General features: G+C 41.6%; 1 protein-coding gene across 2 annotated transcripts; it reads left to right on the top strand.

Moving 5' to 3' along the window:
- The first annotated feature begins 38,758 nt into the window (after window positions 1–38,758).
- LOC106584154 (volume-regulated anion channel subunit LRRC8C) lies at window positions 38,759–71,654 on the top strand. Of its 2 annotated transcripts, none has more exons than XM_014169078.3 (7): window positions 38,759–39,001; window positions 54,123–54,265; window positions 65,033–65,422; window positions 65,565–66,169; window positions 66,328–66,649; window positions 67,059–67,421; window positions 67,652–71,654. In XM_014169078.3, the coding sequence occupies exons 2-7, from the start codon at window positions 54,128–54,130 to the stop codon at window positions 68,216–68,218; spliced, it is 2,385 nt and encodes a 794-aa protein (XP_014024553.1). In that variant the 5' UTR covers window positions 38,759–39,001; window positions 54,123–54,127; the 3' UTR covers window positions 68,219–71,654. The 2 variants fall into 2 exon arrangements, with proteins under 2 accessions (XP_014024553.1, XP_014024555.1); XM_014169080.3 differs by having other exon boundaries at window positions 54,120–54,265.
- Window positions 71,655–72,089: the final 435 nt, after the last annotated feature.

Raw genomic sequence — 72,089 nt, 5'->3', positions numbered from 1 at the left:
TCTGTCAAACAGGTAGGCCCAGGGGCGCAACTTTGGTTTTAGAAGTGGGGAGGACATAACTTTTCTTTTTTATCCAGTCGGATAAACACTACAATTACTTGGAGGCGTCATCATGGTCCTAAAGCACATCGTTGCCGTGTTTAGTATCACATTCGAAATTATAAAACTGGGAGGGACAAAAATGCTATTTCAGAATGTAGGGTGGACATGTCCCCCCGTCCTGCCCCTGGGTAGGCATACCTCCCATTTCTTAAATTGGAAGAAATCCGCTCCAACATAAAGCCCTCTTGTTGTTAAAGTCGAATTAAGATGAAGACAGTTTAAATGATTATGCCTACTCGAATGTCCCTACTTTCAGCACCATGATTGTTTCGATTGATTGTGGCGCAGCTTTCGCTTCAAATTTCAGCACCAAGTTACTTAAATCTGGCTCAGATTGTGAGGTCAATACCTCTGATAAATACATAATGTCCAAGAAACATAATTGATTTTAATAAAAACTATAATGTTAGCAAGCTATCAATGTTGACCGGTCCTCCTCATATTCATGCTCTTCTTCTGAAACTGAACAGAACCTATAAGCTTGACTGCGAGCACAACATTGCATTTTTTGGACAAGGCTTAATTAAATAGGATTTATTTACAGCATCCCAGCAGTGCAAAAAACTCAGGAAGGAAGTATATTTTCTTAGAAATATAACATTGCTCTGTGCTTCTACGAGCATGCTCTTCATATAGGCTATGGGTAATTTGATTGAAACCACACTAAATAGCCTATAACGCACCTAGTATTGTGTGCCCAGCAGAGAATCAGAGACGAGGAATGGCATCTGGAACACATCGATATATATCCTAATAAGCAACTATTTATAAAACACTGAGAAACATTGACTTTTTATCAATTACAAATTACATGGCCCTCCCCTGGACTAGACCAAAAAAAAAAATCAGAACCCTTCCCTTGACTTAAATTTAAACAAGCATGACCCTCCCCCATTTTCCCCCATTATATACATTTCGGGGCATAAAAACTACAATCTGTCTCCTGAATTAGCCTAGTGCACATATGCGCCCAGCTGGTGAGCTAACTATGCTAGTTTTTGTCCTCATTGCCAAACTTGATGAATACTGCACCCTCAACTTCAAAACTCCGCTTAGTTACAATCATGTAACTAAGACATTAGCTAGAAATAAACTTAAATTATGTATTGTTTTATTAAATAGTCATTACTGGGTCAAGATACACTACATGACAAAGTATGTGGACACCTGCTCTTCGAACATCTCATTCCAAAATCATGGGTATTAATATGGAGTTGATCTCCCCCTTTGGTGGTATAACAGCCTCCACTCTTCTGGGAAAGCTATCCACTAGATGTTGGAACATTGCTGTGGGGAGTTGCTTCCATTCAGCCACAAGAGGCTAAGGGGCCTAGCCCGAACCATGAAGAACAGCCCCAGACCATTATTCCTCATTCACCAAACTTGACAGTTGGCACTATGCATTGGGGCAGGTAGCATTCTCCTAGCAGTCGCCAAACCCAGATTTGTCCGTCGGACTGCCAGATGGTGAAGGATTTCCACTGCTCAAGAGTCCAATGGTGGCGAGCTTTACACCACTCCAGCCGATACTTGTTATTGCGCACGGTGATCTTAGGCTTGTGTTTGGCTGCTCGGCCATGGAAACCCATTTCATGAAGCTCCTGACGAACAGTTCTTGTGCGGACGTTGCTTCCAGAGGCAGTTTGGAACTCTGCAGTGAGTGTTGCTGCTGAGGAAAGACTATTTATACACGGTATGCACTTCAGCACTCAGCGGTCCTGTCTGTTTGTAAGAACCGTTGCAGATGATGAGAAGCACGTACAAGGAGTGAACATTTAATTAAGAACGGACATGTAACAGGACAGGAACAGCGTCAGAACAAGGTAACAAAATGACAAACGACAATAAATGCAGGAGCGGGGAACAGGGCTGGGGAACAGACAGTTTTAGGGGAGGAAATACACAGGTGATTGAGTTCAGGTGAGTCCAATGAATTGCTGATGCACGTGACGAGGGAAGCAGGTGTGCGTAATGATGGTGGCAGGAGTGTGTAGTGCAGGGCAGCCTGGTGCCCTCGAGCGCCAGGGAGGGAGAGCGGGAGCAGGTGTGAAACTGAGCTTGTATGGCCTACCACTTCGCAGCTGAGCCGGGACAGCTCTAGCAAGGTAGAAATTTGACAAACTGACTTGTTGGAAAGGTGACATCTAATGACGTTGCCACGTTGAAAGTCACTTCAGTACCGGCCATTCTACTGTCAATGTTTGTCTATGGAGATTGCATAGGTGTGTGCTCAATTTTATACACCTGTAAGTGAGGAGTGTGGTTGAAATAGCCGAATCCACTAATTTGAAGGGGTGTTCACATCCCTTTGACCATGTAGTGTATCTGTCATAAGACGACGGTGGGCAAGGATATCATTGCTACTTAACACGGATCCAAGTTCAGTTTTGAGATCCAAAGGTGTCATTAGCGTAGAGTTAGCTGGACATATCTGACTGATCTTGGAACTGTGGCAATGGGTAGCCTCTCTATCCCAGCCTCTGTGATGTGTAGTGTTTTTGCCAACGCAGCCATATATGTAGAGAAGGGCGTAGCTGCAGTATGGGCGAGTGGGTGTGTCGAAAGGAAAGTAGTGGGCGTGTGGAAAGGAATGGGTGTGTCAAGTGCTCTGCTATAGGTTAGAAGGTTTTGATTGAGCTGTGTTTTTTTTCTTTTTTGTTTCTTACCACGCAACTACCGTACATTGAGCTACCCTACTCGGAGAGTTTGGACTTCTGTTTTTATGCAAGAGGATGAGTCTAAGTCGTATTTCACTGTTAGTTTTACACAAATAGTTTAAAATGTTCAGTTATAAAACTGACAATTGTTTATTTTTGATTAAAAGTATTTATGATGGGTGTAGGCCTACTGTTACTTCATGCATTGTATGCATGCACTGTCGTGGAAGTATACAGTCAATCATATTTCTCAAATACCGGAGCCTGTGAGTTCAAATATACTTTTATTACAGCATAATAAAAGCCGAGCTGGTTCATGAAACAACTAACTTTCCAACCATGGCACATACTTCTTAAACATTTTTCCTCTTTACGTCACACCAATAGTAACTCCTCTTAATGACTCATCCCCTCTGGCATTTAGCCACCGTTATCTTATTGCCTTGCACTACGTTTAGTTTAATATTAGGCCATGGAAACTGTAGAGCCACACCAATAGTTCAAAAATACAGACGTACTCGCCTTAAGACAGGTTCATGCATATAGGACCATAGCAACAGTCCTTGGTACTTTATAGAAATAACCAAACATGTCATCCTGCTAACTCCTCTGAAAGGGACACCTATGTTCTGGAAAAGACCCAAGAGGTGTAACTATAGCAACAGTACATATTAGGCCATAACACAGTTACAGGAATAACCAGTCGTGTCCACTTCCCAGACAGGTGCATGTCTAATGGTGTCTAATGACCCAGAGCACACAGAGAGCCCTAGTTTTGCCTAGTATCCTGAAATGTATAATGGCCACACATGTTCTGGAAAATTCTCAATAGTACTTACTGTAACTCACCCTGATATTGGCCACTAGGTATCTACTTTCCACGCTGTTGCCACACAGTAGTGCTTGTTAAGAGTGAGAAAAGGGCACTGTTTCTCGTAGTTGGCGTTCATGCCTTCCCCATTGAGTAGTAGACTGTATGTAGGCTGTGTGTCAAGGTGACATCTAGATGGTTATCACTATTAGTTCAATTGAGTACAGGATTAACTGAATGACAACAGAAGTAGAATACCAAATGGAATTTTATTGAATAGTTTGGGGTAGACCTCATCTCAGAAGATTGCTCCTCAGAGCCAGATGCTGATGACAGGTTGCCCTATGCTGGGCAGCTGGGACCGAATCCCCCCCCCCCCCCAACTGGGAGAACAGGGATCTGATGACGGGCCTTCAGGTTATACATGCTGGTGGTGGTGGTGGAGAGGTGGAATGTTGTTGGAAGACTGTTGCTGCAAAACAAAGTGAGATAAGGGGTGAGCTGACATACAGTATAAATACTCCCCTAGATTTATGCTCATTGGTTGACAGAAAGGGAAGTGATAATTGCACGAGGGAGCCCATAGGTTACTCAGCAAGTGTGGTAGAAATGCCTTCTTGTGCCATGCTCATTGGCTGAAGTTAATAGGTAAATTACATTCTGCCCACTTGCTAATGGTAAAGAAGAGGAGACATGAGACGCTATCCTGAAAAGGTAACATTATTAACACTACCATATAAATTCCTGCTTTGCTGATGGGGTAACATGGACACTCCCATATCAATACATGCTATGCTTATGAAGTACCATTATAAACACTACTATGGATATCTGCTATGCTAATGAGGTACCATTGTAAACACTACCACATAAATACCTGCTATTCTGCTGCGGTACCATAAAAACGACCCTATAAATACTAGCTATACTGATGAGATAACGTTATGGACACTACGTTATAATTACCTGATATGCTTATGAGGTATCAATAAAACCACTAAAATACAAATACCTGCTATGCTGGTGAGTGAGATAGGAAGTGATGTGAATTATAGAGTTTTATAGATGAATGAAATGACGATCCATTCTGACCATCCTTACGGATTAACTTTCGTAACTACATGTATTTCTTGTGTTGGCTGATATCTTATTTGAAATAAAACCGTGTAAGAGGAAAAAAAAAAATCACGTAAGCTATCGCTGGCGACACGACAGTGATACCCTGTAGGAAGCACTTCAAGTCGGCAGGCAGGCCATAACAACACTGGTGCACTGATCGGCGGCTCATCGACTCGTTGTGCAGCCTAATCAACTACGCAAAACGTTCTTGAGTGGCAACAAATCTTCCCGATTAGCTGATTCTCTTTCCATACACCCCCGGTCGCCATATTGGGCTGCAGCTACCCATACTTGAATATGTACACAGTCTTGTACCCAGGGGTAAAAGTAACCGGCACGGTGACCAGGCAAAATAAATAGTGGGGGTACGCCGTACTGGTAAAACAAGAGCCTATCAAAATTATTAGAACAAAATGTCAAGTAAAATGTACGCTATTACACCACTTTTTATCATTACCGCATTTCAGAGGCATGAAAAATGTTGAATTTTCGAAACATTTGGAATTTAACACATTAATGCTTCTTATAAATAGAAGTGATGCAGTCAGTCTCTCCTCAACTCTTAGCCAAGAGAGACTGGCATGCATAGTATTTATATTAGCCCTCTGATTACAATAAAGAGCAAGACGTGCCACTCTGTTCTGGGACAGCTGCAGCTTAACTAGGTCTTTCTTAGCAGCACCTGACCACATGGCTGGACAGTAATCAAGATAAGACAAAACTAGAGTCTGCAGGACTTGCTTTGTGGAGTGTGGTGTCAAAAAAGCAGAACATCTCTTTATTACGGACAGACCTCTCCCCATCTTTACAACCATTGAAACTATATTTTTTGGCCATGACAGTTTACAATCTCAGGTAACACCAAGTAATTTAGTCTCCTCAACTTGTACCAAATACAATGCTTTTAATTTTAGAGATGTTCAGGACCAGTTTGTTAGTGGCCACCCATTCCAAAACGGACTGCAACTCCTTGTTAAGGGTTTCAGTGACTTCATTAGCCGTGGTTGCTGACACGTATATGGTTGAATCATCAGTATACATGGACACACAGGCTTTGTTAAATGCCAGTGGCATGTCATTGGTAAAATAGAAAAAAGTAGAGGGCCTAGAGAACTGCCCTGCGGTCCCCACACCCTACATATTTGACATTAGAGAAGCTTCCATTAAAGAAAACCCTCTGAGTTCTACTAAATAGATACACCTGCTCGTCGAACATCTCATTCCAAAATCATGGGCAGTAATATGTAGTTGGTCCCCCCGTTGCTGTAATAACAGCCTCCACTCTTCTGGGAAGGCTTTCCGCTAGATGTTGGGACATTGCTGCGGGGACTTGCTTCCATTCAGCCACATGAGCATTAGTGAGTTCGGGCACTGATGTTGTGCGATTAGGGCTGGCTTGCAGTCTGCGTTCCAATTCATCACAAAGGTGTTTGATGAGATTATGGTTAGGGCTCTGTTAAGTTCTTCCACACCGATCTCGACAAACCATTTCTGTGTGGACCTCACTTTGTGCACGGGGCATTGTCATGCTGAAACAGGAAAGGGCCTTCCCCAAGCTGTTGCCACAAAGTTGGAAGCACAGAATCATCTAGAATGTCATTGTATGCTGTAGCGTTAAGCTTTCCCTTCACTGGAACTAAGGGGCATAGTCCGAACCATGAAAAACAGCCCCAGACCATTATTCCTCCACCACCAAATGTAACGGTTGGCACTGTGCATTCTCCTGGTGAAGTGATTCTTCACTCCAGAAAACGTGTTTCCACTGCTTCATGGTGGAGGTCTTAGCCTTGTGTGCAGCTGCTCGGCCATGAAAACCTATTTCATGAAGCTCCTGACGAACAGTTATTGTGCTGATGTTGGTTCCAGAGGCCTTTTGGAACTTGGCAGTGAGTGTTGCAACCAAGGACAGATTATTTTTATGCGCTACGCACTTCAGCACTCGGCGGTCTTGTTATGTGAGCTTGTGTGGCCTACCACTTCGGGGCTGAGTTGTTGTTGCTCCTAGACATTACCACTTCACAATAACAAAACTTACAGTTGATCGGGGCAGCTCTAGCAGGGCAGAAATTTGAGATGTGATGGTGCTTTGCTGGTGGCACTGTCAGTGATTTATTTAGAATTCAAGGCACACTTAACCAGCATGGCTACTACAGCATTCTGCAGCGTTACACCATCCCATCTGGTTTGCACTTAGTGGGACTATCATTTGTTTTTCAACAGGACAATAAACCAACACACCTCCAGGCTGTGTAAGGTCTACTTGACCAAAAGGAGAGTGATGACTTGACCTCCACAATCCCCCGACCTCAACCCAATTGAGATGGTTTGGGATGAGTTGGACTGCAAAGTGAAGTAAAAGCAGCCAACAAGTGCTCAGCATATGTGGGAACTCCAAGACTGTTGGAAAAGCATTCCAGGTCAAATCAAATCTTATTAGTCACTTGCGCTGAATACAACAGATGTAGACCTTACAGTGAAATACTTACTTACGAGCCCCTAACCGACAGTGCAGTTTTAAAAAATACAGATAAGAGATAAAAGTAACAAGTAATTAAAGAGGAGCAGTAAAAAAAAATAACAATATATACAGGGGGAGAACAGCAGAGAGAACCGTCCATGACTAGGGTGGCTTCAACACTGAGTAATGGCACTCAAGCTGCTTGATTTGGATTATAGGCACATTTTGTCTGAATTCAAGGCCTTTGGATCTCAAGCCTAAACCTCCTGCACCCTGCTCTCTGCCCCCCACTCATTTGGGAAACTCAGTTGGCCTACTCAGTTATTGAAGGTGGATTACTGCCATCTGCTGGAACATAAAAATACTGTCGATGTACTTCATTACATTTCCACTCCTGTATTTGTACCGTTAATCACAAACAGTCATATTTATTATCCATCAAAGCAACATTCGCAATGCAAATTAAGGGCATTCCATTAATTTGGACAATTTCTCCATACTTGAAGGGTGTCATTTCCAATGCTACCGAGTTGCAAACACTGATTGGCTGGGGAGTGTTGAGACATTATCTTCTCTGTATCAATCTGAAAATCCAGAGGCATTTGGCAGTAGGTCCTCTGTTATCCTGGTCAAAAATATTCTAGTAGAAAATTCCCATGACATTCTGAATCATAATCTAGCTTTATTGTGGCCATGGAACCTTTGGACCAGCATAGTGCCAACCAAATTTCTAATGATAAACACCATACAAGAGCTTTCAAACCTAAGCCCTACTTTTAGCATTGCACACGTATCCTATGGGATCAGCCAGAACATTTTGGTACTGAAGTTGAAAATAGGTGTAAAAATATGACTGAGTTTCTGAAACAGAGGCACAAATGAGCGAGATTTACTACCAAAAAATACCAAACATACCACATTTGTACACATTGTTGAAATTAAGAGATGGAATGGTATGTTTTATTTTGTTTTACACAGAGCCAAAAAAAACTACTGGCAGCGTGGGATTGGTGCCAACAGAAAAGCAACTTCCCCTAATGTATCATGGCGAGAAAGACAGAGCATGTGGCAGTGGAGGAATCATTGAAATTATGTGAAAGGGACGCATTATTCTAACACACAGGTAACAAGTAAATAGCCTGATGTGGACACCAATTTAGAGACAAACTATGTGAAAGTGTCTAGGAGTCATCTATAGGTAATGTACCACACAACATGAAAGAGACACACCTAGAGAGCATCATGCCAAACAGGAAGTGTAAAGTAGGTGCTTTCCTTGAAAGACTGGGAAGGAGAGGTGAGTCTCAGCCGAGGTCCAAGCATTCTGATATGTTCTGTCCAATTGTCCCTCAAACAGGCCTGTAGGTGCCATCACCCAGGCTACTGAGTGAGTGAACTGTGAGCATGGCCAAGAGAGAAAGAGAGATCATTAAATCACTGTACAGCATTTTATTTAAAAAAATAGTGTAATTCTGTTCTAGTCTGATTGTCTCAGCATGGCAGGGTACTGCAGGGTTAGAGAGATATGCACATTGCAGTCATCGGGCTAGGCTTTTTACTTCTCATCAGGGTGTTGTAGGAGGAAGTAGTGTAGGACCTTGAGAGTTTCTGGATAGGGCTGAGTGACTGGACTGTTGGAATGGTCCTGTGAATGAGAGAGAAGGAGAGAGAGTGTATGGGGAATCCGTAATCAAGTTATATCAGACTGGATCTGTAAAATTGATTATCAGCCCCCTGAAAGGTGGCATGTATACATTCTGAAAAGAAGGTCAATTGTCCTAGCGATTCATGTAGTATCCTCACACATAACCTTTTCTATATCTGCCTTTCTGTAAACAGGCAAGGAGGTTTGTGAATTTTACCCACACCAATAAAAAGGCTGATTTTAAAAACTTACTGCATTGGCTGATGTAACTGAATGAAGTTCATGATGATCTGTTCAGATGCCATACTGTGCTCTTCTCCTGCGGGCATATTATGAACCCACACACACAATATCAGCATTGACTATAGTTTAACTGGATATTGTTGTGTTTTATGTGTAAGAAATACATATAAAGGCCCAGACAGGTAACCATTTACAGTAACTGCAGTTAATTATTAACCTACTCAGTTAATAAGCACCAACATCAGGCAGCAAGAAGATCTGGTGAAATTAGCTGCAAAAAGTAATGTAGAAATATCACCTTTCTGCAGCAGGTACACCTCTGGCTGGGCAGCTTCATCTTGTAGCAGGTTGAGGTACTAATTGACTTTCACTAGCTAGCATAAAGATAGCCAGTAGCCCGGTAGGGCTCACTAGCCAGCCTGCTAGCTAGTCGGTTAGCCAGCTTGCTAGCTAGTCAGTTAGCCGGCTAATGCTAGCAAGCCAGGGAGTGCAAGCCAACTTTGTTCAGTTGTTGTTGTAGCTAATGTTACAATTTGTATCATCCTGTCACACAAATGTCTAATCCAACATTGCAGCTTAACCCAGACTGTAACCAAACACCCACTATGCACAATCAATATTCTATTAGGGACATGTACTGTATGAACAAAATTGAAAACAAAATATGGGATTTATTTTGTCGCTATTTGTTTTCTGTTAATCAATGCCCCATTTGCACACCATAAACGAGAAAACTAGTTGATTTCCAATTTTTAGTAATAAACTTCTGAAACCAAACACAATACATGACCCATTACCCACTTTCCCACTGATTTGAATGGAATAACCAATGAACGGACGATACACAGACCTTTCCACCAGACACTGGAAGATGAATTCCCCTTTTAGCAGGACAATAACCTAAAACACAAGGCAAAATCTACACTGGAGTTGCTTACCAAGAAAAGAGAGAATGTTCCTGAGTGACAGAGTTACAGTTATGACTTAAAATCTACTTGAAAATCTAAGACCTGAAAATGGTTCTCTAGCAATGATCAACAACCAATCGTACAGAGCTTGAAGCATTTTGAAAATAAAATGGGCAAATGTTGCACAATCCAGGTGCGTAAAGCTCAGAGCCTAACCCAGAAAGACTCACAGCAGTAATAGCTCGCAACAGTGATTCTACCAACTATTGCCTCTGGGGTGTGAATCCTTGTGTAAATTAAATATTTCTGTATTTAATTTTCAATAAGTGTGCAAAAATGTCTAAAAACATGTTTTCACTTTGTCATTATTGCTTATTGTGTGTAGATGGGTGATATTATTATATATTTTTTATACATGTTTAATTCTGGCTGTAAAATGTGAAATAAGTCAAGGGGTATAAATATTTTCTGAAGGCACTGTAAACCTTTTTTCTCCACTTCCTGTCTGAATGACGTGCCCAAAGTAAACTGCCTGTAGCTCAGGCCCTGAAGCCAGGATATGCATGTAATTGGTACCATTGGAAAGAAAACACTTTGAAGTTTGTAGAAATGTTAAAATAATGTAGGAGAATATAACACAATAGATATGGTAGGAGGAAATCCAAAGAAAAACCAACCAGAATCTTTTTGTTATTGTTGAGAGACCGCCCTCTTAGAAATGCAAGAGAAAAGTCATATTGAAAATTAGCTCCCTAGATGCAATTCCTATGGCTTCCACAGGGTGTCAGCAATCTATGTTCAAGGTTTCAGGCTTGTAACTTCAAAAATGCATTAGAAATAGCAGTTTTAGTAGAGGGAGACACAGTCTTGGAAATTCGTGTTTGCGTGAGCCATGAAGACATTATGCACCTGCTAAAATCGGTTTCCTATTGAACATACTTCTTTCTGAAATAAATATTATAATTTGATTACATTTTAGGGTATCTGAGGAGTAAATAACCTTATTTTGACTTGTTGAAACAAAGTTTAGCGGTAGATTTTCGGATTCCTTTCTCTGCAAGTTGAATGAGTGGATTACTCAAATAGATGGCGCCAATTAAACTGACTTTTTGGTATATAAAGAAGGATTTTATCTAACAAAACAACACTACATGTTATAGCTGGGACCCTTTGGATGACAAATCAGAGGAAGATTTTCAAAAAGTAAGTGAATATTTAATCATTATATGTGCATGTATGAAACCTGTGCCGGTGGAAAAATATTTTGATGTGGAGCGCCGTCCTCAAACAATCGCATGGCATGTCCTCTCTGTAATACCTACTGTAAATCGGACAGTGCAGATAGATTAACAAGAATTTAAGCTTTCAGCCAATATAAGACACATAAGTACATACATTTTTAAAATGCATAATATTTATGATTATTTATTTGAATTGCGCGCCCTCTAGCGGGACACCTAGCCCTAAGCACTGTAAGGTAGAAAACAACTGAAGTCAAAAACCTAAAGATGGTTAGGTAAAGATGTAATCTCTTCATTTGTGTCCTATTTCCTTCCCATCAATGTATGCTCTAGGGCCCACATAGTAAGCTCTTTCCCTCCTTGTGGGCGCTCTCCACAAGAGGCCAAAGAGGAGCTCTGGCCTTTTTTTCTATTATGGTTAGATCCAGCAGGTGGAGGGGGGATTTTTCTCTGCTAATAACAGGAGTAATAAAGAACTTTTGTGATTTATTTCGTTTTTTTCCACGAGGAGAGCTCTCATATCACATCAGACATAGTCGCCATCATCATGGCAAACCTTCAGTTGGAAAAATATCAAATTATTGTTGCTAGGCTACCAGTGACAGTGCTTATAGCTTGCAGTTTGATCGCACCATTAAAAATTCTACCTAGTGTCTGCAAGAATGATATGGATTTAATATTTGTCAAATTATTGTGCATGTCCTCAAAACTCAAATATGCATCAGCAATTGTTCTTATTTAGCATATCAATATCCTGATATGGACCTCAGTCAAGAGCATATGCATTGTATGTGCTGAGAAAATATGCCATCTGTCAGTATTTGTCATCATCAAGATGATGTACACATAAGCCTATCTCAGGATATCTAATTGTCACGAGAATTTTCAATCCCAATGATGATAACTAAACAATCATTTAATCTTTGACCAATTCTCGAGGTTTGTAAGACCCTGGGTTTAATAATAATAATTAGGCAAAGTCTCAGATTCTGCAGAAGGTTCGTTGTTCTTTATTCACGAGGGCTCTGAAGTCAAAAATGCAAACAGTCATTTTATAACTCCCACCCCCACCTACATACACAGTTTACCACTTTTCTTCCAGCCTGGCAGATTCTAGCCGTTCCTCTCCTCCCTAGATTAGAGGGGCCTTGGAAAGGCCGTCTTTCCTGTTGTCAGTTTTCAGAGTTACAACCAGGTCATGTGTAGTTAATTTGTCTCACACACATTATTGGATTATAGTCTTGTAATTCTAATACATTTCACACCGTTAAATACGTTTCAGGGTGGAATTCTTTAGTCATTACTTTAAACATTTAAATTCCTTTATCACTAATGAGTCAATATCTGGCAATACCATGTATGATATATATATTTTTTTAACCTTTATTTAACTAGGCAAGTCAGTTCAGAACATATTGTTATTTACAATGACAGCCTAGGAACAGTGGGTTAACTGCCTTTTTCAGGGGCAGAACGACAGATTTTTACCTTGTCAGCTCGGGGATTTGATCTAGCAATCGTTTGGTAACTGGCCCAATGCTCTAACCACTAGGCTACCTGTCGCCCTGGAAGCAATCCCAAACAATTATTTGTGCATGAAAGACAAATATGGATTTGAAATTTGTCAAATTATTGAACATATGCTGAAAACTCAGAAATCCATCAGAAATTATCCTCATTTTCAGCATATCAAAAAGCATGTCAAGATCCTGATATGGACCTCAGCCAAGAGAAGCATATGGAATTAATATAGCTTCATATCTTGAATGTGCTGAGAAAACACAGATATGTGATGTATACAGTCAGTGTTTGTCAACATGAAGAGAGAAAATAGGATGTCACAGTGGTGACACGTCATTCAGGCTAAAAACGGCCTGTTTTGCATGTTATTTTGGCATTAATACGTATCACATATCAGTTTGCAAACAATGTAAAAAATAAATAAATTGTTAACGCCGCATACAAACATGGTCTCTTTTTTACTTTCTTGAGTAAGGCAGCTCCAAAATGTAGGCGTTTCAGCCTAGATCAGTGCTTTCTGTGGTGGTGGGGCAGCCAGCGGAAATACAGAGCGTAGGGGTTGGTAATGTTCTCTAGTTGTGCCGTGATTGGCTCAGTGTTCTGTCACTCATGGAGACACTACATCACCGCAAAATCTACGGGGAGAGCTCGAAAATTTAAGCCCCTTGGGTGCTGCTATAAGCTACATTAGAAGTGCCCATTCAAGAAGGCTCAAGGTCATTGGCCACAGATAAAATGACGTCAAATTACGTTATATATATACAGTAGCTTTGATTGGACTGATCATGTCAACATCATACTTTCATAATCGTAGCTAGCAGTCATCATCATGACTCAAAGCGACAGGCAAATCCCTTTCAATCCTTGTCATATGAAGAGAAATTAGAGATAAACGTCTCGGTGCTTATCAGCCATTGGACAAACATTACACAACAAGTTGGAAATTGCAAATTCAACGATGAGTGGTTTGAAAGGAATCAGTGGCTAACTGCAAGCATCTCAAAGCAATCACTATTTTGCATCCCCTGCCTGCTATTCAGTGGAGAGGGTTTGTGGTCCAAGTCTGGGTTTAAGGATTTAAAACATGTCTGAAAAACATGACAATTGTGCATCACATAGAGACAAAGCTGTTAAAACTCTGTTTACTGGGGAAAATCAAACGTTGTGGCTCAGCTAGACACGGCATATCGACGACCCATTGACCTTCACAACCAACAAACGGAGGAGAATAGGTACATGCTTGCCAGAATTATAGTATGCATTAAATTGTTTGGCAATTGTGAGACAGCACTGCGGGGCCATGATGAGTCGACCAACTCCTTGAAGCCAGGTATTTTCAGGTGTATTTTTGAGACCATGCATGAAGGAGATTACAGGCTACAAAGGCATTATGACGACCAATCAATCTAAGGGTACATCAAGCACGATCCAAAATTAACTTTTGGATTGTATGTATGAACACTGCCCTTTCCCACCTGGACAAAAGGAACACACGTCACCGCAAAAAAAAGTGAGAATGCTGTTCATTGACTACAGCTCAATGTTTAACAAAATAGTGCCCACGAAGCTCATCACTAAGCTGGGACTGAACACCTCCCTCTGCAACTGGATTCTGGACTTCCTGAAGGGCCGCCCCCAGGTGGTAAGAGTAGAAAACAACACGTCTGCCACGCGATCCTCAACACTGGGGCCCCTCAGGGGTGTGTACTTCGTCTCCTTCTGTACTCCCTGTTCACCCACGACTGAGTGGCCAAATACGACTCAAATAAAATGCGCTGAAAACAACAGGTGTAGAACTTAGTGAAACTTACAAGCCCTTAACCAACAATGCAGTTAAGAAAATACAAAAAAAAAGTAAGAGATAAGAAAACCAAATAATTAAGGAGCAGCAGTAAATAACAATAGCGGGGCTATATACAGGGGATACCGGTTCAGAGTCAATGTGTCAATGTGCGAGGGCACCGGTGGCGAGGTAATTGAGGTAATTATGTACATGGAGGTAGGGTTATTAGAGTGGCTATGCATAGATAGAGTAGCAGCAGCGTGAGGTGGTGCAAATTGTCTGGGTGGCCATTTGATTAGCTGTTCAGGAGTCTTATGGCTTAGGGGGGTATAAGCTGTTTAGAAGCGTCTTGGACCTAGACTTGGCGTTCCGGTGATGTACTGGGCCGTATGCATTACCCTCTGTAGTGCCTTGCGGTCGGAGGCTGAGCAGTTGCCATACCAGGCAGTGATGCAATCCGTCAGGATGCGCTTGGTGCAGCTGTAAAACTGCTCGTCATCTGACTAAGGCGCTACAAAGGGTAGTGCATACGCCCCAGTACATCACTGGGGCCAAGCTTCCTGCCATCCAGGACCTATATAAAAGGCGGTGTCAGAGGAAAGCCCATAAAATTGTCAGTGACTCCAGTCATCCAAGTCATAGACTGTTTTCTCTGCTACCGTACCGGAACGCCAAGTCTAGGACCAAAAGGCTCCTTTTAACAACTTCTACCCCCAAGCCATGAGACTGCTGAACAATTAATCAAATGGACACCGGACTATCTACATTGACACCCCCCACCTCCATTTGTTTTGTACGTTGCTGCTATTCGATGTTTATTATCATGCATAGTCACTTCACCCCTACATACATGTACAAATTGCCTCAACTAACCTGAACCCCACACACTGACTCGGTACCGGAACCCCCTGTATATAGCCTCGTTATTGTTATGTTGTTGTGTTACTTTTTATTATTACTTTTTTTAACTTTAGTTTATTTGGTCAATATTTTCTTAACTCTTCTTGAACTGCACTGTTGGTTAAGGGCTTGTAAGTAAGCATTTCACGGTAAGGTTTACACTTGTTGTATTCGGCGCATGTGAAAAATAAAGTTTGATTTGAAATGTACATAGAAACTATAACTAAGGAAGTGTGAGACTCCTTTTGCATCTGTACAGGCAGACGAGACCACTGACATCTCCTGTAAATCACAGATGGTAATAGTGCTGCGCTACATGTTACCAGACAAGTGTGTGTGATAGGGTTTTGTAGAGGTGAAGGACAAAACTGGTGTTGGCCTTTCCAACACCATCAAACAAGTCCTAGCGCCACTGAATGTCAAGGAGAAGCTGATTGTACAAACCTACGACAGGGCAGCGGTGATGAGTGATAATGTACGTGGTGTCCAAACACTACAGAAGGATTTCTTTCTGACCACAGAACTCCAGTGTGCTACCATGCCAAGGCCTGTGGGCAACCAGGAGAAGTTGAAAAGGAAGCTGCTCACTGTCTACCGGCATCCTGAGCTGCACACTGGAAACACAGCACTTTCTTTATTGAAATCACTCCATGAGAACAACCTGCTGGAGGCCTTGTCGATGACACTCCGATGACAACCGCAGAGTCAGATATAAACGTTTCCACCCTTAAAAGGATAAAAACCTTCATACGCAACTCCATGGGCCAGAAAAGGTTAAATACATTGGCCTTGCTGTCAATCCAGCATGACTTCATCCAGAGAATGCCAGACTTTGATGACAAAGTCATTGAGAAGTTTGTTCACAAGAAGGACCGCCGTGTCAACTTCCTGTTCAAGTGAGCACAGCACAACAATGGTGAGTCCATAAATATGTCTAGTATGCTGCTGTATAAGTGACGTAATTGTCACGTCCTGACCAGTAGAGGGGTTATTTGTTGTTATAGTATGGTCAGGACGTGGCAGGGGGTATTTGTTTTATATGGTTTTGAGTGTGTGTTTATGTAGAGGGGCGTTTGATTTATGTATTCCCGGGGTTTTGGTTTAGTTCTATATTGTATAATTCTGTCGCGTCTAGGGTGTTTATTTCTATGTTTAGGTATTTGGGATTGGAACCTTCAATTGGAGGCAGCTGTGTATCGTTGCCTCTGATTGAAGGTCCTATAATTAGGAGTATGGTTGTTTTGGGAATTGTGGGAGGTTGTTCTTAGCACTGCTGTATTTAGCCTGCAAGACTGTTAGTGCGGTCGTTTCTTGTTTGATTTATTTAAGTGTTCACTAATAAAGTTAAGATGAGCACTCGACCCGCTGCGCCTTGGTCCATTTACTAAGACGACCGTGACCGAACCTCCCACCACCAACGGACCAAGCAGTGAAGAAAGGAGCAGCAGGTGCACTATCAGGAGTTTTGGACATGGGAGGAAATTCTGGACGGGGCTGGACCATGGCACCAGGCTGGGGAATACCGTCGCCCACCGGAGGAGATAGAGGCAGCCAAGGCAGAGCGGCGCCGGTATGAGGCTATATGCGCCGATAAGGAAGCAGGAGAGGCACCCCCCCAAAAAATTGGGGGGGGGGGGGGGCACACGGGTAGTTTGGCTAGGGCAGGCAGTAGACCTGAGCCAACTATCCGTGATTATTATGGGGAACAGAGGATCACCGTACTATGCGGAAGTGCGCACGATCTCGCCTATGCGCACGAACAGTCCGGTGAAAATGAATCCAGCCCCTCCCAAGTGCCATGCTCGAGTGAGCACTCAGGCCGTAGGGATTGTATGCTCCAGACCGCCAGTAATGCTTCACGGCCCAGTGTATCCTGTTCCCGCTCCTTGCACTAGCCCTGAGGTGCGTGTCTCCAATCTGATACCTCCAGTACTAGCCCCACGCATCATGCTTCCAGTGCGTCAGCCCAGTCCCGAGCTTCCGACGACAGTGCCTCATCCAGAGCGTCCGGCGACAGTGCCCCGTAGAGAGTCGGCCCACTGTCCGGAACCGAGTGAGTCGGCCTAAAGTCCGGAGCTCCCAGAGTACAGTCCAGGGTCTACAGTGACATGCTTCAGGCCGAGGTATTCAGTAGGGGTGGACTAGTCAGGTGGGGGACTAAGGCCTGAGCCTGAGCCACCTCCACTGTAGGAGGTTTGGGGAGGGGGGGGTGTAGCACGGGAGCCGTCGGTGATGGCAGCCACCCTCCCTTCAGTTTAGGGGTTTATTTTTGTAAATATTTTTTTGTTGTTAGGTGCATCCGGGGTCTGCACCTTTGGGGGAGGTACCGTCACGTCCTGACCAGTAAAGGGGTTATTATAGTCTGGTCAGGACGTGGCAGGGGGTATTTATTTTATATGGTTTTGAGTGCGTGTTTATTTAGAGGGGCGTTTGATTTATGTATTCCGGGGTATAGGTTTAGTTCTATATTGTATAATTCTATGTCGAGTCTAGGGTGTTTATTTCAATGTTTAGGTATTTGGGATTGGGGCCTTCAATTGGTGGCAGCTGTGTATCGTTGCCTCTGATTGAAGGTCCTATAATTAGAAGTATGTTTGTTTTTGGAAATTGTGGGATGTTGTTCTTAGTACTGCTGTATTTAGCCTGCAAGACAGTTAGTTTCTTGTTTTGTTTATTTAAGTCTTCACTAATAAAGATGAGCACTCGACCCGCTGCGCCTTGGTCCATTTACTACGATCACCGTGACAGTAATATTCCAGAGATATGTATACTGTAGCTAAGAAATCATGCAGCGCCGTGTGTCACAATCGCAGATTTTAGAGAAATAACAAATGTCGGTACATATAAGTCTCTTATATCATCTGTAAGCTTAAATTCTTGTCAATATAACTGCACTGTCCAATTTACAGTAGCTATTACTGCGAAAAAATGCCATGCTATTATTTGAGGAGAGCTCCTAACAAAACACTTTTTTTCACCGCAATAGGTTTGATGAATTCACCTGACGGTGCAATGTACTTACATTCTGAAATCTTGCTCTGATTTATCGTCCCAGAGATAATATGAATTGTCGTTTTGTTAGATAAAATCCTTTTTCATATCCTAAAAAAGGTCCATATAGAATGCACAATCGATTTTGTATTTCCACTTCAATTTGCAAAGAAAGGAATCTGTGAAAATCTAACCCTAAACGTTGTTTCAACCAGTCAAATTACATTCGTATTTATTCCTCAGAGATCCTAGAACGTAACCAGACTTCACTATATCATTAGGAGTGTAGTATATCCTATAGGACACCAAATTTGGTCAGGGAGCGACACCTTCATGGCGTGCCGAGGACGCGGGCGGTCTTCACTTGATTGACTAACTTTGTCAAATAAGCACCAATCGGGGTCAAAGCTAGCTATGAGCTGGGCTTTACGGGAGTATGTGGAAACCCCGTATCTGTCACCTTGTGCGACAGCAAGCCTTTTCCTTTTGGACAGAAATTGCAAGAACATGGAGAATTATGAAGTTATGAAAACTGGGTGTTTTGCAAATCTTGAACTTACAATATGGCTACTAATACTGGAAAAGCTAAATCAAAGTCCAAGTATACAGATGACGATATTCTTGCAGAAAAATGTAATGTAAATGTGTCCTTCACGATTTGCTCAAATGTACCTGGGTGACTTGACACTAAATGTCATGTAGCTTGCTCACACTTAAAGTTATCATTCTGAAACACCATCGGAATTACAACCAGTGATGGCTAGATTTGGGACCTTTGTTGCATTTCAAAGAAGGTGGTAGAAAAAAAATATAATTTTTTGTATTTTCTTCTACCAGATCTATTCTGTTATTCTCCTACATTCAATTCACATTTCCACAAACTTGTTTCCTCTCAAATGGTACCAAGAATATGCATATCCTTGCTTCAGGGCCTGATCTACAGGCAGTTAGATTTGGGTATGTCATTTTAGGTGAAATTTTGAAAAAAAAAAGCAGGCTATCCCTAAGAAGTTTTAATTTAGCCTACTGTTTGGACTTGGCGTACAGTGCGAATACTGTAAGAAGGCCCATATTCTGAATTACATTGCTGTCCATTTCAAAAGTTCTGAACGAATAGGCATATAGCCTACTTTTCGGGCTTGGTTGTGCACATCTAGCCTATATTAAGTTTAAGAAAAATGTAATTGAATATTCTAACAGCTTGCAATCCTAAAAAACTGAAATTAGTTGACTCATGTTCTATGGTGAAAATGGATGTGGAAGGAAGAAATTTGTTTAGAATGCACTTTTCCCCCACTCATTCACCCCATCTCTTTATATTGCTTATGCATATTCAGTGGCCTGATTGCGTCCAGACTGTCAAACTCCGAACACAATGTACATAAATACCAAATGCCAAGTCCTGGCAAAGCTGAACCTAATGCGAGCAGAATGTGACTTTCGTGCCACCAGAACTAATGCAGCTTGGATTGATCGGATGACAGAAGTCTCATTTAGGTGCCGGGTGTAACAGAGGCCATAGATGAGCCCTATCCATTACTTTGACAGTTTTATATAATACAACTAAATGTGTTTATTTTTGTGTTGCAGGGGCAGTCATATGCAGAGCTGTGGGAGACCACCTCAACCATGCACCTGGTAGAGCAGGGGCTGGTGTTTACCATGCCACCTTCAGCAGGCTTGAAAAGTGGTACTGTTTGTCTTTGTTTGACCCATTTGTTTGTTTTCATTTTTCAGCTGTTGGATCCTTTAAGTGTTGATTTCCAAAAATGTAATGTTCAACAAAAATGCATTGGATTGGTTGAAAAGTAATACTAAACTTACATACTGTACCATGCACAAACTTGACATACTGTTTTTCCTACTAAGATGGACCAAGATGTGTTTTGCTTTGCACATATTTGTTAATTGGTTTTGCAAGAGTCAGTTGTTTGGTCGGTTGATTGGGTTAATTGGTTTTGCAATATGTTGATGCCATTGATTAATAGTATGCGATGTCCAACCCAAAATATAAGCTTATTTCACTCCATTGTTTGTAAACAATATAATTGTACCAAAAAAATTCAGTTGCATGAATAATATTGATTACTAAATGTCACATGAAATGAAAAATATCAAATCTGAATGGAAACCCCTTTATTGATATGTATTGGCAATAATTCACTGACTGGTGAGTAACACCACGCTGGATGTTTGAAATATTAGTAGGTATGATTATTCTACTCATTTATGTATACATTTGTATTACCTGTTCATTTTCCACTGTGATTAGCTCTATGCAAGAATATCGAGAAGATGGCACTCTAGAGGGTGTGCTGATGTTGGAACTCTACTGAAGAAAGCAGGGAAATGAGTGTGCCAAAATAGAAAGTTGCACTGTATCACATACAGAACCAACCTACCAATACCAGTCGTGACTTTGTGTCCTCATACACCACTGCAAGCAGAGGAATGGACAAAGGAGTGGCTGGAACCAGGTGTCCATATCCTACATGTAGTACATTTGTTTTTACAGAGCAGACAATAATGGTTAATTCTGTTTTTTTCATTTAATTCCAGAGTGCTCAGTGGGGTTGAAGAATATTCTACATGGGGCTTTGATCTTGAAGTACATGTCGCAACTATCCACTGACTACCAGACATCAGGGCTAGAGGCATAACACGCTCTGATGCTGCACTTCCTGAGGAAGCACACTGCCTTCTCCTACAAGGGAATGCATGCAAGGTTGGTAAAGCCGTTTCAAAGTAAGATCATTTTTCTAACTACTGAAATGTTCATTATAACAGTCAAGTGTATCAAAGCCCTTTCCATTGTTTGTCTCTCAATTGTCACCAACCCATCAAATGTATCCTATGCTTATTTTGTATCCTTTCATTTTATTTTAGATCATACCTTGCAACCTTGCATTACAATGAGAACAGTGGATGGACGCAGGCAGTGAGAAAAGACAGCCTGCTCAGGTACTCCCTCTCCTTCCCAAAGACCAAGAAGGGTGTCTACGCAATTCGGCCAGTGAAGACCAAAACCACCCACGGTAAGGTCTCTTTATATTCTATCAAGTGTTTTTTTTTTTTTTATTAGTCTACCATTATTGCTGAAATTCCTGTTTATTATTTGTGTCTTTACAGACTACGCTGCCAAAATAGTCAAAGCTATGGTTTGGCCCCCTGGAGGAGGAGTCAGACCCCAGGATCCTGGAATCACCTCCACCACTCTGTAGCCAGTATCAGCGTCCCATGAAGGACCAGGCAGTGAGGGAGTATATACACGTTGTTTTAAGGCTGCACCTGTCTTCACACATCTTAAATTACATTCGAGTCATTTAGCAGATGTTTTCCAGACCGACTTACGTGAGTGCTAAGATTGTTTTCTTACTTTTTCATACCTGGAATTTTGAGTCTTCGGCTGAAATGTAGCAGTTTACACTAATCGTACAGTGGGTGCAGTAATGTCTTTATTGATTTGTCTGGCTTTGTGGATGGTTCTAGATTTGTGGAGTGATGAGATGCCTTGGCACTTGACACTGCAGACCTTGCTCGAAATGTTGACTGTTCTGTGAATTGTTGGTGTTTGTAATTGACAGTGAACCATACCAGTTGTAGCATCCTGTCCTCGTCCCTTCTACTTGTCCTGCCTGTGTGACTGAGCCCCTGATTCAGCAGGGAGTACCTCCACGTGTGGGGAATGCTGATCGGTAATATGGTGTCATGGAAATTCACCACTTAGGACTCAATCTCAGTGTAAATGAATCAATCTTTATTATCACGGCTGAAGAGGTTCACAAACTCAATCCAAGCTTATTAACGAAAACACTGAAAAGGGTGTTCCCTATGTCCTTTTATACTGCTATACAAACAAGTCATAAGCGTGATATACATTATTAATCGACCTGGCCGGGGTATCCTGGAATGACATTGACCTCATCACGTCAGTAGATGATGCCTGGCTATTCTTTAAAAGTGCCTTCCTCACCATCTTAAATAAGCATGCCCCACTCAAATGTTGAACTAGGAATAGATATCGTCCTTGGTTCACTCCAGACCTGTCTGCCCTTGACCAGCACAAAAACATCCTGTGGCGTTCTGCATTAGCATCAAATAGCCCCCGTGATATGCAACTTTTCAGGGAAGTTAGGAACAAATATACACAGGCAGTTTGGAAAGCTAAGGCTAGCTTTTTCAAACAGAAATTTGCATCCTGTAGTACTAACTCAAAAGTTCTGGGACACTAAAGTCCATGGAGAATAAGAGCGCCTCCTCCCAGCTGCCCACTGCTGAGGCTAGGAAACACTTACCACCGATAAATCCACTATAATTGAGAATTTCAATAAGCATTTCTCTACGGCTGGCCATGCTTTCCACCTCGCTACCCCTACCCCGGTCAACTGCCCGGCACCCTCCACAGCAACCCGCCAATGCCCCACCATTTCTCCTTCACCCAAATCCAGATAGCTGATGTTCTGAAAGAGCTGCAAAATCTGGACGCCTACAAATCAGCCGGGCTAGACAATCTGGACCCTCTCTTTCTAAAATTATCTGCCGAAAAAGTTGCAACCCCTATTACTAGCCTGTTAACCTCTTTCGTGTCGTCTGAGATTACCAAAGATTGGAAAGCTGCCGCAGTCATCCCCCTGTTCAAAGGGGATGACACTCTAGAACCAAACTGCTACAGACCTATATCTATCCTACCCTGTCTTTAAGGTCTTCGAAAGCCAAGTTAACAGATTACTGACCATTTCGAATCCCACCGTACCTTCTCCCATATGCAATCTGGTTTCCGAGCTGGTCATGAGTGCACCTCAGCCACGCTCAAGTTCCAAAACGACGTCATAACCGCCATCGATAAGAGACATTACTGTGCAGCCGTATTCGACCTGGCCAAGGCTTTCGACTCTGTCAAATCACCACATTCGACTGCCTAGGTTTCTCAAATGATTGCCTCGCCTGGTTTACCAACTACCTCTCTGATAGAGTTCAGTGTGTCAAATCGGAGGCCCTGTTGTCCGGACCTCTGGCAGTCTCTATGGGTGTGCCACAGGGTTCAATTCTCGGGCCGACTCTCTTCTCTCTATACATCACCGATGGTGCTCTTGCTGCTGGTGATTCTCTGATCCACCTCTACGCAGATGACGCCATTCTGTATACTTCTGGCCCCTCTTAGGACACTGTTAACTAACCTCCAGACGAGCTTCAATGCCATACAACTCTCCTTCCCTGGCCTCCAACTGCTCTTAAACACAAGTAAAACTAAATGCATGCTCTTCAATCGATCACTGCCCGCACCTGCTCGCCCGTCCAGCATCACTACTCTGGACGGCTCTGACTTAGAATATGTGGACAACGACAAATACCTGGGTGTCTGGTTCAACTGTAAAAACTCTCCAGACTCACATTAAGCATCTCCAATCCAAAATTAAATCTAGAATCGGCTTCCTATTTCGCAAAACAAAGCATCCTTCACTCATGCTGCCAAACATACCCTCGTAAAACTGACCATCCTACCGATCCTTGACTTCGGTGATGTCATCTATAAAATAGCCTCCAACAAACTGGATGCAGTCTATCACAGTGCCATCCGTTTTGTCACCAAAGCCCCATACACTACCCACCATTGCGACCTGTACGCTCTCGTTGGTTGGCCCTCGCTTCATACTCGTCGCCAAACCCACTGGCTACAGGTTATCTACAAGTCTCTGCTAGGTTAAGCCCCGCCTTATCTCAGCTCACTGGTCACCATAGCAGCACCCACTCGTAGCACCCGCTCCAGCAGGTATATCTCACTGGTCATCCCCAAAGCAAATTCCTCATTTGGTCGTCTTTCCTTTCAGTTCTCTGCTGCCAATGACTGGAACGAACTGCAAAAATCACTGAAACTGGAGACTCATATCTCCCTCACTAGCTTTAAGCACCAGCTGTCAGAGCAGCTCACAGATCACTGCACATAGCCCATCTGTAAACAGCCCATCTATCTACCTACCTCATCTCCATACTGTATTTATTTATCTTGCTCCTTTGCACCCCAGTAGCTCTACTTGCACATTCTTCTTCTGCACATCTACCATTCTTGTGTTTAATTGCAATTACTTCGCCACCATGGCCTATTTATTGCCTTACCTCATTTGCACTCACTGTATATAGACTTTGTTTTCTTTTGTTCTACTGTATTATTGACTGTTTTGTTTATTCCATGTGTTAACTGTGTTGTTGTATGTGTCAAATTGCTACGCTTTATCTTGGCCAGGTCACAGTTGCAAATGAGAACTTGTTCTCAACTACCCTACCTGGCTAAATAAATGTGAAATAAAATAAAAATAAATAAAGCGTTGGTTCCTGCATGTGACTGAACAATGATATGGGCGTACTGCCAATTGGTCTGAGGTCACATTCACCTACACGAACCAAGGAGATGCTGTTTGCAATTCAATGCTAGCTCTTCAAACATTTTCCCTCAACATGGCTTGCCATTTTGCTACTGAGAATACACATCTGCTAGAGTAGATCTGTACCTGCCATTCGTTTTTACACAGAGTTGTTCCCCCTCTGCTCATGTTTACTACCCATTACTGAGCTAATGGATAAAAGTAAGGAGCACTTTTATTCTGTAACAGGACATTGGGCTCCTTGAGCCTTCTCATACCAATCGCTGCACGTCTCTGCTGCGCCAAGCTTTCAATGGAACTTGTTCATCTATAAAGAAATGTACAAAAAAATTACTATTATTGTATTTCTAAATGTTAGTTAATATACAATAACATTATTATGGATACTGTGACCACTCAGTTAAATGTGACAGACCCATGACTAAAGTGATGCACCAGTATTGGTTTATCCTATATTTTTTTATAACTTAATAAAAAGGTAAAAACATTCTTGAATTATTTTTAATGGTACTTGAATCCCATATAGGGCATGTTATCCTAATTTGGGAACCCATTTCTTATCCCACTGACTGCACACACTGGAATTGGCACATGGTCATACCACCCCAGATAGCCCCAATTCCAGCTGATGAACTGTCTGAACTTTATTGGTAGGGGGAGTGGTGTAACATTATTTGATTTCATAATTGCATTAGATTCGTGAAGATTCTATTTATAAATTAATTAACTTGTGTTGAGTATGGAATGTCAGGTTCTTGGGTGTAGTCCTGCCGGTATGTATTGTAGGCTTGGTGCAGCACATTGACAGAGACCGTGGGGAAGCTAGAATGCTGCTTTATAAAACCCTCTCCTTCCTCTGTCATCGTGGACCCGGGCAATACACCTGCTGCACGAGCACCTACAACAAGTTATTTTTTTACATGATTCAGCCGTAGTTACAAAGGACGTGACATTATAGGGTGTATTCTCAGTAGCAAACTAGCTAGCCATATTACCAATAAACAATCCCTACATATGGAGCCTCATCCTACACTACAAGTTCAGCACCAGCGCGCTCTCGGTGCCTTGCTTCGGGATCAAAATCGGGAATGTAATCCTGACTCAGCTGCCTGCTCTAGCACCACCTTGACTTTATCAGATTCTCCAAAAAGGTCAGGCCCAGGGGAAACCGAGTTCCTGCTATGCTCAGAGTCGCTGCTTTTATATGATATTTTGACATTTCATATCTGGCTGAAGTTTAATCTGCAGTGATATGACAGCTGGCAAGCCTAGTTAGCTGGCTAAAATAGCTAGGCTTCTCACAACAGAAGTGCCTCTCTCCCTGGCTCTTGCTTTATTTGATAGCTAACAGCCTACTGTCCTTACATATTGACAGCTGGGGCCCATCATGGTAAGTCTCCGCTCTCTCTTGGCTTTTTCTTATCTGCTGGAGGATTTTGTTCAATGGGTTACTGCCTGTGTTCGCTGGTCTTCACTGATATAAGGTTAGCTGGCTAGGCTAGCTAACTGGCTCAAATTAACTGGCTGGCTAAGATAACGTTATTTGCATATAACAATGGTTTGATATGGCTACGTATTTCCAAAACGTTGGTTTACTTTAATGTACAGTGGGGGAAAAAGTATTTGATCCCCTGCTGATTTTGTACATTTGCCCACTTACAAAGAAATGATCAGTCTATAATTTTAATAGGTTTATTTGAACAGTGAGAGACAGAACAACTAAAATCCAGAAAAAAGCATGTCAAAAATGTTATAAAATGATTTCCATTTTAATGAGGGAAATAAGTATTTGACCCGTCTGCAAAACATGACTTAGAACTTGGTGGCAAAACCCTTGTTGGCAATCAGAGGTCAGACGTTTCTTGTCGTTGGCCACCAGGTTTGCACACATCTCAGGAGGGATTTTGTCCCACTCCTCTTTGCAGATCTTCTCCAAGTCATTAAGGTTTCGAGGCTGACATTTGGCAACTCGAACCATCAGCTCCCTCCACAGATTTTCTATGGGATTAAGGTCTGGAAACTGGCTAGGCCACTCCAGGATCTTAATGTGTTCTTCTTGAGTCACTCCTTTGTTGCCTTGGCCGTGTGTTTTGGGTCATTGTCATGCTGGAATACCCATCCACGACCCATTTTCAATGCCCTGGCTGAGGGAAGGAGGTTCTCACCCAAGATTTGATGGTACATGGCCCCGTCCATCGTCCCTTTGATGCGGTGAAGTTGTCCTGTCTCCTTAGCAGAAAAACACCCCCAAAGCATAATGTTTCCACCTCCGTGTTTGACGGTGGAGATGGTATTCTTGGGGTCATAGGCAGCATTCCTCCTCCTCCAAACACAGCGAGTTGAGTTGATGTCAAAGAGCTCCATTTTGGTCTCATCTGACCACAACACTTTCACCAGTTGTCCTCTGAATCATTCAGATGTTCATTGGCAAACTTCAGATGGGCATGTTTATGTATTCTTGAGCAGGGGGACCTTGCGGGCGCTGCAGGATTTCAGTCCTTCACGGCATAGTGTATTATCAATTGTTTTCTTGGTGACTATGGTCCCAGCTGCCTTGAGATCATTGACAAGATCCTCCCGTGTAGTTCTGGGCTGATTCCTCACCGTTCTCATGATCATTGCAACTCCACGAGGTGAGATCTTGCATGGAGCCCCAGGCCGAGGGAGATTGACAGTTCTTTTGTGTTTCTTCCATTTGCGAATAATCGCACCAACTGTTGTCACCTTCTCACCAAGCTGCTTGGCAATGGTCTTGTAGCCCATTCCAGCCTTGTGTAGGTCTACAATCTTGTCCCTGACATCCTTGGAGAGCTCTTTGGTCTTGGCCATGGTGGAGAGTTCGGAATCTGATTGATTGCTTCTGTGGACAGGTGTCTTTTTTACAGGTAACAAGCTGCGGTTAGGAACACTCCCTTTAAGAGTGTACTCCTAATCTCAGCTCGTTACCTGTATAAAAAGGCACCTGGGAGCCAGAAATCTTTCTGATTGAGAGGGGGTCAAATACTTATTTCCCTCATTAAAATGCAAATCAATTTATAACATTTCTGACATGCATTTTTCTGGATTCTTTTGTTGTTACTCTGTCTCTCACTGTTCAAATAAACCTACCATTAAAATTAGACTGTTCCTTTCTTTGTCAGTGGGCAAACATACAAAATCAGCAGGGGATCAAATACTTTTTCCCCCCACTGTAGCTGTATGCTCGGTGTTGATAGTACTTCATGAGTTTGCCAGTTGCTAACATAATGTTAGCATGCTGGTGTAGCGGTCTTTATATGTACCACAGGAGAACCAAGAAATGAAGAGCGACACCACGGCTGTCTTTTAAGTTGATCTGCAATAGTATTGTGAAAAGACAGGACAGGAACACATCAGTCTACAATGCACCATGTGACAAGTTGTTCTGTACAGGAGCATGAAGAAAGGTAAAACACATATCCTGTCTCACATCCCCAATACATTGCTTGATGCTTTCAGTGTTGACAGTACCAAAATACAACTCATGTACAAAAACACTGCAACACAAACAAGTTACGTGAAATCGCCTCTATCCCATTCAGACCTTACAGGGCCAAAACGACATGTCCCATAATAACGCAAGCACAAATCGGCAGCTCAGCTAACAGTCTGCATCACAGAAAGGTATGCTAGCTAGCAACAGCAGCACTTTTAGCACTCTAAACTATATTAATAACAATAAAACTCTGAAAGTGACATGTTTCAATGGTCTCACTCCCTTATTATAATAATATCTACAGCATTAACCTTGGGATGTTTTATTTATTTCACGTTATGGACTTCTACAAAGGAGTAATCTGCAGCACATAGCTTTCTCTCTGTGTTTTCTCGGACTGAGGAGAACGGGAGCTACGGGTGGTACCAGGGTGTTATTAGGTGACACAAGCACCCAGATTAAATAAAATACCTTTAATGAAACAAAACCCGAAGATGTTAACATCATTCAACTACTGTAGCTGCCTACCTAACATCAACAGGCAGCACCAGTAGCGCAACAATTAAAAATAGACACAGAAAGTAAAGCTCCTGGCGATCATAGTGATCTGACTCCCCCCTTCTGTCTGATCTTGGAATATTCCTGTTCGCGGGTTTTGGCCACTGACCCTCTCAACCTGGTTGTTCTGTACTATTCTAATAATTTGAAGTTTGATGTAATAAACTTTACTCTCCTACACTGGTAAGGCTAATGTAAGCAGGCTGATAGGGCTAAAGTTAGCAGGCTAGTTGGCTCGTAACCATGCAAGCTGATTCGTAACACTATATTCATAAATTATTTGCTTGTAAATTGGCTGAACATTTATTGAAATCAGTAGTGATGAGTGCAAACGATTTAGTTTAATTTGAAGTTATTTTGGTTGGAGTTTACATCATAGGGAATAGGCTGGCTTGCCGGGTCCTCCATATTACATCGCCCCACAGAAAAAAAAAATGGTGGCATAACTTAGGCATTCTGATAAGTTTTATGTAATAACTCAGAAATTAGAAATAAAAAGTGGGGTGTAACTTTGCAAAGGGACTTTTAATGTGTATACTAATGCAAAGTGGTTGCGTTTATGCTACCTACACTTTAACATTGATGCTTTACATGTCATGGAATATAGCTAAATGTAAGGTTTTTGTTGATCTCTATGCATGCGAGTGAATATTCGAGAAATACTCAGCACAACACTGGAGGGCAAAGCCATTGTGGCAAGCCTCGAGAGGTTTGGAGAAACGTGAGTGTTCTAGTTACTTCATTAATGACAGACTTGTCTTCAAGGATGCTTGGCACACCCAAGGATGACGCCACTGTCCTACTGGTTTCCTTGAGGAACGCCTCAGGAACCTGAGAAAGCGGCTTTGGAGACCAGGACCAGCTGCAGCCGCCGAAGATGAGACCAAGCAGGAGTCCTTACTTGCCTGGTAAATGTTTCAGTATATGGAGTGTGTACACACACACCCTCCCAAGAGGGTAAGATATTAATAGACAGAACGGACACAGCCGATCTTGTCAGTTGTTATCGAGAGCTTTAATTGATTCAAATAGATGTAATGATATTAGGCCACATTTTAGTTTGATCGTTTCCTCGATGGTCTACAGCAGTGGTCACCAGTGATCTCCAAGGCATTCCTAGTTGATCACCAAACAATTCTTAAAAAAAAAAAAAAAACTACGATAAAGCCTTGCATTTCTATTTGTCTCATGCTGTTGCCGGTAGCTGCCCTAGGCACCGGGTAGGCGAAGTGTTCCCATTTCATGTGTCTGAAGGTACAAATTCTGCCTTCCCGGCGGTCCCGGAGAGCAAATCAAGTGCACTATAGGCCTATCGCAGGCCAATCGGTTGGCTCAGATTACCGTGTCTGCAGTAAAGTAACAGGCTTAAAAGAAAGTTAAAGCAACGTTGATACTGTGAGATTTCAAAACCATGACTAGAGAGAGACTGTCAAGAAATACAGCAACGACCTACTGTTTTTATAAGTGAGTTCATGTTATTACTCAGCACTGTCACTTTTTATTCAACACTTTTATAAGCCATAAAATGTGCATTCTTCCTACTTCCACTGGTGCTACAACCAGCACTGCAGTTGTAATGAATGAGTAGGAAAGTGTCGATAGGCTTGCGTTATCATTAGCTCCTTGGGTATTTTTTCATATCAAGGAATATTTCACTTTCTCTGTTCATAGGAGTAAAACATGAATTTGTGCATGAGGCAGAAATAATGCGGTGCAACGCGAGTTTCTCTATCAGCTGGAAGACGTTCTTTTTTGGTCAGTGTCAGCGGAGGAAAGGGAGAGTAGAGTAATGTTGAGAGGCGGACCCTCAGTCTGCTGCTCTCTCCCTCAACTAAGACTGACCATCAGATGCAGGCACCATCAGCCCAGTAAAATAAAAAGTGTGTATTTGACAAATAAAACAAATGGTATACAAAATCAAATCAACCCCCCCACAAAAATATACTAAAATGTAAGGGGGTGGATATAATTTGTGGAACATTCCAACAGGAATCTGTTCCAAAAAACTTTGTAAATAACAAGGTTGCCAACAACGCATACAAAGTTGTACAGCAGCAGAATAAGATACCAGGTAGGTGTGGGAAATTGTTTAGTTTCAGTCATCCACGTTTATTCCGAAAAATGTCTGTCCTCACTCTGGTAGCCTCTGGACAAACATTAAGAATAAGCTATGTGGTGAGTTGATGCCTATTCGGCAGCTAGTTAGCTAGGTGAATTGATCATGCTACTTTGTATGCGTTGTTTGTTGGCATCCTTGTTATTTACAAAGTTTTTGGAACAGATACCTGCTGAAACATTCCACAAATTCTACTCACCCAATGTAAGACTCTGAAACACAAATGAAAAGCTCAGCTTTGTACAGCCAACAAAGTCTCAAAGACAATCCACAGAAAGGAAAACCTCTTCTCAATGCTCCAATATAAGTCTGAGACAAGTCTCACCTGTCCGGCATCAAAGAAAACTAGGTCTAACTAGCAAAAGTTTCCTAGTCACCAAAATCTTCTTATTCTTTGAATTTTTATGGGAGACTACACCCATTGGTGTTTTGCCGCCACCTACTGTACCGGGTATTAAAACAAAAAATATTCCATTGTGGGAAGAGGGGCGGGGGACCCGACACCAAAATATTTATTCTCCCACCTCTCCTGTCAAATTAAAATTGATTTTTGTGGGATTTGTATCATTTGATTTACACAAACATGCCTACCACTTTGAAGATGCAACATATTTGTGTGTGAAACAAACAAGAAATAAGACAAAAAATAAGACCCCCCCCCCCCCCCCCCCCAAGTCAATACAGCTTCCAGTCTCTTGTGGTATGTCTGTATAAGCCTGGCACATCTAGCTACTAGGATTTTTGCCAATTTTTCAAGACAAAACTGCTCCAGCTCCTTCAAGTTGGATGGGTTCCGCAATCATTAAGTCATACCACAGATTCTAAATTGAATTGAGGTCTGGGCTTTGACTAGGCCATTCCAAGACATTTAAATGTTTCCCCTTAAACCACTCAAGTGTTGCTTTAGCAGTATGCTTAGGGTCATTGTCCTGCTGGAAGGTGAACCTCCGTCCCAGTCTCAAATCACTGGAAGACTGAAACAGGTTTCCCTCAAGAATATCCCTGTATTTAGCGCCATCCATCATTCCTTCAATTCTGACCAGTTTCCTAGTCCCTGCAGATGAAAAACATAACCACAGCATGATGCTGCCACCACCATGCTTCACTGTGTGGATGGTGTTCTCGGGGTGATGAGAGGTGTTGGGTTTGCGCCAGATATAGCGTTTTCCTTGATGGCCAAAAAGCTCAATTTGTCTTCTGACCAGAGTACCTTCTTTCCATATGTTTGGGGAGTCTCCCACATGTCTTTTGGCCAACACCAAACATGTTTGCTTATTTTCTCTTCAGGCAATGGCTTTTTTCTGGACACTCTTCCGTAAAGCCCAGCTCTGTGGAGTGTACGGCTTAAAGACGTCTGTGGACAGATACTCCAATCTTCGCTGTGGAGCTTTGAAGCTCCTTCAGGGTTATCTTTGGTCTCTTTTGTTGCCTCTCTGATTAATGCCCTCCTTTCCTGGTCTGTGAGTTTTGGTGGGCATCCCTCTCTTGGCAGGTTTGTTGTGGTGCCATATTCTCTAAATTTTTTGAATAATGGATTTAATGGTGCTCCGTGGGATGTTCAAAGTTTCAGATATTTTTTTATAACCAAACCCTGATCTGTAGCTCTCCACAATTTTGTCCCTTACCTGTTTGGCGAGCTCCTTGGTCTTCATGGTCCCGCTTGCTTGGTGGTGCCTCTTGCTTAGTGGTGTTGCAGATTCTGGGGCCTTTCAGAACAGGTGTATATATACTGAGATCATGTGACAGATCATGTGACACTTAGATTGCACACAGGTTGACTTTATTTAACTAATTATGTGACTTCTGAAGGTAATTGGTTGCACCAGATCTTATTTAGGGACTTCATAGCAAAGGGGGTGAATACATATGCACCCACCAGTTTTATTTTTTTCATTTCACTTCACCAATTTGGACTATTTTGTGTATGTCCATTACATGCAATCCAAATAAAAATCCAGTTAAATTACAGGTTGTAATGCAACAAAATAGGAAAAACGCCAAGGGGGATGAATACTTTGGCAAGGCACTGTATACACATCAATCATTGGCCTATCCCTCTGTGCTGGCACAGATCTACTATTCACAGGCGTCCACTCACAATCCCGCACCCTTGACCCATCCTCCTCTACTTTCTTCACTGCCTCAGCATGCGTCACCTTCTGCACTACTCTGACTCTAGCTACCTCAACCTGATTCCTCTCACACTGGACACTTCCGATCCCCAGTAACATGTGCACCCTTACAATTGACACACACAACTTTTTCCACCAAAACTACATAATCCTCTATCCCATGCCCTCCTGCACACTTCCTACATCTTGGAATCTCCCTCCAACACACTGCTGTGACATGACCATGGAATGTCTGTGTATGTCTGTGTGTGTTTTGTAGCCTAACATTACAAGTGTGATTACGAGATAGAAAGAGTGATTTTTTTATAATTTTTTTTATTTATTTAACCTTTATTTAAACAGGTAAGCTAGTTGAGAACAAGTTCTCATTTACAACTGCGACCTGGCCAAGATAAAGCAAAGCAGTGCGACAGAAACAACAACACAGAGTTACATGGAATAAACAAGCGTACAGTCAATAACACAATAGAGAAAAAGAAGAAAGTCTATATACAGTGTGTGCAAATGGCATGAGGAGGTATGGCAATAAATAGGCCATAGTAATTACAATTTAGCAGATTAACACTGGAGTGATAGATGAGCAGATGATGATGAGCAGATGATGGTGTGTAAGTAGTGATACTGGTGTGCAAAAGAGCAGCAAAGTAAATAAAAACAATATGGGCATGAGGAAGGTAGATTGGGTGGGATATTTACAGATGGACTATGTACAGCTGCAGCGATTGGTTAGCTGCTCAGATAGCTGATGTTTAAAGTTAGTGAGGGAAATGTAAGTCTCTAGCTTCGGCGATTTTTGCAATTCGTTCCAGTCACTGGCAGCAGAGAACTGGAAGGAAAGGCAGCCAAAGCAGGTGTTGGCTTTGGGGATGACCAGTGAGATATACCTGCTGGAGCCCATGCTACTGGTGGGTGTTGTTATCGTGACCAGTGAGCTGAGATAAGGCGGAACTTTACCTAGCAGAGACTTGTAGATGACCTGGAGCCAGTGGGTCTGGCGACGAATATGTAGCGAGGGCCAGCCAACTAGAGCATACATGTCGCAGTGGTGGGTGGTATAAGGCGCTTTGGTAACAAAACGGATGACACTGTGATAGACTGCATCCAATTTGCTGAGTAGAGTATTGGAAGCTATTTTGTAGATGACATCGCTGAAGTCGAGGATCGGTAGGAAAGTCAGTTTTACTAGGGTAAATATGGCGGCGTGAGTGAAGGAGGCTTTTTTGTGAAATAGAAAGCCGATTCTAGATTTGATTTTGGATTGGAGATGTTTGATATGAGTCTGGAAGGAGAGGATATGAGTCTGGAAGGAGAGTTTACAGTCTAGCCAGACACCTAGGTATTTGTAGTTGTCCACGTATTCTAGGTCAGAACCGTCCAGAGTAGTGATAATGATGCTATTTGTCACGTCCTGACCAGTATAAGGGTTATTTTGTTATTGTAGTTTGGTCAGGACGTGGCAGAGGGTATTTTGTTTATGTGGTTCGGGGTGGTGATTTATTTAGTAGGGTGTTGGTTTAGTTAGTTCCGGGTTTTTGGGGTTATGTTGCATGTTTGTATTTCTATGTGGTCTCTAGTCTTTTGTATTTCTATTTCTAGTTTATTGGGGTTGGACTCTCAATTGGAGGCAGGTGTTTTCTAGTTGCCTCTGATTGAGAGTCCTATATATGGGTATGTGTTTGGTTAAGTGTTTGTGGGAGATTGTTCTTGGATTGCTGTGTTGCCTTCAAGACTGTTATTTTGGCAGTCATCGGTTTGTTATTTTTGTATACATGTTTGTTTGGTTTTTTCCTTCTTTTCCCGTCAATAAAGAAGATGAGTATACATGTTCCTGCTGCGTTTTGGTCCTCTCCTTATGACAACCGTGACACTATTAGAGAAGAATGGATTAAAAATATATATAAACACATGGGTCGCTACAATACTATAGTTATCCCGTTTCACATTGGATTTATTAACTAAAAAAAGGTTAAGACATTTTTAATTTTGGTGCCGCTCTGCACACACAAGCTTATTAGCTAGCTCATCCATTTCTATGAGCTAGATCTGGTCCTACTCTGGGACGTTCCTCCGTAGGTCTTTTAATTATGTAATTCGGTGAAGTTATGATATACTAATAAAAGCAAAGATACTGATAAGGTTTCCCCTTTTGTCTGTGGTAATAGTCTAAATGTTGTGATGCCCAGCGCTTCAAGCCCCAGCTGCATCCCTGTAGCAGATAAAAGTGGCCTCTCACTAAAACCAACAGCCTACGATAGCCATCTACTGGCTGTGGTTGATCCCCAACACACAGGTGAACTCCTTTTACAGGTGAACTCCTTTTCTTTCCTAAATCCCTTTCCTCCTTTTCTTTTCTCCTATCTAAGCTCCCCTTCCTTTCCTCCTTTTCTAGCTCCCTTTCCTCCTTTTTTTAACTTGATCCCTTTCTTTCATCACGATAGCTCCCTTTCCTTTCCTACATTACTTCCCTCATTTGCTTTCCTAGCTCCCTTTCCTCCTATCCTGTCCTCCTTTAATAGCACCATTTCCTTCCCTAGCTTCCTTTCCTATCTTCCTTTCTTTCTTTCCTTACCTAGCTCTCTTTCCTCCTTTCCTTTCTCCCTTCCCTTTCCAAGTACCTTTTCTTATCTCCTTTCCATTCCTAGATCCTTTCCTTTCCTCCTTTCTTAGCTTCCTGTCCTTTCCTAGCTTCATTCCTCCTATCCTTTCTGAGCTTCCTTTTCATGCTCTCTTTCCTTACACAGCTTCCTATCCTTGACTCATTTACTAGCTCTCTTTCATGTCCTCCTTTTCTTTCCTACTATCCTTTCTGAGCTTAATTTCCTTTCCTCCTTTCCTTTCCTGGCTCCCTTTCCTCCTTTCTGAGATAACTTCCTTCACTATCTCAATTACCACCTTTCTTTTACTAGTTTCCTTTCCTCCTTTCCTAGCCCCCTTTCCTCCTTTCCTTTCCTAGACCCCTCCATATACACCTCTCACTCTCTCCCCACCAGTCAAATCTTGTGCCATGCATTTGTCTGTCCAACACAAAACACTAAACCTACTTTGGAGCAAGCTTCTCTATCCACGCTAATTGGTGGTTTCATTTAATGAGCTAGCGACCTCGTCAAGAAGTTTGACCTTCTTGGCGTAATGTTTAAGGTGTTGGCTTGACAGTTGCTGGACTGGGGTTCGAGTCCCAGTTGGGGCTACCCTCCGAATTCACTACATTGGTGTCGGAAGTGGGATGGCGTCCGTCAGGCCATCAGAGAGTTGTTTTGGCCTACACGTGAGGGACTTGGTATAGAGAAGTGTGTGGACACGCTCCCCCAAAAGGGTAAAGGAGCGACAATAACACAAAAACTAGCGACCACGTCAAGAGATTCAGATGTCTTGCTGTTATATTGGTGTCGGAAGTGGGATGGCTACCGTGAGCCCATCCCACTTCCGCTTCTCTATACCAAGTCGCTCACGTGTATGCCTACATACTTCTCCAATGGCCTCACAGACGCCAGTATAGCGAATTAAGTTGCTGGCTTGACAGTCGCTGGGTTGGAGTCCCGGTCAGGGCTTCCCCTGAATTCACTACACTATGTTGATTTTGCAGGTTAAGGAAAGAAAAGAGAGGAATGATATTAACCTTTATTTTGGGGGGTTCGAAACAGTTCAGAACTTTATTATGCTGGTCGTAACACGAGAACGGAACAAAAAAACTGCTCTGTTCAGAACAAAACGATAGAAAAATAATTTTGGTTCCAACCAATCGTTACAATATTTTCCTTCACAAGCCTAAAATGTAGTCCCAGCCCTACCGTGCCATTGCCTCGCTACCCAAACTCCTTGCTCCGGCCAAATGCTATGCCACGCCCACGGACGTTAGTTTCTTCTCCGCAATGACTCTGTATCTGAGTACTTCCCGATGATTTCTAGAATGGAAATCCATTCTAGACCGTCTGATTGGTCCCAGAACCCAATGGGCTGACAGAGCAGGAATACACGTGGGTGAAGTGGCGTTTTGAAAATTCGTCATTGTCATTGATACTCTGATTGTACATGATCCGATCGCTGATGTCTTTTTTATTATATTAAATCAAATATTGCAATCAGACATCATTGAGTTCAAGAATTGACAAGAACATAAAGTACTAACATGACAACATAAAAGAAAATGTGATAATGACAGTGATTCAGAAAATAATTTGCTATAATATTGGACTGTAGACATTTCAGAGACTTAAATAAAAACAAGTCTATCAAAAACACTTTAAAGCAGGGGGTTGATTTAAAAACATTTAGTTTTGTGGATATAAAATGTACCAACCAAAATCATGACATTATTTAAACATTTCAAAGGGTTCAGAGGTTTTACTCAGTATGTACTCCTCCATATCCAACATGCACAAATTGAATGTGAGGTTAGGCTGCCATATCTCTCAAAAATCTTATAGTGCACAAACAACTGTAAAAAACTGTGTCAGCGTTTCAGGATCATCATTGTAGAAGCTACACTTGTCATCAATGTCTGTAAATCTTCACACCATTGTGTTGGAGGAGTACATATTGTGCAAAATCTTTTGGTGCACCTCTCTTATCTTATTAGAAATACAAAATGTAAAGGGACAAAGCTAAGCCATTAGCCATTGAATGTCTGATAGTTGTGAATTCCAAAAGGATTTCCCTCTTGGTGAGATCTTTCTTTTACTATAAAAAAAAATGTATCTTATATGTTTATTTGTTCACTTGGGACTTTTGATATCAATACCATTAATACACAGACTAGGTTCTACTCTAAATGTATCTTGAAAACACATTTGACTTTTCAGTAGCTGGGAAATATCTGAGGGAATAGCATTAACCACAGAACCATATTCTTTGTATTGAACAGGAAAGGCTTTGACTCTTGAGAAAACCTCATAACTTAACATTTGGCCACCTCTATTGAAGATGTCACTTACAAATATTATATTTTTCTTTATCCAATGTTGCATAAAAACCCTTTTGTTTTTAACAGTGATATAATTTTTCCCCCCACAGAATAGCTTTATGAGGTGAAAAGTCAAGCACAAAACATAATTTCCATCCCATACGTGCCTGCTGATAAAATGTTGAAAATTGGAAACCCCAAATGTTCTTAAAATGAGGAATCAAGAAATATAACGATTCAGAAGATTCTATGCATTTGTTCAACTACTTAATCTTAAAGATATTATTCATATCCACAAAATCCAGGTCTCTGTTTTGTACAACATCCCTTATTTTTACATCACCACAAACGACTTCATTGATGGCAGTCTGACTGAAGTACGTAGCGAACGATAGAGCAGCGGAATAACGCCATTTCAGCCAAACCGCGTCAGTCAGTCTTCGTGCATCACAAACAGTAACCTTGAACTAACTACACTAACTCGCAGTCAGAAATATAGGAAAGCGGAGGACCACACTAGGGGTGCGTTCAGGTCGATTAAACGTTTGCTACGTTGAGTTACGTTTTGCACTGACACGTTTCCAAAAACGTTCTTCAACGTTCGTGAACATACGTTCTTCAACGTTCTTGAACATACTTAGATACCCTCTCCATTTGGTGAGGGTCCATGCTATTTGGGATCCTTGGGACATCTCTACCCAATTGAAGTCGAAATGTACAATGGTTATGATTAGGTAAGGTTTATGATTAGGGTTAGGATAGGGATTAAGGTTAGGTTTAGGGTAGGGACGGCCAAAGGATAGCGCTAACCGTTTGGTGGGTGTGGCGGGGTGTGGCTTGAAGCAATGAGTGACGTTTCAAAGGCAGCTGCCATGCTTATAGCGTTCTCCCACTCCTCACGTTTTTTTCAAACGATCGTTCAGAACAACACAGTTTACGTTTAATTGAACGTTCCACACTGTTTTTTCGTAGGCCTACTGAGCACCGTGCACAGATCCACAAGGACATGATCGCCGCTGTCCTAAAAAACACCCATCGACGTCCTGTATAGAACCTAGGCTTTCGGACGGACATCACTAGGGGTAAGGTACATTTTGTTATTGTATTCATTTATGATTGGTTGTAACGGTCCATGTTGTTTACGATAGGCATTTCGTTACATTGTCTGTGACTGTATTTGGGTTTTACTGTAAATTAGCTCACATTGTTGCGGGGAAGCGATACAGATAACTTTCGCCTGTGTATAGCCCATGTAACCCAAGCCTTCTGCATTGCTGGCACCGCTACTGAACGGTGTTAATATTGAGTTTTAGCATACGCCACATATCTCAATTCTTTTTTTTTTACACACACACACACATCTTAGGTTTTATTATTTTGTTTAAAGGCTAGAAATAGGAAAAGTCGTGGCGATTTCTCGAGTTTGGATAATGATATCACATATACCCCCACCTCCTCCCCCTCTTCTCAATCGGAAAATTATAGAAAATGAGTTGTAAAATATTCTTCTCCACCCCATGGCTTCACAGGCCATATGAATAACTGGTTAGCAGTAGCCTATGAGGGCCTATTTATGTACGGCGAGAATTTACACCATAGATTAGCCTTATACTGTATAGCCGAATTTACTAATGGCTTTGAGTTTCTCTATCCTGTCTAGAGGGGATGGTTTTTGGGGAAAGTTTTGTGACCTAGTATGTGGTTTGAAGTTGAACAAGGAGAAAATTCGGCTCTAAGGTCAGCCAATAGGCTCAGCAGTTTGCATTATGCAGTTTAGTAGTAGTACTACTAGTAGCCTATACGAGTTGGGATTTTCATTGTACAAGTTATTGTTAAAAGATGTCTGGTGTTATTGTGTTTTTGTTAACATTTTAAGACCTATTGTTACAAGTTAATCCCCTGACTCTCTCAAAGTGACCCTGGAGTCTAATATTTTCTGCAGTGTTTTTCCATTTTCCTTAGGAATAACTAATGAACCCATCTTGGACAGGATGTGTTATCCTGGGGACTGGGTGTGAACTATCCAGACATGCATGTCTCCCAAATGGCACCCTATATATTGTACCATTTATTTATTTTTCTTCACCAGGGCACAATCGGGCTCTGTTCAAAAGTAGTTCTATATATAAGGTATTCGGTTCCATTTTGAAAGCAATCATAGTCTGTTTTGGGCAGTCCCAGTGACTCCAGTGTGTGTTAGAGATCTGCAGTTTCCTGTCAGGAAGAGCCAGACATGGGATAAGACCCGGGCTGCCTGGACAGCCAGGCCAGCTCACTGGTGACAAGGCAAACAACTAATCTAGGCAAGGGAGGAACCATTTTCTAAAAATGGTCTAAAGCCCCGCCCGTAGTTAAATTAAACGCTCATAGTTATTTTCTTTGATAGAGTATACTGTTTGGTACAGTTGGCTACAGTTGCATTAATTAACCACCCATTGAGACTTCATATAGAGTTGAAGTTATGAGTAATATAGACACTTCAGGTTCAATAGGTGAATGTTTACGTCTTCCATCCTTGCCGAGGTACATTCAATATTTCCATGAGACTCAGGAACTCCTCAAAGAAACAATGTTGTCATGGACAGTTAGATGTTAGTAGTACTGTATAGTCTCCACAGTGAAATGAGGAGAATCTGCGGACTTTCAGACAAAGTTGTATGCTGACCAACCCTGGTTAAAGATGGTTTGTTACTGGCACAGTCTAATTTAAGATGAAATCAAATTGTTTGTCACATGCGCTGAATACAAGAGGTGTAGACTTACTGTGAAATGCTTACTTACAAGGCCAATGCTGATTTATTTTTTTTTCCAAGTAAGAAAACATTTGATAAATAAAAATACAATTAACTAAAGTAAGAAAAAAAGTAAAACACTAAAATAACAATAACGTGACTATATACAGAGGGTACCGAGTCATTGTGCAGGGGTACAGGTTAGTTGAGGTAAATTTAGGTAATATGTACCTGTAGGTAGAGTTAAAGTGACTGCATAGATGATTAACAGCGAGTAGCAGCAGCGTACAAAAGGGGGTCAGTCCAAATAGTCCGGGTAGCCATTTGATTAACTGTTTAGCAGTCCAATGGCTTGTGGGTAGAATCTGTTAAGGGGCCTTTTGGACCTAGACTTGTCGCTCCGGTACCACTTGCCGTATGGTAGCAGAGAGAACAGTCTATGACTTGGGTGGCTGGAGTCTTTGAAAATTATTTGAGCCTTGCTCTGACACCGCCTGGTATAGAGGTCCTGGATGGCAGGAAGCTTGGCCCCCGTGACGTAAAACAGTGCAGCTGTGTTATTGTAAGTACTAAAATATTTAGCTGTAGCTCCCTTGAGACATGTTTTGATAGAGGTCGTTTAGTGCTGAAGACTGTATACACATTAATTAAGGGATTCCATACAAACATTTGTATATAAGAATAATTGAGAAATAATTAATAAAAGTTGGCATATTTATGACATTTTGGTCTTACCCATGCCTCCTTCAAGACTCCAAAATGTTTCATATGTAGGTGCTACAAAGCAAAAATGTGTGTTATATGAAGAGCTCTATTCTCATGTCATCTGACTATTGATAAATGGCATTGACACTTGGATTGGAACCAGTGCTATGGTCAGATGACATGAAAATAGAGCTCTTTGGCCATGCATACGAGTGGTAGGTTTGGCGTTGGAAAACAGAAGCGTATGCAGAAAAGTACCTCAAACCTGTGGTGGGTCTTTGATGTTAAGGGGCTATTTTGCTTCCACTGATCCTGGGGCCCTTGTTAAGGTCAACGGCATAATGAACTTTACCAAGTACGTGGACATTTTAGCCAAAAGCCTGGTTGCCTCTGCCAAGGGGCTGACACTTTGCCGAAAGTGAACCTTCCAGCAAGAAAATAACTCAAAATCCGTAAAGAAATGGTTAATTGACCACAATCTATATTTTGCATTGGCCATCTCAGTCTCTGGACTTGAACCCCGTTGAAAACCTGTGGTTTGAATTGAAGAGTTCAGTCCATAAGAGCACATTTTAGGAAAAAGGCTGTGTCATTATCGTCTCAAGAGGATGGTGCTATAGAGTAATGAAAACAGCGGTGGCCATAATTTTGACCTTTATCTTTTTATTACTTGTTAAACAAAGTATCTTTCTCTGAGCAATTGTATTAGTATAATATAATTTCCCAATTTTTTCTTTATACAATAGCTTAGTATTTGTATTGTTTTATAGTATTTTTTTTACTAATCTTTATCAAGGGTGCCAATAATTATGGACCTGACTGTATGTTAACCATCTCATTGTATTTAGGGTGAAAATGGGTAAAAAAAAAAGACAATCACTAAATTCCTTTACATTGCTGGCTTTTTGCAAATCCAATCAGTTTTCCACATTAGTTCAACATCATTACATTGCATTCTATTGTCGAAAGGACATTGATTCAACCAGTTTGTGCCCAGTGGGTTCCCAGTTAGCAATGAGCAATCGGGAGGCTGGCGTCCCTCCAAAGTGGTCGCGTGACATGCCACAGGTTTTTTGACCATCGCCTCACTCACGGGCCACCCGCATCACCCCTGTTGAGACACAAAACCGCGACGAGTCACTGAAGAGCACTTTTTGCCAGTCCTGTCTGGTACAGCGACTGTGGGTTTGTGCCCATAGGCGGCGTTGTTGCTGGTGATGTTTGGTGAGGACCTGCCTTACAACAGACCTACAAGCCCTCAGTCCTGCCTCTCTCAGCCTATTGCGGACAGTCTGAGCACTGATGGCGGGATTGTGCGTTCCTGGTGTAACTCGGGCAGTTGTTGTTGCCATCCTGTACCTGTCCCGCAGGTGTGATGTCCGGATTTACCGATCCTGTGCAGGTGTTACACGTGGTTTGCCACTGCAAGGACAATCAGCTGTCCGTCCTGTAGCGCTGTCTTAGGTGCCTCACAGTACGGACATTGCAATTTATTGCCCTGGCCATATCTGCGGTCCTCATGCCTCCATGCAGCATGCCTAAGGCACGCTCACGCAGATGAGCAGGGACCCTGGGCATTTTTCTTTTGGTGTTTTTCAGAGTCAGTAGAAATGCTTTTTAGTGTCCTAAGTTTTCATAACTGTGACCTTAATTGCCTACCGTCTGTAAGCTGTTAGTGTCTTAACGACCATTCCACGAGTGCATGTTCATTAATTGTTTATGGTTCATTGAACAAGCATGGGAAACTGTTTAAACCCTTTACAATGAAGATCTGTGAAGTTATTTGGATTTTTACGAATTATCTTTGAAAGACAGGGTCCTGAAAAGGGATGTTTCTTTTTTTGCTGAGTTTATTTGCATATAATATAAATGCCTTATGTTATAATTCTGAGCGGAGGAATTTAGAAAATGCTGCTGTCACGTCAGATTACTATGGTCGCGACAACAATGTCAAAGTTCAATGTCTCTTGCTTCTTCCCGGGAAAAAGCAATGGCTATATACAATTCTGAGCACACTTGCAAGTCTCTCCTAGAGCTCGGTGTCCTGGTTCAGCCTGGTCTCCATTGGCCTGTTGTTGATAGGCTAACAAGGTATTCATATTATCCATCTCAAGCGTCCGATACCACCCGGACCTACAGTACCAGTCAAAAGTTTCGACACACCTACTCATTCAAGGGTTTTTCTTTATTTGTACTATTTTCTACATTGTATAATAATAGTGAAGACATCAACACTATGAAATAACACATATGGAATGATGTAGTAACCCCAAAAAGTGTTAAACAAATCAAAATATATTTTAGATTCTTCAAAGTAGCCTTGACAGCCTTGACTGTTGTCTTGACAGCTTTGCACACTCTTGGCATTCTCTCCACCAGCTTCATGAGAAATGCTTTTCCAACAGTCTTGAAGGAGTTCCCACATATGCTGAGCACTTGCTGGCTGCTTTTCCTTCACCCTGCGGTCCAACTCATCCCAAACCATCTTAATTGGGTTGAGGTCGGTTGATTGTAGATGCCATGTCATCTGATGCAGCACTCCATCACTCTCCTTGGTCAAATAGCCCTTACACAGCCTGGAGGTGTGTTTTGGGTCATTGTCCTGTTGAAAAACAAATGATATTCCCGCGCAAACAAGATGGGATGGCGTATCGCTGCAGAATGCTGTGGTAGCCATGCTGGTTAAAGGTGCCTTGAATTCTAATTAAATCACCGACAGTGTCACCAGCAAAGCACCCCCCCCCCCCCCCCCCCCCACCATCACACCTCCTCCTTCATGCTTCACGGTGGGATCCGTTCACCTACTCTGCGTCTCAGTCACGGCAGTTGGAACCGAAAATCTCAAATTTGGATTAATCAGACCAAAGGACAGATTTCCATCGGTCTAATGTCCATTGCTCGTGTTTCTTGGCCCAAGCAAGTCTCTTCTTATTATTGGGTTTCTTTACAGCAATTTGAGGTCATGAAGGCCTGAATCATGCAGTCTCCTCTGAACAGTTGATTTTGAGATTAGTCTGTTAATTGAACTCTGAAGCATTTATTTGTGCTGCAATTTCTGAGGCTGCTAACTCTAATGAACTTATCCTCTGCAGCTGTTCTGGCCATAATATGGACTTGGTCTTTTACCAAATAGGGTTATCTTCTGTATATCACCCCTCCTTGTCACAACACAACTGATTGGCTCAAACATATTAAGGAAATAAATTCCACAAATTAACAAGGCACACCTGTTAATTGAAATGCATTCCAGGTGACTGCCTCATGAAGCTGGTTGAGAGAATGCCAAGAGTGTGCAAAGCTGTCATCAACGCAAAGGGTGGCTACTTTGAAGATTTCAAATATAAAATATATTTTGATTTTATTGAACTTTTTTACATGATTTCATGGTTTTGATGTCTTCCCTGTTATTCTATAATGTAGAAAATAGTAAAAATAAACTCTTGAGTGTGTGTGTGTGTGTGACGGTTAATCACTGTCACACTCCTGAAAACAATTATACACCAAAAAGAGATGTGCAACTTTTGTTCTCACGTGTTTGCTCACTCCTTAGCACCTTAACTTGCTGGAGTCTTTGGCAGAAAAACAGGGCAGAAATGCAGTCATTTGATTTCTGCTCTGAAAAATAAAACCAAGGTTTAACAGTTACCCTCATGGAAAATTAGTTGACATTTCAATACAATTACATATTGTTCAAAACTGGACAGATAATCATAGTTTCATTTAGGCTAAGTGAATGTACTACATACCTCATAGCTGTCATCCACATGCTGATGTGGTGAAGATGATGCTGTGGGTGTCCAGTGTCCTTTTTGATAGACAGATTACATGAAGTTCTTGTTTCTCTTCTGAAATTCCTTCAGTATTTAGCAGGACAGAGTACATCTGAAAAAAATATTTTGTAGGGAATAATGCTCTTTTATTCAGACTCTTTGCCCCTTGGAGTGGCGTCCGTGTTATAGGGAGACGACTAGTTTTAAGAAGAAAAAAAGGCGTTGTTAGCTAGCATCTAACATTAGCAAGCTAACAGTAACTCAGCTAGCATGGTCACAAGCAATGGTAAGCCAGCCAATTTAACAAAACAATTCTAAAGGCTTTGCATTCCAATCTGGTGCATGAACAAATTAGTAAACTAGAAACATTTTCTAATGCTCTGGATGTTAAACAAATAAATTACCAAACAATTATACAGAAAGATAAAAAAATATAGCTACATCTCCATCAAGTTTTTACAAAGACAACATGAATCGCTCTCAATGACTCAAAATCCAGGCCAGCGAACATGCCACTAGTATACATTCGGTATTTCAAAACATTTGGTGGTGATAAATACAAACAATTCAACTGTTCTTTAGTTCCAAAAGCCTACCGTTGCCATTTTTCTAAAGCTACTACAACGTTCGAGGGAGTATGATTACTAAATTCCTGTTGATGACATTGGGGTTTCCAGCTTCTTCTTTGAGGGTTTAAGAGGGGCTGCCACCTACTGTAAGTAGTGTGCGTTTCTATTTTGGTAAGGTTGTAGGAGATTACAAACTGGGTGGTTCGCGCACTGAATGCTGATTGGCTGACAGCTGTGGTATATCAGACCGTATACCATGGGTATGACAACACTTATTTTTACTACTCTAATAATGTTGCTGTTGCGTCGTGAGTAGGAACTGCCCTTAGCCATGGTATATTGGCCATATGCCACACGTCCTCGTGCCTTAGACTGTAGCAGCCTATGGATATCTAATGCAAGTAACATTTACTTGGCAAAGGACAGTAAAAAGGGAGTAGTTTGAGTTTACCCTCCACGATCTATGGTCACAGAACAAAAGGCTATGGGATCCTAAAGTTTAACAATGCAGCCTATTCATTTAAATTTACATTGCAAGTTGCAACATTGACTGTGGCTTAGATTTGAACGTAGTTTGAAGCAATCAACAAGTAATGGAATTAAATGTCAAATCAAATCAAAGTTTATTTGTCACGTGCGCCGAATACAACGGGTGTAGACCTTACAGTGAAATGCTTACTTACAGGCTCTAACCAATAGTGCAAAAAAGGTATTTGGTGAACAATGGGTAAGTAAAAAAATAAAACAGTAAAAAGACAGGCTATATACAGTAGCGAGGCTACATAGACACCGGTTAGTCAGGCTGATTGAGGTAGTATGTAGATATGGTTAAAGTGACTATGCATATATGATGAACAGAGAGTCGCAGTAGCGTAAAAGAGGGGGGTGGTGGGTGGCGGGACACAATGCAGATAGCCCGGTTAGTCAATGTGCGGGAGCACTGGTTGGTCGGCCCAATTGATGTAGTATGTACATGAATGTATAGTTAGTGACTATGCATATATGATAAACAGAGTAGCAGCAGCGTAAAAAGAGGGGTTGGGGGGCACACAATGCAAATAGTCCGGGTAGTCATTTGATTACCTGTTCAGGAGTCTTATGGCTTGTGGGTAAAAACTGTTGAGAAGCCTTTTTGTCCTAGACTTGGCACTCCTGTACCGCTTGTCATGCGGTAGTAGAGAGCACAGTCTATGACTGGGGTGGCTGGGGTCTTTGACAATTTTTAGGGCCTTCCTCTGACACTGGAATGTATTAATGGCCTCAATACAATAGACTTGAATTGGCTTCATGATTACATACAACTTCACCCTTAATGATAGTGATCAATACTGTGTGAAGTGATTTAGCGAGTGGCATCTCTAACAAAGCAACTGGAACAGTTGCTAGGAACAGTTGGTATTGGCTTTAAATATAGCTTAGTACATAAAACTAATGATAAAAAAATGTAGGCTATTAATGGCTATAAACTGTAAATGATTAGTTGTATCACTTGTCATCCTTAATTATTTTCAATGCGCTGTCTGTATTTTAAATTGGCAAATCAACTTTAAATCACAATGTAGGCGAAGGTTTATAGATCACAACAAAAACAGTTTGTAGCCTCTGGCTGGCTGTGGTTAGCTGGAGGGTGGCAGGCCTAATTTGAGAGTCGAGAAATTCCTGGCTATTGTCTTTCGAATTACCTCATGGCTAGATGGTTTGCCTAGGGCGTATAGCTGTCCTCAGAGTGGAGGCTAAACGTCAGAGATTCAAAAGTGGCCTGCCGACGGCAGGCCACTAAACAATTACAATATTTTAGGTATGAAATTGTATTGATCAACAACAAATCTTACACTTTTATTTTGTGTAGATTGTTGAGAAAATACATTTGTCTTCTGAATAAACTTGTCTTCTGAATGGAGGCTACCAGCCGGAGATGCAAATCATGTCTTGAGCGGTAAACTCCGCTCGCTCGCTGGCGGTAGGAATTTATAGCCATGGGCATAGTGGCAGTGGGAAATGGCAAGCATGGGAAAAGTTTTTGGTATCTGGGTTACCATTCTGAGTTGTATTGTTTTACATTTGCACAAAAGTGCAGACATAATAGAATCATGCTCATACTGTAAGAACTTTCCAAATACAGTAAATGCATTCTCTTGGGAAAACCATTTGACATCCCTTTTGTCTTGTTTTTGAAGAATGTTCCTCTCCCACTGACAAGACCAGATGGATACCCAATAGGTGCTATTTAAGGGGGTAATCTTGTGGTTGTGGATGGCACTCCTCAGAGAACATCAGTCAGTTGTATATGGCATTTCCCGCAGTTAAGCTGAAACTTAGTACACTCTGATGTAATGGGCTTTATACAGTAAATGGTGCATTATACGGAAGGCCTATTTGTGTTTACAGAAGCGTTGCTGTTATATTTCATCATTTAGATAGAATTCAGAGTGATACTCGTAGTAAGCAGATTGCTAAAGCTGACCAGAGGGAGAGCGACGGAAAGACTGAGACGAGCAGCATCCGTGTAGAAAACCCTTTCTCTGGCCCAGAGATATCCCAAAGATGTGTCCAACTGCACCAAGTAGGCACCCCATCCCTGCTGGAGCCTAAAGGGCCATAAACTTGCACTTCACACCTCTGTTGCTAGGCCAGGTTGCTAGGGTTGCCATATCAGACCATGGGGTCAGCCAATCACAGGCAGTCATCTGGGGTCACAGATCCCCAATTCCTGCCTCTTTCATCTTCAGAAAGCAGTGGCAGAGTGAGGAACTCACTGATAACTTCTGCCCTGCACACCAACTGCGGGACGACAACCAATGGACCTTTCTCTTGAAGCCCTGGACTCTGACAACACGCTAGTGTTAGTGCATCCATGATATAGTAAGTGGACTTCACTGGGTTTGGGTGTATTGAAACCTGCTTGTTTATGTTTAGACCAACCAGTACAGGCTCGGTCATTGCTACTATATGCCTCAAGATGGCCGAGGTGTTGTTATGTAACCTAAGATGGCTGCTCCCGTGCAGGGCTGTGCACAGACATTTTGGGGGGCATGTGCTGAAACAAAAAAAGGGCACGCAAAATGTTTTCTCCCCGCAACCACGGTCAGACTCATTGGGCAATTATTACAAGAGGCTAAAGCAGCACAATCTGAGTAAAGTGTTTAGCAAACTATTTTCAACTAGAATAAATGCTGCACTTATTAACAATGTTAAAGAAATACTGCAGCCTACCATTACTGTATCCTACCCAACTCCATTTGTTACTACCATGTTTCCCAGTGGATGACCCCCAAAAAGGAGTGGTACAAAACATGTGTCTCCCCCCCCCCCCAGAGTGAGTCCATGTAACTTATTGTGATTTGTTAAGCCAAATGTTACTCATGAACTAATGGCTTGCCTTAACAAAGGGGCTGAATACCTAAACAATTACAATATTTTAGGTATGAAATTGTATTGATCAACAACAACAAATCTTACACTTTTATTTTGTGTAGATTGTTGAGAAAATACATTTTGAATCTCACCTTGTAACAATATGTGAAGAAATCCAAGGGGTCTGAGTACTTTTGCAAGGCACTGTATATCGCTAGCCGATATTGGCTGCTAACATGAATGTATGTCAGCTCCAAATGCAGGTGTGAAACTCAGTTTATTTATGTAGCTTATCTTGCGTTTTGAAAATGCATCACCATTTATGGCTGTAATGACAGGCTACATTTGCACAGCGATTGTGTGTGTGCGCATGTGCACGCACAATTGCTGTGCAAATGTAGCCTGTCATTACCAATGTAGCCTATCATTTGGCTTAAGAAATCACAATAAGTTACATGGACTCACTCTGTGACATGCTTTATGAATGACTAACACTTCTGCTTTCCCCAATACATACATCTCTTAGGTCCCTCAGTCAAGTATTGAACAACTTCATTGATTTTACTGAGTTACAGTTCATATGAGGAAATCGCTCAATTTAAATAAATTCATTAGGCCCTAATCTCTGGATTTCACATGACTGGGAATACAGATCTCAAATTCTTTAAAATGACTTTGGAGGCGACTTGTGGTAGAGAAATGAACGTTCAATTTTCTGGCAACAGCTTTGGTGGACATTCCTGCAGTCAGCATGCCAATTTCTTGCTCCCTCAACTTGGCACATTTGTGGCATTGTGTGACACAACTGCATATTTTAGTGGCCTTTTATTGTCCACAGCACAAGGTGCACCTGTGTAATGATCATTCTGTTTAATCAGCCTCTTGATATGCCACAGCTGTCAGGTGGATGGATTATCTTGGCAAAGGAGAAATGCTCACTAACAAAGAATGTAAATAAATATGTGAAATTTGATAATCTTTTTGTGCATGTTAAGAATTTCTGGGATCTTTTATGTCAGCTCCTGAAACATGGGATCAACACTACATGTTGTGTTTATATTTTTGTTCAGTGTACAAAGACCAGGGAGCTTTTTGAAAACCTAATAAAGAAGGGCAGTGATTGGTAGATGGGTAACAATAACAAATCAGACATTGAATATCTCTAAGTATGGTCATGTATAATAATTATGCTGTGGATTATGTATTAAACAACCCAGACACATCAAAGATAGTTGTCCTTCTGAACTGAGCTGCAGGACAGGAAGGAAACTGCTCAGGGATGTTACTATGAGGTCACTGATTTTAAAATGACTACAGAGTTTATTGGCTGTAAAGGGAGAACTGAGGATGGCTCAACAACATTGTGGTGACTCCGCAATAATGACCTAAATGACAGAGTGAAAAGAATACAAATATACATACAAATATTTCATAACATGCATTTTGGGGGCAAATCCAACAGATCTTTGAGTAACTGCCTCTTTATTTTAAAGCATGGTGGATGCTGCATCATGGTAAGGGTATGCTTTGACATTTGCAAATACTGGAGTTTTTCAGGATAAAAATAAATGATAGCGCTAAGCACAGGCAAAATCTTGGAGGAAAGCCTGCTTCAGTCTGCTTTACACCAGAGACTGGGAGAGGAATTCACCTTTCAGCAGAACAATAACCTACAACACAAGGTCAGATCTACATGGGAGTTGCTTACCAAGCAGACAGTGTATGTTCCTGAGTAGCTAAGTTAAAATGGACTTGTCTGCTAGAAAATATATGCAAGACTTAAATGTCTGTCTAGCCATGTTCCAACATCTTGAAGAATTTTCAAAAGAATAATGGACAATACAGATTTGCAAAGCTCTTATAGTCTTACCCAAGAAGACCCACAACTGTAATCAATGCCAACGGTGTTTCTAACATGTATTCAGTCAGGGAGCTGAATACTTATGCAATGACTATTTAAAGATGAACTATACAGAAATTTCTTTGCCATTTCCTGGTTGCTGAAATTCTAATAGTTTGCCTAATTTATAGTGTTGAGAATCATTGTACCATCTAAACTGCCTTGAAATATATTTTCCATAACCAAAAATATCTTATTTTCAGCTGTTTGAAGCTGGTGTTCAAAACCGAATGTAAAAAAAAAAAAAAAAAAAAAAAAAAGCACAAAGATGATACTTAAGACCGGGAACTATAGAAATGGGGCACATAGAACAGATCTACTGCTTCTTAGACATGCTTTCAATGAGACTGCCACGTCTTTAAAACATATTTTTTTATGAATTTGGTCTGGTTGCTGAAACAGTTACATATTGCAGCTAAAATTGTTATTTATCTTTAAAAAATATATATATCTCCGACTTTGACATTAGAGTATTTTGTGTAGATTGTTGACAAAAATACCATTACATTTTTATCCCACTTTGTAACACAATAACATATGAAGTAATCTGAGTACTTGGAGTCCAGAACAAGCAAAATCATACGGCCTACTTGTAGTGGAGGGTGCAGGATCGGATGGAAAGCATGTTCGGTCTGCACTGCACCATCACTTTTTGGAGGGCAGCCTGCCTGCAGAGCGCTCGTTGCCAGCCGGGTAGCCCTGTTCTTCCTCACAAATATCGTAACATATTCTGGTGAATTTATTACGTTTTCATCCCGTAATATTGAAGGCAGTGCGACGTTACAGCTGCTTATCTTTAAGCATATTATATCGCCAATAGGAACCCAAACTAGGCCGATCTGAAATATGAAAATGTTAACTCAAATTGACAGGTAGCCTATTGTTCTGGCAAAGATGAGTCAGTAGTAGATGCTAAACTTTATTTTGTATGGATGATAAATGTTGGCCTACTCTGTTTTTGCCAGGCAAAACTGGAGGGGAAAAAAACAATTATTTTTGGTCAGTAATCTGTATAGTAATCTGGTCCGCCTTTGCTTGCCAATGCTGATTGGTCATTGGTTAACAATCAAGACGTGCAAGTATTTGGTTCTGAAGTATAGATGAGAATTTAATGACTACTTGCGGGCAGTGGGTTCAGAATGACAAATGTATACAAAAAAAAACATTTTTGGGGAAATTGTACTCCCAGGCTACTTTGCAGAGCACATGCCCCTCCCATTCTACAAAGGTAGTGCCTGATCTTTGCCTGTTCCCATGGCCTTGTTATTGTATACTGTGTGCAGTGATAGCCCTTTTGGTCACTTTACATTGCCCTGCTGGCCATCACTGTTAGCCTTGCAAATTATAGCTTCCCTGTATGCCTTGTATTGTGCCTAGCCTAAAAACCCTGGTCTAGCCTAGCGTGCTTGCCCACTGCTGTGTTTTATAATGAGTGCTATGTTTAGCCTATTCTACATACTCTCTATCTTCTGTTTTATTAGAGAAACCACTATCACTTCTACTAGTCCCCTCTTGCTATGTTGGTGTGTCTTAAAGCGGCAATATGTAAGATTTTGGGCGACCTGACCAAATTCACATAGAAATTTGAGTTATAGATATGTCATTCTCATTGAAAGCAGTCTAAGAAGATGTAGCTAAAATTTGAATAGTTCTGTGAGTTATTTCTGTTCTTAATTAAGTTTCGTTTTTTGCGTCTTACTTTCGGTTTTGTACACTAGCATCAAACAGCTGAAAATACTTTATTTTTGGTTATGGAAAATAAAAGATCACTGCGCTTTAGACACTACTTGCTTTTGTCACACAAACTGAAATTAGGCTATTAGAATTTTAGCAACCAGGAAGTGGTGGAGGGATTTCTGCATAGTGCATCTTTAAGTGTTTGCAATAAAGAGTTTTCTGTACTTTCTTCTCTTATTAGTCATTACCACACCTAACAGAGGTGCCAGGACAATTGTACCTATATTTAACTGGCACATCTTTCAGAGACCACTACCAGTTGGTGGTGCTCTTTTTCAATCCGGGATAGTAAAGTCATTGTAGACATGATAGGCATATGTTTATAAGGCCTTGATGCTAAAGCATTGCTCCATTTACATTCTCTCGTGGCCAGATCTCCATAAACATAATTGGTACTGTGGGATAACAAGCAGCAGTAATTCCGGTGTTGGGTTTTTCGTCACTGGTTATTTGGAAAAATCACGATTTTACAGGCGTTAGCGTCTTTCACATTTCGGGAGGGTACATTCGGCCATTAACTTGCAAATAGAGAGGGTGGAGCTGCTCGTGCCGGTTCCACTCCTCGTTCTAGCGTCTCTTCATCTCTGTTCTCACGTATGGATCCAGAACTTAATCAAGCAGCTGACCAATCATGTGAGACTTAAGTCTGGGTTAACTGAGATTACTCCATATATTATGCTGCTTTAGACTGATTCAGTTATCCATCCTAACAGGCAGATTGTTTTGTCTATGCCAGCCACAAAATTGATCTGAACCAACTGCCAAAAGTGAGGCTTTCCTCTGTGTATTGGTACATCAAACCAGTGAGTTTTTTTGTTGTACATTCAAATCTTTAACTGTATCAAAGGGAATTATACACCATTAGCTACAATAGTTTTTTTTGTCATGTTTGACCGCATGATAGGAAGCAGAGTTGAAATCCATCAAACCCCACACCGAAAGGAAACTTTGATTCACAGTTCCAGTGAAAGGTCTTGTGTGGTCCTAATTGAATGTAAAACAAACATGGCCATATTGGGGCCTGCTGTATTTTGGCAGGGCTGGTTTGTTTGACAAATAATAGACAGACTGGTTGTACGGAAGGCAATGCTTAACGTCAACTTCGTTCCTAGTGTCGTCTTGTGAAGGATTTCCCCCTGCATTGTCAACTAGTCTGGAAGCTGGCCATATTGAACCTATATGGTGGTGATACTCCAGGAATGTGACAAGGGGATTTAAATGGAGGCTTAAGGGCACAATTCTTTATTTGTTTTTCAACCAAAAGGCAGCCCTGCCACTTGCTCTAAAGCTAAGGGATGGGGATGGAGAAATGTCACCACTCTTAAATTCATAAAGGCAGTTATGTTTGTAATAACTGGCACATATAAGGACTAAACATATTTTGAAGCTATACATTGTTTACAAACAATCCCTACATTTCATCTCTGTCCCAGCAGGAGCCATGATTCCTGTGACGGAGTTCCGACAGTTTTCGGAACAGCAGCCACAGTTCCGGGTTCTGAAGCCCTGGTGGGATGTGTTCACAGACTACCTCTCTGTGGTCATGCTAATGATCGGAGTGTTCGGATGCACCCTACAGGTCAGTAGCATCCAACAGCTTCAAAAGCTCTAACATAAAAAGCCTGACTATCTATGGACAAACAATTGTTCCTAAGAGGTGCATACGTTCTAAACATTTTAGAGCATAAACCTATACCCAGAGGGCAAAACTGAGTAAGTTTTACTATTGTAGTTAAGTCTGCCTTGTGTTCTGTGTACAGAACAGCCATATTTTATTTTATTTTTTGTTTCTTTAAAACTATAATACCAGTCAAAAGTTTGGACACACCTACTCATTCAAGGGTTTTTATTTGTACCATTTTCAACATTGTAGAATAATAGTGAAGACAAACTATGAAATAACACATGGAATCATGTAGTAACCGAAAAAGTGTAAACAAACGAAAATATATTTTCTATTTGAGATATTTTAAAGTAGCCACCCTTTGCCTTGACAGCCTTGCACATGCTTGGCATTCTCTCAACCAGCTTCACCTGGAATGCTTTTCCAGTAGTCTTCAATGAGTTACCACATATGCTGAGCAACTGTTGGCTGCTTTTCTTTTACTCTGCGGTCCAACTGATCCCAAACCACCTGAATTGGGTTGAGGTCGGGTGATTGTAGATGCCAGGTCATCTGCCAGGTTCGAGTTGCCAAACGTCAGCCTCAACCTTAAGGACTTGGAGAAGATCTGCAAAGAGGAGTGGGACAAAATCCCTCCTGAGATGTGTGCAAACCTGGTGGCCAACTACAAGAAACGTCTGACCTCTGTGATTGCCAACAAGGGTTTTGCCACCAAGTACCAAGTCATGTTTTGCAGAGGGGTCAAAAACTTATTTCCCTCATTAAATTGCAAGTCATTTTATAACATTTTTGACATGCGTTTCTCTGGATTTTTTTGTTTTTATTCTGTCTCTCACTGTTCAAATAAACCTACCATTAAAATTATAGACTGACCATTTCATTGTCAGTGGGCAAACTTACACAATCAGCAGGGGATCAAATACTTTTTTGGCTGCTTTTCCTTCACTCTCACTGTAACAGATATGGAATCATATTTTAACCAAAAACAAATCAAAATATATTTTAGATTCTTCAAAGTAGGAACCCTTTGTCTTGATGACAGCTTTGTACACTCTTGGCATTCTCTCATCCAGCTTCATGAGGAATGCTTTTCCAACAGTCTTGAAGGAGTTCCCACATATGCTGAGCACTGGTTGGCTGCTTTTCCTTCACTCTCCTTGACTCTCTTCTCCTGTTGATAAACAAATGATACGCCATCCCATCTGGTTTGGACTATCGCTGCAGAATGCTATGGAGGCCATGCTGGTTAAGTGTGCTTTGAATTCTAAATAAATCACTGACAATGTCACCAGGAAAGCACCATCATATCTCCTCCTTCATGGTGGGAACCACGCATGCGTAGATCATCTGTTCACCTACTCTAAGTCTCACAAAGTCATGGTGGTTGGAACCAAAAATCACATTTGGATTCATCAGACCAAAGGACAGATTTCCACTGGTCTCATGTCCATTGCTCATGTTTCTTGGCCCAAGCAAGTCTTCTTATTGGTGTCCTTTAGTAGTGCTTTTTTTGCAGCAATTAGACCATGAAGTCCTTAACCTCTTGGGGCTATGTGGGACGCTAGCGTGCCACCCGTGGTGCACCCTATCAACAGCAGGTGCATTTCAAGAGCGGCAAATTTGAAACCAAATAAATGTCAAAATTCTAATTTTTCAAACATACAACTATCTTACACTCTTTGAAAGATCAACATCTCCTTAATCTAACCACGTTGTCCGATTTCAAAAAGGTTTTACGGCGAAAGCATAAAGTTACATTATGTTAGGAGAGTACATTGACAATAGCTGTGTGTAATGTTTTGTCAATTCAAAGACAGGCGTCACCAAAACCATAAAATCAGCTAAAGTTATGCACTAACCTTTGACAATCTCCATCAGATGACACTCCTAGGACATTGTTAGACAATACATGCATTTTTAGTTCTATCAAGTTCATATTTATATCCAAAAACAGCGTTTTACTATGGCGTTGATGTTCAGGAAATCGTTCCCCTCCAATAACCGGCAGTCAAGTCAGCACAACAAATTAAATAATTAATATTAGAAAACATTGGTAAAATATTATATTGTCATTTAAAGAATTATAGATTTACATCTCTTGAACGCAATCGACTTGCCAGATTTAAAAAAATAACCTTACTGGGAAATCACACTTTGCAATAATCTGAGCACTGCGCCCAGAAAAATACGCTTTGCGATACAGACAAACGGCCATGTTGGAGAGATCGAAAATACTATGTAAATAATCCATTACCTTTGATTCTCTTCATCAGATGTCACTTCCAGGAATCCCAGGTCCATAACGAATGTAGTTTTGTTCAAAAAAGCTCATCATTTATGTCCAAAAAGCTCAGTGTTAGCACATGATCTAAGCCCGCTGGACTTCACTTCATGAACGAGGGGAAAAAATATATTTACGTTCGTTCAAACATGTCAAACGTTGTATAGCATAAATCATTAGTGCCTTTTTTAACCAGAACATGAATAATATTCAAGGTGGACGAATGCATTCTCTTTTAAAACGTATTGGAACGAGGGTACCCAACAGGACCTCGCGCGCCAGAGTCTAATCGGCCATCACCGTTCCAAGGCTCTTGTTCGGTCAGATCTCACAGTAGAAGACTCAAAACACTTTGTAAAGGCTGGTGACATCTAGTGGAAGCAATAGGAAGTGCCAAAACATTAATAAGCCCCTGTGTGTTTCAATGGCATAGGCTTAAAGGTAATTCAACACATCAGGTATCTACTTCCTGTCAGAATCTGTCTCAGGGTTTTGCCTGCCAAATGAGTTCTGTTATACTCAGACACCATTCAAACAGTTTTAGTAACTTTAGGGTGTTTTCTATCCATATATAATAAGTATATGCATATTCTAGTTACTGGGTAGGATTAGTAACCAGATTAAATCGGGTACGTTTTTTTATCCAGCCGTGAAAATACTGCCCCCTAGCCCCAACAGGTTAACAGTTGATGTTGTCTGTTACTTGAACTCTGAATTTATTTGGGCTGCAATCTGAGGTGCAGTTAATTGATGATTTCTGAGGCTGGTAACTCTAATGAACTTATCCTCTGCAGCAGAGGTAACTGGGTCTTCCTTTCCTGTGGTGGTCCTCATGAGAGCCAGTTTCATCATAGCGCTTGATGGTTTTTGTAACTGCACTTGAAGAAACGTTCAAAGTTCTTAATCTTCTGCGTTGACTGACCTTAATGTCTTAACGTAATGATGAACTGTTTCTCTTTGCTTATTTTAGCTGTTCTTGCCATTATTTGGACTTAGCCCTACTTGGTAAAAGACCATCTTCTGTATACCAACCCTGCCTTGTCATAACACAACTGATTGGCTCAAACACATTAAGAAGAAAATAAATTCCACAAATTAACAAGGCACACCCGTTAAATGAAATGCATTCCAGGTGACTACCTCATGAAGCTGGTTGAGAGAATGCCAAGAGTGTGCAAAGCTGTCATCAAGGTGAAGGGTGGCTACTTAAATCAAAATATATTTAGAATTTGAGATTCTAACACTTTTTTGATAACACAAATGGAATCATGTAGTGATTTCATAGTTAAGTCTTCACTATTCTACAATCTAGAAAATAGTAAAAATGAAACAAAAACCCTCAACTTTTTACTGGTACTGTATATGTGACCAATAACATGATCAGTTAAGTCATCCAATTTGGATGCTATTGTATGACCGGCTAAGAAGTATAATACTAATACGTCCTGTAATTTGTATGATATTGTATGACCACTATTCCATTCATAATGCAATCTATCATACTAAATGGAGGGAACATATTTACTTACCAAATCCTAAGATTTTCCCTGAGACAAGGTTGACAACACCACCCATCCGATGACTTCCGAGAACTGCAGCTTTGTCAAACCAGATTTTATTTTTTTTACTGGCCCTAATTAAGACATTTCCTGTCTGTTTAGAATTGTGTGGGTAACACTGGCCCTGCCAAAGGGATTTTTTTTTTTTTTTTTAACCGAGAGAAGCCAATGTATAGCTCTACATACAGCTACCACATATAGGGAAAGAAGAGGGAGAGTGAGATAGCTGAAGGGGGGATATATAGAGGGCGAGCAAGACGAGCGAAGCAGAAGAGGGAAGGAGAGCTGAGGGGCATGGAGAAAGGGAGGAGTGTGAAACGGAGTTCATGAGGGGGAGAGAAAGGAGGGTGTAGAATTCTGCTAATCCTCTCTAGAGACTGTACTTAGGGAGTGAATGTTATTTATAATAAGGGATTCATGGAGAAAATTTGACCTCTCTGAAATGTAAACGGATGGCCCTCCCTTCAGAAAAGTATATTTGACCTAAACTCTCCCTTAACGCAAAAAAAACAAGTGACCCTCCCCTATACCCCAAATTATTAAAACAAAATGGATACCAGATAGCATGTTTACCCTCACTACTTGGAAAGACCAGAGCCTTAGATATGCAGTTTTAGAAACTGTTCTTCATCCTGTAAGCGTGAGATGATGACGAAGGAATTTTGATAGCCCACGGGGCAGAAGGTTCGCAGCGCACCGTGGTCTGACAAAAGTAGGGGTATAAAGATCGCCTTTATAGCTAAAGCTCTGCATGAATCGATCAGAAGTATTTGCAGGTCAGAGTAAAAAAAAAAAAAGCCTTTATAATTTTGCATATTAGCAGATTTTTTTTTATTTTTATACCATACAAATTACCAAAATGACAGGCAAAGAATGGATAGGCCTATGTGTTCATCTTATCATATTTCTCCAATGCCAAATCTTGTTTGCAACGAAACTGTCCATGTTTGCAAATAATAAAATCTGAGACTTCATTAGGACTCTGAGCATGGTGCTTTCAAAAGTTAGGCCAACCTTTCCACCCCAGACAGTAGGCTTACCAACGTAGAAAAATGTTAGCTTTAACTGCTGGCTAGTCTTCTGTGGTTTAACCAAATGAGAGCGGTGTTTCCCTAAAGGCTGTCTGGGTTTAAACATCTTCTATTGTAGGCCTACAGAAAGTGACTAGCTTAATCAATTGATAGTGACAGAATTAGATTACTTCCCAAGCAAAGACGGCCTCTATGTCAAAGAAATGAAACCATGATATCCCCCATATGCATTGGAGTCACGTCTTTCCCGGGTATTTTACAGCTTGTTTCTAGCGTAAAGCGTTGAGGTCGGGTGATTGTGGAGGCCAGGTCATCTGATACAGCGCTCATCACTCTCCTTCTTGGTCAAATAGCTCTTACACAGCCTGGAGGTGTGTTTTGGGTCATTGTCATGTTGAAACACAAATTAGCGCGAAATAGAGGGGATTGCGTATCACTGCGTAATGCTGTGGTAGCCGTGCTGGTTAAGTGTGCATTGAATTCTAAATAAATCAGTGTCACCAGCAAAGCACCATCACACTTCCTCCTCCATGCTTCACGGTGGGATCCACACATGTGGAGGTCATCAATTCACCTACTCTGCGTCTCAAAGACACGGCGGTTGGAACAAATCTCAATTTGGATTAATAAGACCAAAGAACAGATTTCCACCGGTCTAATGTCCACTGCTCATGTTTCTTGGCTGAAGCAAGTCACTTCTTATTGGTGTCCTTTTAGTAGTGGTTTCTTTGCAGCAATTAGAACATGAAGGCCTGAATCATGCAGTCTCCTCTGAACTGTAGATGTGTCTGTTACTTGAACTCTGAAGCATTTATTTGGGGTGCAATTTCTGAGGCTGGCAACTCTAATTAATTCATCTTCTGCAGCAGAGTTAACTCTGGGTCTTCCTTTCCTGTGGCAATCCTCATGAGAGCCAGTTTCATCATAGAGCTTGATGGTTTTTGCGACTGAACTTGAAGAAACATTTAAAGTTCTAGACATTTTCTGAATTGACTGACCTTCATGTCTTAAAGTAATGAAGGACTGTCATTTCTCTTTACTTATTTGAGCTTTTCTTGCCATAATATGGACTTGGTCTTTACAAAATAAAGCTATTTTCTGTATACCACGCCTACCTTGTCACAACACAACTGATTGGCTCAAACGCATTAAGAAGGTAAGAAATTCCACAAATGAACTTTTAACAAGGCACACCTGTTAAAAAATGTAAATGCATTCCAGGTGACTACCTCATGAAGCTCATTGAAAGAATGCCAAGAGTGCAAAGCTGTCATGAAGGCAAAGGGTGGCTACTTTGACCAATCTTACATTTTAAAACATATTTTGATGTAACTTTTTTGGGTTAATACATGATTCCATATGTGTTTTCATAGTTTTGATGCCTACTATTATTCTACAATGTAGAAAATAGTAAAACATTAAGAAAAACCCTGGAATGACTGTCCACCTTTGACTGGTACTATATACACTACCATTCAAAAGTTTGGGGTCACTTAGAAATGTTCTTGGTTTTTTTCCCCTGTCCATTAAAATAACATCATTGATCAGAAATACAGTGTAGATATTGTTAATGTTGAAAATTACTATTGTAGCTGGAAACGTCTGACTTAAAAATAAAAAATGGAATATCTACGTTGGCGTAGAGGCTGAGAAATTAAGGCTATTCCGTGCAAGAAACTGAATATCTCTTACAACGCTGTGTACTACTCCCTTCACAGAACAGAGCAAACTGGCTCTAACCAGAATAGAAAGAGGAGTGGGAGGCCCCGGGGCACAACTGAGCAAAGGGACAAGTACATTAGTGTCTACAGTTGTGGCCAAAAGTTTTGAGAATGACACAAATATACATTTTCAGTCTGCTGCCTCAGTTTGTATGATGGCAATTTGATATACTCCAGAATGCTATGAGTGATCAGATGAATTGCAATTAATTGCAAAGTCCCTCTTTGCCATGCAAATTAACTGAATCCCCCAAAAACATTTCCACATTTCAGCCCTGCCACAAAAGGACCAGCTGACAGCATGTCAGTGATTCTCTCGTTAACACAGGTGTGAGTGTTGACGAGAAGAAGGCTGGAGATCACTCTCATGCTGATTGAGTTCAAATAACAGACTGGAAGCTTCAAAAGGAAGGTGGTGCTTGGAATCATTGTTTTTACTCTGTCAACCATGGTTACCTGCAAGGAAACACGTGCCGTCATCATTGCTTTGCACAAAAAGGGCTTCACAGGCAAGGATATTGCTGCCAGTAAGATGACACCTAAATCAACCATTTATCGGATCATAAAGAACTTCAAGGAGAGCGGTTCAATTGTTGTGAAGAAGGCTATAAGGCACCCAAGAAAGTCCAGCAAGCGCCGATACCGTCTCCTAAAGTTGATTCAGCTGCTTGTCCGGAGAAGACAAGGTGAGCGCTACCATCAGTCCTGTGTCATGCCAACAGTAAAGCATCCTGAGACCATTCATGTGTGGGGTTGCTTCTCAGCCAAGGGAGTGGGCTCACTCACATTTTTGCCTAAGAACACAGCCATGAATAAAGAATGGTACCAACACATCCTCCGAGAGCAACTTCTCCCAACCATCCAGGAACAGTTTGGTGATGAACAATGCCTTTTCCAGCATGATGGAGCACCTTGCCATAAGGCAAAAGTGATAACTAAGTGGCTCGGGGAACAAAACATCGATATTTTGGGTCCATGGCCAGGAGGATCCGCAGACCTTAATCCCATTGAGAACTTGTGGTCAATCCTCAAGAGGCGGGTGGACAAACAAAAACCCACAAATTCTGACGAACTCCAAGCATTGATTATGCAAGAATGGGCTGCCATCAGTCAGGATGTGGCCCAGAAGTTAATTGACAGCATGCCAGGGCGGATTGCAGAGGTCTTGAATAAAAAGGGTCAACACTGCAAATATTGACTCTCTGCATCAACGTCATGTAATTGTCAATACAAGCCTTTGACACTTATGAAATGCTTATAATTATACTTCAGTATTCCATAGTAACACCTGACAAAAATATCTAAAGACACTGAAGCAGCAGACTTTGTGGAAATGTAATATTTGTGTCATTCTCAAAACTTTTGGCCACAACTGTAGTTTGAGAAACAGACATCTTGCAAGTCCTCAATTAGCAGCTTCATTAAATAGTACCCGCAAAACACCAGTCTTAATGTCAACAGTGAAGAGTTGACACTGGGATGCTGGCCTTCTAGGCAGAGTTGCAAAGAAAAAGCAATGTCTGACTGGCCAATAAAAATGAAAGATTAATATGGGCAAAAGAACACACACTGGACAGAGGAACTCTGCCTAGAAGGCCAGCATCCCGGAGTCACCTCTTCTCTGACGTTGAGACTGGTATTTTGTGGGTACTATTTAATGAAGCTGCCAATTGAGGACTTGTGATGCGTCTGTTTCTCAAACTAGACACTCTACTGTACTTGTCCCTTTGCTCAGTTGTGCCCCGGGGCCTCCCACTCTTTTTTTATTCTGGTTAGAGCCAGTTTGCTCTGTTCTGTGAAGGGAGTAGTACACAGCATTGTACGAGATCTTCAGTTTCCTGGCAATTTCTCACATGGAATAGTTAATTAATTTCTTAATTTCTCAGAACAAGAATAGACTGAGTTTCAGAAGAAAGTTATTTGTTTCTGGTCATTTTGAGCCTGTAATCAAACCCACAAATGCTGATGCTCCAGATACTCAACTAGTCTAAAGAAGGCCAGTTTTTTTGCTTCTTTAATACGAACAACAGTTTTCAGCTGTGCTAACATAATTGCCAAATGGTTTTCGAATGATCAATTACCCTTTTTTAAAATGATAAACTTGGATTAGCTAACACAACGTGCCATTGGAACACAGGAGGGATGGTTGCTGATAATGGGCCTCTGTACACCTATGTAGATATTCCATAAAATATCAGCTTTTTCCAGCTACAATAGTCATTTACAACATTAAGTGTCTACACTGTATTTCTGATCAATTTGATGTTATTTTAAAAGGGGGGTGTTGCCCTGCCCTCTTCACGACTGTCTTGGTGTGTTTGGACCATGATAGTTTGTTGGTCATGTGGACACCAAGGAACTTGAAACTCTCGATCCGCTCCACTACAGCCCTGTCGATTTTATATGGGGGGCCTGTTCGGCCCCCTTGACGCGAGCATAAAAGGCATTTAGCTTGTCTGGTAGGCTCGCGTTATTTCCCTTAGTAGTCCGTAATCGTTTGCAAGCCCTGCCGCGTCTGACGAGCGCCAGAGCCGGTGTAGTAGGATTCAATCTTAGTCCTGTATTGACGCTTTGCCTATGATGGTTCATCTGAGGGCATTGTGGGATTTCTTATAAGTGTCCGCTCCTTGAAAGCGGCAGCTTTATTCCGGTGCAGATGTTGCCTGTAATCCTTGGCTTCTGGTTGGGATTTGTACACACGGTCATTGATGTACTTATTGATGAACCCGGTGACTGAGGTGGTATACTTCTCAATGCCATTGGATGAATCCCGGAACGTATATTCCAGTCTGTGCTAGCAAAACAATCCTGCAGCATCTGCATCTTCTGACTACTTTTATTGACTGAGTTATTGGTACCTCCTGCTTTAGTTTTTGCATATAAGCAAGAATCAGGAGGATAGAACTATGGTCAGATTTGCCAAATGGGAGGGGGGGAGCTTTTTGTCTCTCTGTGTGGAGTAAAGGTGGTCTAGAGTTTATTTTTTTCCTCTAACTTGTCTCTTGTTTTTGATAGCTCCACCACATCACTTTGGCTAAGTGAGCTAGCTAGCCTAAATAAAGTGATGTAGCTGGAGTAACTTGGGAAGCTTGCCAGGCTAACGTTAACTAGATAGCTAACTTACCACTGTGAAGATACAGACAAATGTAATGGTCAAGAACAGATATTAGCTAATTACAACAAACCTCTTAGCTAGTTAATGTATCTGTAGCTAGCTAAAGCATCACTGTTTACCTGGCCCACTAACCCTCCTATTTTTGTGTCGGTGTGACCTCTGGTGCTCCACCGCAGTTTGATGCGTATTAAGTCCATTGAATGCTGACAGACTTTGCAGAAAAGTCTGCATCCTCGTACAGTTCAGCTGGAAACTCCCTGTCCCTGGCTGTTATTCTGGTCACCAAGTGTTTACTCCTCAGCTCCTAATATTTCTCCCCTCAGACAGCTCCGTGAATGAATGACAGCTATCTGCATCCTGCACTTCTCACTCACACAGGGGAGGTGCTACAGTGGGGAGAGTTGGCTACACCTCTGGCTACATTTTTCGGTGATTGAAATACATCAGTGAAAACCAAATGAGTTTTTTTATTTTTATTTAACTTTGCTTTCAGCTTGCAGCTTATTTTTACCTTTAGAATCCTATGCATTCTATTCGGAATTCCGCGACTTTTCATCAGAATTCTGCGTGCGCGGATTCCATGCGGGTCTACAAATAAGCAACTAAGTCTAAACTGAAATATTTCAATGTCCTAAAATACAAATTACATGACCCTTCCCCGGACTTTTTTTTTTGGGGGGGGATCCATGATTTATCTATGATTTCAATAAAGAAAAATACTTGTAATGTTGTAAGTACTATATGAATAGTAAAACAAATATTGTTTTAAAAGGTGCAATAGCGGGTTAAAGCATAACAAATCATTTGGTGGTACAGTATTGCATTAGGGAGTCAGTCTCCCTATTCAGTCTGCGGTAGTTAAAACATTAACTGGTTATTTCCTTTCTGAGTCACATCTCTACCAGTGAAGTCAGTGCAGGAAATGAGACAGATATTCCCCTCTTTCTATTATCACTGTAGCAGACTAGTTTCGATCTTGCGTGCTTGCTTGCTTATGTTCTTTGTTTTATTTCAGGTGATGCAGGACAAAATCATCTGCCTTCCCCAGAGAATGTCCATGCCGAACCAAACAATACTCTTACCAAATAAAACCGAGCTGGTCTCACCCGCTGTGCCACAGGACGTGCACGAGATGATGGGCCTGAAAACCAACCTGGACCTCCAGCAGTACAGCTTCATCAACCAGATGTGCTACGAGAAGGCTCTGCACTGGTACGCCAAGTACTTCCCTTACCTGGTCCTCATACACACTCTGATCTTCATGGTGTGTAGCAACTTCTGGTTCAAGTTCCCAGGCTCCAGCTCTAAAATAGAGCATTTCATCTCCATCTTGGGAAAGTGCTTTGACTCCCCCTGGACTACCAGAGCTCTGTCTGAAGTGTCTGGAGAGAACCCAGAGGAGAAGGTATTGTTGGTATATGTGTGTGTACCTGCCTGAAATATTTTTTGGGTCCAGGACTAAGCTCAATCTTCGCCCGAGAAACCTAACCTATATTGTACTGTATACATTTTAAATATGTCAAATAAAGTGCATTCATTCATTCAAGGATAAGAAGTGCAGTGCCAGCAGAGCGATCCTCAACGTGTCTGTAGAGGGGAACCTGGACAACCTGGAGAAGACCCAGTCCCTCAAATCCATCCCAGAGAAGGTCGTCGTAGACAAGCCCACAGCTAGTGCCCTGGAAAAGAAAGAAGGAGAGCAAGCCAAAGCTCTGTTTGAGAAGGTGAAGAAGTTCCGCCTGCATGTCGAGGAGGGGGACATCCTCTATATTATGTATGTTCGCCAAACTGTTCTCAAAGTGATGAAGTTCCTCCTCATCATCGCATATAACAGTGCGTTAGTCTCTGAGGTGCAGATCACAGTGAAGTGCAATGTGGACATGCAGGACATGACGGGATATAAGCATTTCTCCTGTAATCACACCATGGCCCACCTGTTCTCCAAGCTGTCATACTGTTACCTATGCTTTGTGGCTGTGTATGGATTCACCTGCCTCTACACTTCCTACTGGCTCTTCTACCGCTCGCTGAAGGAGTACTCCTTTGAATACGTACGGCAGGAAACGGGAATCGATGACATCCCAGACGTGAAGAATGACTTTGCCTTCATGCTGCACATGATCGACCAGTATGACCCACTATACTCCAAGAGGTGCGTTGTCTTTGTAATTGTACAAGTAATTTAGCTCTTCGTTGCTATTGATAAGTATGCAATGCCTCCAATTGTAAAAGTTTCCTTTTCCCATCTTGGACAATAAAGTCATCATTGTCTTCTCTCTTTCGCTCTCTCTCTCTCTCTCTCGTTCGCAGATTTGCAGTGTTCCTATCGGAGGTCAGTGAAAACAAACTAAAACAGCTGAACCTGAACCATGAGTGGACGCCAGAGAAGCTACGTCAGAGACTGCTGACCAACCACAACAACAGACTGGAGCTACAGCTCTTCATGCTGTCTGGCCTTCCAGACACCATCTTTGAGGTGACAGAGCTCCAGTCCCTGAAGCTGGAGATCATCAACAACGTAACCATCCCAGCCTCCATCGCCCAGCTTGAAGACCTTCAGGAGCTTTCTCTGTATCAGTGTTATTTAAAGATCCACGCCACAGCCACCTCCTTCCTCAAGGAGAAACTCAAGGTATGCTATTCTACCATGTGCTATTCTCGTAGTCTTTTCGTATAGGATATTTTTTTTATTTTTCTATTCCTCCTGGCGTTGTATTGGGTTTTTGTCTCGTACAGTATGTGTATTTTGTCCGTATTTGTTATTGACATTACATTTCTTCCTCTGGGATTAATAGGTGGAGTAGTTCTGTATGTAATAAAACCCTTTTGTGGGAAAAACTAATTCTGATTGGCTGGGCCTGGCTCCCCAGTGGGTGGAGACTAATTAAATTGACCTCCCAGGCCCACTCATGGCTGCACCCTTGCCCAGACATGTGAAATCCATAAATTAGGGCCAATTTATTTAAATTGACTGATTTCCTTCAATGAACTGTAAGTAAAATATTAGACATTTTTGAATTTTATCTTTTTGTTTATCTAAGGTGCTCAGGGTGAAGTTTGACGACAGCAGAGAGCTGCCTCATTGGCTGTACCACCTGCGGAATCTAGAGGAGCTCTACCTTATTGGCTCACTGAGTCCTGACGCTTCTAAAAATGTGGTTCTGGAGTCCCTGAGGGAGCTGAAGAATCTTAAGACCCTGTCACTCAAAAGTAACTTTACAAAGATCCCCCAGTCCATTGTGGATGTGTCCAGCCACCTGCAGAGGCTGTATGTCTACAATGACGGCACTAAACTGGTGATGCTCAATAATCTGAAGAAGATGGTGAACCTGACTGAACTGGAGCTGGTGCACTGTGACCTGGAACGCATCCCACATGCTGTCTTCAGCCTCACCAACCTACAGGTATGATATGCATTACTTTGACTGCCTGTTATCTGAGTGGTCTACAATGTGGTTTTTAAATATGTAAGGAGTTATTCCTTTCAGCTCCTAGTGGAGAAAAGGGCTTCAATGGTGAAATTCCAGCGAACCCTGTTCTGGGTGGTTTTCTTGACCTCAAATATGCAATATGTATTGCCAATTCCTGTAATATTGTGGTGTTATACTTAGAACATTTTATTTTAACTCTACAGGAGTTGGACCTGAAAGAAAACAACCTGCACTCCATCGAGGAGATAGTCAGCTGCCAGCACCTCCGTAAGCTGACGACCCTGAAACTCTGGCACAACAGTATCTGCTACATCCCAGAACACATCAAGAAGCTGGGCAGCCTAGAGCGCCTCTACTTCAGTCACAACAAGATCGAGATCTTGCCCTCGCACTTGTTCTTATGCAACAAGCTTCGTTACCTGGACCTGTCCAACAACGACATCCGGTTTATTCCGCCGGAGATTGGTGTCCTACAGAGTCTTCAGTACTTCTCTGTCACATGCAACAAGATTGAGAACCTCCCAGACGAGCTGTTCTTTTGCAAGAAGCTCACAACCCTCAAGCTGGGCAAGAATACGCTGTCATTGCTCTCACCAAAGATCTCATACCTGGTTCTATTGACACACCTGGAACTGAAGGGCAACCATTTTGAACTCCTGCCTCCAGAGCTTGGGTTCTGCCGGGCATTGAAGCGCGGTGGCCTAATGGTGGAAGACGCTCTGTTTGAAACCTTGCCATCGGAAATCAGAGACAAAATGAAGGCTGAGTGAAATGTCTTACAGTATCTTTGCAAAAGGCCCTGCGATAGACTAGCATCCCGCCCAGGGGGTATACTTCAAGCTGCATTACACTATATAAAAAAAGTGATAGGACAAGAGCCAATGGGTTATTCTGGCTCGGACAAGCCAACTTACTTGACTGTTCAAAAAGAAAAAGCCAATTTTGTCTGGCAATCCTAGTCAACCAAAAAGCTTGATTTTACTGTTTTACACAACATTGATAAAAATATAAGCACTGTACCATAAGTTTGTTATAGGGGGCTGATGTGATAATCATGGCTGAATGTTTTTAGTATTATGTTGAAGTCTTACTTCATGACAGAAGGGAACATGGCATTGTGTTGTAATTAAACGGTTCTTAACAATAGGATTAGTCACATGCAAGGTGTACTTGTACCCAGGTTAACATTTGACTCCTTATTCTCTGTCATATGCCACACAATGTTTGGCATGACATAGAGTGGCAAGGAATGGAAGGATAGCACAAACAGATCTGTTTTCTTCGGTTACATGTAGTTGCTAATTGACATGTTAATCACTCGTTGCACCTTTTCTGCATGTTGCTTATGTTATGCTAATTAAGGCCTGCTTTTTATGGCTATTGCATTGCTGCTTGAATACTTTTCATTCGTTTTTTATTTTTTTTATATTGTTTGCCTGCCCTATGCTATGCTATGTAGCCCCTGCTAGCCTAGCCTGCTCTAGCTTTGGCCTTCTGTGCCGCATGCTATTGCACCCCCTTTCCATTCAAATTGTTGTATTGCTGCTATATTTATGTACAAGCTTTACTCAGTTGCATTGCATTTGTATATTGTTTTGCCATCTGAAATTCATACAAATACTATGCATGCATACATGCATGCATACATGCATGCATACATGCACACCTTTTATGTATGTATGTGGACACCCCTTCAAATGAGTGGATTCAGCTATTTCAGTGTTGCTGACAGGTGTATAATATTGAGCACACACCCATGCAATCTCCATAGACAAACATTGGCAGGTGGCCTTAATGAAGAGCTCAGTGACTTTCCAACATGGCAGTCATATGATGCCACCTTTCCAACAAGTCAGTCAAATTTCTGCCCTGCTAGGGCTACCCCGGTCAATTGTAAATGCTGTTATTGTGAAGTGGAAACGTCTAGGAGCAACAACGGCTCCGCAGCGATGTGGTTAGGCCACACAAGCTGACAGAACGGGAGTGCAGAAAGGGCGTTGCACGTAAACATTACCTTTCCTCTGCAACACTCACTACTGCACTCAAGCCTAAGATCACCATGTGTAAACCCAAGCGTCGGCTGGAGCGGTGTAAAGCTCGCCACCATTGGACTCTGCAGCAGTGGAAATGCGTTCTCTGGAGTGATGAATCATTCTTCACCATCTGGCAGTCCAATGTTTGAATCTGCATCTGGAGGATGCCAGGAGAAGCCTGAATGCATAGTGCCAACTGTAAAGTTTGGTGGAGGAGGAATAATTGTCTTGATGTTTTTCATGGTTCGGACTATGCCCCTTAGTTCCAGTGAAGGGAAATCTAAACGCTACAGCATACAATGACGTTCTAGACCATTCTGTGCTTCTAACTTTGTGGCAACAGTTTAGGGAAGGCCCTTTCCTGTTTAAACATGACGATGCGCCTGTGCACAAAGCAAGTTCCTTACAGAAATGGTTTGTCGAGATCGGTGTGAAAGAACGTGACTGGCCTGCGTAGAGCCCTGACGTCAACCCCATTTAACACCTTTGTGATGAATTGGAAATCCGATTCAGGCCTAATCGCCCAACATCAGTGCCTGACATCACTAATGCTATTGTGGCTGAATGGAAGCAATTCCCCACAGCAATGTTCCAACATCTAGTGGAAAGCCTTCCCAGAAGAGTGGAGGCTGCTATAGCAAATGTGGGACCAACTCCATATTAATGCCCATGATTTTGGAATGAGATGTTTGACAAGCAGGTGTCCACTTACTTTTAGTCATGTAGTGTACCAATAATTGTTGAGACGGGCAACAACTGTTCACCTAACTCAACATGTGCTGTAATTCAACTAATCTGATCCTGTTTCATGCCATGTACCATTTTCATCTGAATACACATAGACTTCATCTGTGCCTCTGTCTGCTCCTTCACCACAGCCCCACAGTGACCATTATCCATTCACCAGTCCTACATCTCTATTCTTTTCAGTGATATTGAATGTTTTATCCTGAAGCGCCTCATTCTTAAGTGTCTGTCTAAACGCAAATACACCTCCCTTTCTATACGATTTTGGAATATAACTTTAATTTAAGCAAGATAGAATCTTTCAAATACAAAATATATTAGTGTGAGCAGTTTGGCAAATTTGCACCCGGCTGTTTTCACATGCCGCCTTGGGTACGACACATCCTCTCACCTTTTGCTTTAATTTCCATTCAACCATTCCATTCCACATATTTCCTGTTTCTCAAAATACAGCTGGGTGCAGCTTTCCTAAACTGCATACAGTATGTTGTTTTTTTGTATTTGAAAAATAATTTCTCGCTTATATGAGCGTTAACTTACAAATGTTTTCAAAATGGTATCGCGTGTGAGGTGAATTTGGAAAAAAATCCCCTTAAGTGGCAAACAGCTTTGTAAATAGACAGTATAATGTTTAACATTTACTATTTATTTGAATGGGGTAGCTCGGTCCATGAGTTTGAGTGTTTGCATTCTCCATCCCTCTGCTGTCAGTGGAGGCTGGCCACTTTGTTTGAACTGCAGATTGCTCCTTTTAAGCTCAAACAACATTATTTGATCAGGTCAATAACCACACATTTAATCATTTCAACCCATGACTGTTACTTTTTTACATTATAGAAACACTAAAAAGGAAATATTGAATCTGATCCACTGTTCTCTACTCAGGTAGTCTATATATTATGTTGAAAGTTATTTATAGAACGGTGTAGTCTACAAGTTAAATGTGGACTCACTCAGCTGTAGCTGTTCTGTCAATAGCCTGTGGCAGTACTATATTTATCAGGAAGGCTAGCTTATTTCAGTTAGTCAACAGCTTACACAAGCTAAAGCATACCAGCCAAGTTGTAAGTAACGTATCTTTATTACAATCCACAAAACACTTTGCACATGCCTTATAGACAGATTTATACTTTTTGGTCCTCAGAGGTAAAACAAAAAGTCCACGCCTTACACTGCAATGTCTCAGAGCTGTAGATCACTGCAAAGGTGCCATGGTCAGCTGCTATCTTAATGTATAAAAACAGTACCGTATCTACATTTATGTAGGGCTTTATAGTCTAATGCGAAATAGTACCCCCCCATGAATACATCTGGTGATGAAAGATAATGAAAAGGTATATATTTTGTACATTATTTTTTAACGGATCGTATTTGCTGTGTTTGGTTCTTGATGATGAATAAAAACAACCAGCTGCTTTAAATGAGACATTTTGTAGTCTGTCTTATCCTATACCTGTACAGCATGTTGCATCCCATTTCATGTACAGTTGCAGTTCTGTTTCCCTCAGAGAAAATAAACTGTTGTGTGTGGAATCGAAGTTGCACCCTAGGTGGCAGTGATGTGCTTTGAATACAGCCATGTTCAGGTGTTAGAGGGAAACTAGACTGTCACCCCATCCTACTTGTTTAGATCAACGGAGCAGACTTTGGTCTATGCTTTACTAGCCTTGGACGCCCAAGCTTTGCTGTGAGGTTAAAGCTTGTGACTAATACTGTACAGTCACTGTCTCTCACTTCTCAGCAACCTGTCTGTCAGAATATAAGTTCTCCTCACCTTGTAAAGGGATCTTCCAAATGGCACCCTATTTCCTATATTGTGCACTAGTTTTGAACTGGGCCCATAGTGCTCTGGTCAAAAGTA

This window comes from Salmo salar, chromosome 23 (genome assembly GCF_965601325.2).
Source record: "Salmo salar chromosome 23, fSalSal1, whole genome shotgun sequence".
Classification (NCBI taxonomy): Eukaryota; Metazoa; Chordata; class Actinopteri; order Salmoniformes; family Salmonidae; genus Salmo; species Salmo salar.
Note: the sequence above shows the minus strand (reverse complement) of the source record. Positions and strands in the feature narration are given on the sequence as shown.

What these genes read in the sequence shown, in the direction of transcription:
- LOC106584154 (XM_014169078.3), top strand. Translation starts at nt 54,128, where the DNA reads ATGATTCCTGTGACGGAGTTCCGACAGTTTTCGGAACAGCAGCCACAG. An exon ending in TGTTCGGATGCACCCTACAG is followed by an intron (nt 54,266 to 65,032) that starts GTCAGTAGCATC and finishes GTTTTATTTCAG; the next exon opens with GTGATGCAGGACAAAATCAT. An exon ending in TCAGCCTCACCAACCTACAG is followed by an intron (nt 67,422 to 67,651) that starts GTATGATATGCA and finishes TTAACTCTACAG; the next exon opens with GAGTTGGACCTGAAAGAAAA.